The sequence below is a fragment of the Peromyscus eremicus genome, chromosome 3 (genome assembly GCF_949786415.1).
Source record: "Peromyscus eremicus chromosome 3, PerEre_H2_v1, whole genome shotgun sequence".
Taxonomy (NCBI): Eukaryota; Metazoa; Chordata; class Mammalia; order Rodentia; family Cricetidae; genus Peromyscus; species Peromyscus eremicus.
The window spans coordinates 101,332,240-101,404,328 of record NC_081418.1 but is presented as its reverse complement, the minus strand read 5'-3'; the positions used below and the strand labels follow the sequence as shown (position 1 = coordinate 101,404,328).

Here is a 72,089-nt window from a genome sequence, read left to right as displayed (position 1 = left end):
CTTTGTGAGTTTCCAAAAAAAAAAAAAATAGAATTTTATTGATAAATACTAATGAAAAACATTTAAAAACACAAAGTGATTTCTGCTTTTCAATGTATTAATCCCCCTGTCTGCAGGTTTGTTTTTTGGTTTTGTTGTTTTTGTTTTTTTTTCTCTCCTCCTAGATTTTGGGTTTCCTGGCTTGGTTACCTATTTTCTTCTTTATTATGAAGTATCTCAAAACACTGAAAAGCACCAAGAACAAGATAATAAGTACCTCGCGGTTAGCGTGGCAAGTTGAACAGACTCACAGCCTGCCACACCGACTCGAGCGTGTGGAGGAGACTCCAGCCCCTCTCACACGTTCCTCACGTCTCTGCCGTACCATTCGTGTGTGTGTGTGTGTGTGTGTGTGTGTGTGTGTGTGTTACATAGACTTGTTTTGCACATGTTAAAGTTTGTGTTATCACACCCCACATCTCAGTTTGTAACTGTTTTTCCATCCACATGTTTCTGAGCTCCAACCTCGTTGGTAAGCTCACTACTATTCCCAGCTATGTGAGGTGCTGGCTTTGTGAGGGGAGAATCAGCTCCCTGTTGGTGAACACCTGGGTGGCTGGGTTAGCTGTTCCTGTTGCTCCGTGTTCCCTCCGCTGCGTTCATCGTAGCTCCTTATGGCGTGCTATAAAAATGATGAGTCTGGAATAGCAGCTTGTCCTGTTACCTATAGGTGCATGTGTCTGTCCACATGAGTGCAGTGCCCTCGGGGGCCAGAAGAGGGTGCCAGATCCCCTGCAACTGGGTTTCAGTTAGTGGTGAGCTATTTGATGTGGGTGCTGGGAACCAAACTCTTAAAAAAAACGACAAGCACTCTTAACCACCGAGTCACCTCTCAAGATTTTGTCATTTTAAAATATACTTCCTGACGCCTTGTTGTTGTTGCTGTCTTATTTTGGTGTGTGCACATATGTTTGTGTGTGATGTGTTTGCATGGGAGCACCTCGTTGGAGACAGTCTCCTCTGCGTCTGCGTAGTCCGGGGTAGCTGGCCTGAGAGCTTCCAGTGACTTCTTTTTCTGGCTCCTACATCCCCACAGGTGCACTGGGATTACAGACACTCACTCCCACATCCAGTTTGACATTGGTTCTGGGGCCTGAAACTGACATCCTCAGACCCGCTTGGTAAGAGCGTGCCCACCGAGCCATCTTCATGAATATCACCATGCACTCACATGCCTGCCATCTATGCATTGTTTCCTCTTGCTGCCTCGTCTTTTCCGTTCATCTTTTCACTCAGATTTGTCTTTTTCCTACCAGACTGCAACAACTCCATTTTTTTTTTTTTTTTTTTTTTTTTGGTTTTTCAAGACAGGGTTTCTCTGTGTAGTTTTGGAACTCGCTTCTATAGACCAGGCTGGCCTCAAGCTGGCCTCGAACTCACAGAGATCTGCCTGGCTCTGCCTCCTGAGTGCTGGGATTAAAGGCTTGCGCCACCACCGCCCGGCTCCTAACAACTCCGTTTTAAAAGCCAACTGCCTACTCTCCATTCGTTATGAACACTGTGTGCACCTCTTTCCTTCTGTGGCTTGGATGTTCGCTTTGACTTTCATTATCTTTAATTATTTAACATTTATTTATTTAGTGTCGGGAGGGGGCAGATGCCATGGTGTGGCGGTCAGGAGACAACGTGGGAGTGGGTTCCCTTCTTCGATCACAGGTTCCAGGGACCAGACTCAGGTCATCAGGCAGTAGGTGTCTTCACCCACTGAGCTAGCACTGCTGCTTTTAATTTTATAGATTTCTTTCTTTTTTTTTTTTTTGTATTATGGGCTGCATTTTCTTTTGTTCTGTGACTTCACCTCTAACTTCAGAGAGAAAGCAGTGGACTTTAGAAGCCCTGGAAGGTTTATTCTTCCTGATACACTCGGATTCTCTAACTCCAACCAAGTGCCAACAATTCGTTTCTGGCCTCACACCAACCACCGGAGTCAGCATCGCACCCCACAGCTTTAAAGGCTCCAACTCCAAAGCCTGCCCTTCCTTCAGAGGGCAGCTGATGGGGAGCCTGGGACACCCACACTTCTGTTGGCTACCTACAAACTTGGGGGTTCCCCTAATGTTCTTCCTCAGTTTTAATAACTTGGTAATATGACTCAAAGAACTCAGGAAAAGCCAAGACGGGGAGGGAGCAGGGCATGGGGGAGGGGTGCCGAACTTCCAGGCATGCTATCTTACCAGCACTTCCAGTGTTCAGCTTGGAAGCTCTCTGTGAGCCAGCCTCCTGCTACTGTGACAAAATGCCTGTGACAACCATGAAGAGGAACATTTTCTTTGGTTTAAGGCTTCAGAGGCTTCAGTCCCTGGTATCTTGTTCCTGTCACTTTGAGCCAATGGTAAGGCACAGCACCAAGATAGGGTGAGCTCAGCATAGCAAAGCTGGTCATCTTTGGAGGGAAGGAAGATGGTAGTACAGAGGACCTAGGGCCCCACTATTCCTTTCAAAGCCATGCTTCCAGTGACCTAACTTCTTCCCAATGGCTGCATCCCTTTGCAATAGCAAGGCAGGCAGGCAACTAAGTCTTCAGCACATGGTCTTTAGAGGACATTCAACCATCACATCCTCTGAGTATTGTTCAGGGAGATAGGAAGCGTCATTGAATAAGCATGAGTGATTAGCATTCTTGGCTCTCCAAGGCCAGGGCTGAAGCTGCAGCTCTAATGTGCTCTGTCCATACGTTGGTCTTCACGGGGACAGGCCCCCCACCCTGAATCTAAGTGGGGACCCCCCTTCATCAGCAGTTCATTAGTGCAGGGCTGCCACTTAGATTGCCAGGGTTTCATGAGCTGTGCACCAGGCTCTCAGGATGAGGGCCAATGTTTACTTTCATTCTATGTTGAACAGCCCATTGCCAAATCACTGCGCTGCTGTTCTCTTCAGTCTCCCTTCCCTCCTGCTATGGCATCAGCTGGTTTTCCACTTGAGCCTTAGATCCTGGGATTGTGTGTCAACCTGACTGGGTACAAAGTGTACAGACACTTGGCTAATCTTAATTCGGGCATTTCTTTTTTTTTGTTTGTTTGTTTTTTTTGTTTTTCGAGACAGGGTTTCTCTGTGTAGCTTTGCGCCTTTCCTGGAACTCACTTGGTAGCCCAGGCTGGCCTCGAACTCACGGAGATCCACCTGGATCTGCCTCCCGAGTGCTGGGATTAAAGGCATGCGCCACCACCGCCCGGCCGTGCGCCACCACCGCCCGGCCTCGGGCATTTCTATGAGAATGTTTTCAGCTGAACTTTGTAGCATGAATCCTAATTGGCCTTATTAATAAAAACCCAGAGTCAGATATCAGGATGAAAGCTGAAAGATCAGAGAAGCAGAGCAGCCAGCCACTAGTTCTTACCTCTACGAAATCTTCAGCCTGAAAGGGAGGGAGCTCCCCTCTCCACCCCACCTTATCACTTCTTCTCTCTACCCAGCCATATCACTTCCTGTTTCCTCCTCCCAAGTTGCTGGGATTAAAGGTGTATGCCATTACTGCCTGGCCTCTATGGCTAACTAGTGGCTGGCTTTGCCCTCTGATCTTCAGGCAAGCTTTATTTGTGTTTTGTTTTTTGTTTTGTTTTTTGTTTTGTTTTGTTTCGAGACAGGGTTTCTCTGTGTAGCTTTGCACCTTTCCTGGAACTCACTCTGTAGCCCAGGCTGGCCTCAAACTCACAGAGATCCACCTGGCTCTGCCTCCTGAATGCTGGGACTAAAGGTGTGCACCACCACCGCCCGGCTCAAGCTTTATTTGTTAGAGCATACACAAAATATCACCACAGAACTTTACCTTTAAGTTGGTGGACTAAGTAAAGTCTTTGACCTCTACACTATGTGTGGATCTCAGCACATGACTTGGATGAGAGAATATTTCCGGTCTGGCTACCTCTAAACTGCAACACTGGCTTTTCTCCACCATTGGACTTAACTGAGACATCTCTTCTGGGTCTGCCAATCTTGACCTCTTCCTGTGTCTTGAACCTGCTACTCATGGACACACTCTGCAGGTCTTGGGATGCGTCCCCTTCATAATGTGCACTGATTCTTTTCAGTATACACAGTGGTACAGTGATGGGGATATGTTCTGGGAAACATGGCAGGCGATTTTTGCCATTGTGTGAACCTCCTAGGGTGGGTGTATTTACACAGGCCCAGATGAAAGGCCCACTGTACCCTGCGATGTACTGCATGGTAGTTCTGTCAAACACATGGTACACTGTGGACTAAAATATTCTCTCCCTCTCCTTGTCTGTCTTCTCCCCTTTCTTTCTCTCTCTCTCTCCCCTCCCTCCCCTAGTTTCTCCCCCCTCCCCTTCCTCTCTTTCCTTGGAGAACACTGCCAGACCATGCCCTTGACCTTCTCTGAACCTTACCCTTCTCAACCCTGTCACACACACACAATGCCAGGGACAATATCAAATTGCAGACACCCCTCAGCTGGCCCCCTGGTTGTTACGAGAGTAGACTAAAACAGCCTAATGATTCAATCTGTAATTCTGAGCTACTTAAAATATCTAGGACTCCACCTGCACGCACAGAGAATCTATATTCTTTTAACACTTTGAAATTCTGAGGAAGATTTGGGACCATGTGGGCCACACAGGAAGCCTCACCTTGATCTACTGAGTCACCACTACCCATCATAATGTGATAAATTAAAACTTGATAAAGGACAGGGTTTAGTGGTTAAGAGCACATTAGCCCTGGAAGAGGACACAGGCTTAGTTCCCAGCATCCATACTGAACAGTTTACAACTGTCTGTGACTCCATCTTGATGGGATCTGTCCTCTGTGAGCAACTGCATATGCATGTGACCAGCAGGCACACACACATATATGTGTAAATAAAAACATAAAAACCAGACTGGAAAGAGAGACTCCTAACCGGTCAAAGGGCTGAAAATAAATGACCATTGAGTGTTCAGACATACATGGGACATCTTTATCAATCATCCCCCTCAATGACATCATGGGACTATCAGGGAAGAGGGGACAGAGAGAATGTGAGAGCCGGAGGGTGGGAAGGAGAGGTGTGAAATGCCATTCTCAGGATGTGCCATGGCCATTGCACTGGTGACCTTCCAGTTGTGGTAGCTGCATAAGACCACGAGATCAAACCAACAAGATCAGTCAACATGCCAGCTGCAGCAATAAGTGGGCTACTTAAAAAGGGGGGGTGGGTAGAAGGACATAAAGGGGAGGGGATGTGTTGGGGGCACTGGAGGGAGTGGGCGGAAGATTTGGGGGTGGATGTGATGGAGATAAATTGTCCATATGTATGAACTCATCAAAGAATAAATAAGAGTTATTCTATATGAGAAAGAAAAATACTTTTAAGAATAATATAAACTTCTGAACTTTCACATATTACTGTTGGAAATTAAAATGATACAGTGAAACAACCACTTTGAGAAAAAAAATGAGGACCCCTCCCCTTGGAGAACTGAGCATCATAGTGAGCGGGGTTTGTGCTTGGTGACTGGAAAGGGTGAACTGAACAACTGGGCGACCTGAGCTGCTTCCTGTGCATTTCTGGGATGTCCTCTGAAGCAAAAGGTCCCGGGGGACAGTTTCCAACACAGATCCTGATGAAAGCGTCTGCCTGTGGCCAACACACAGAAGATGATGTGGGGGAGCGTGACCCGGAACAGAGAGAACTGCTTTACCCCAAAGAAAAAATCACCGGGGAGCACAGATGAGTTGCGTCCACAAAAGTGAAGAATTTCTGCTCAGCAAAGGTCACGAGACAACAGGACAGCGCCTAACACGGGAAAGACTGGTGTCTACCGTCCAGTATGTCCCGCAGACATAGCTCTGCCACAAGTAAAAAGATCAAGGAGCTCTGAGAGGGTTCACCCCTTGCTGACCAATGGGGGCGTCTACAAATGAAATATGCATACACTTGGATAGCCAGCAGTCTTAGGTCGTTTTAGAGCTGTAGAGGCACCCTGCAAGCTGAAGCCACTCAGGTCCTGTGAGGAGCTGGAAGCAGCTGATGGGGCCGCCTTGGAATGCTTAGGTCAGAAGGCTGGTGTGCACACAGCTAACTGGCAGTGTGTCATTTCCCCAGCAGAAGTGCAGCGGCAGGGAAAGACCCTAAAGACATCCCAGCAAGAAATGGGGAATCAGGAAGAGTCCTTGAGCTCAGAGCTGCCTTTAAAAAAGGGTTTACTGCTGGGCAGTGGTGGTGGTGCACGCCTTTAATACCAGAACTCAGGAGGCAGAGGCAGGCAGATCTCTGTGAGTTCGAGGCCAGCCTGGTCTACAGAGTGAGTTCCAGGACAACCAAAACTACACAGAGGAACTCTGTCAAAAACAAAACAAAAAAACAAAAAACAAACAAATAACAAAACAAAAACATATTATACTTATTTATTTGTGGAGGTGAGAGGACAACCTCCTAGAGTTAAGTCTCTTCTTCTACCACCATGGGGGTCCCAGGCCATCATGCTTGGCAGCAAGCACCTTCATCCACCGGGCCATCTCCCCAGCCCCAGAGATGCTTTGATCTGACCCTAGGGGTGAGGGAAAACCTGAGTACCACCCTCTGACCCTAGGCTATACCTCACTAGAAGCTGGGGTCTGAATGCTAGAGGTTAGCAGGGAGAATGGGAGCCCCGGGGGGCTGAAGTCAGGAGTGACCATGCAGCAGGACAGGGACAGAGCACATGGCACACAGGGCCGGGATGCCCGCTGTCCCTCCAGTGCGGTGGTTGGATGCCTCCATCACCGCCTCAGGGGTTCCTGGGAACACCAAAATCACCTTTTCTTGCCTGTCTCCCAAGACATCTGCAGCTGCCTTCCCCAGGATGGCAGGGTTCCGACGCTGAGAAAACAAACAACAAAATCCTTATCCCCAGGACATAGTTGTCAGTGATGGGGGGGGGGTTGCAGGGCCAGGGGGCGGGGGGGCTGGTCATTTTTCTTTATCATTGTTTTGCTTTGCTCTCAAGCAGCAGATAGATTTAACTGTGAGCCATCCCACCAATGGTTTTCTTCCTCTGGACTCAGGTGCATGTGGGCTCATTATGCTGTTCTCAGCTCTGGGGACCCCATCAGGTCATCACCCTCAAACCCATGGGCCATCATTCTACATTTCGGGTGGGTGGGACATCCTTTGTGGTGCTCATTGTACTGTAGACCATGCCTCTGCTTCAACACCACTTTGCACTATTTTATGCAGATCCAAAAGCAAGCAAACTTGAATTTTGAAGTAGAACTATGTGAAATGCATTAATTTGGAGAGAATGGACTTGTGATATCAAGGCTCACCAAATCCTTCTGGTGTCTATACAGTTTTACCCTAAGCAAGGCAGTTCTTACCCAAGTGTCACAAGTTTAAGTCCCAGCTCCAGACCCAGCGCCCGTCCTCACCCACAACTGTGCCTCCCTCCACCTGCCCCGGTCAGTCCCAGTTCCCACGGTCTTCTCTTGAATCTGCCTCCTGTGTTCTCTTATTACTCCAGTCTCTCCCACTCTTCCCAGCCTTGGTACTGTTCTAGAGAGGTAAAATCCCCTTGGCTTCAGGATTTCAGTGGCTCCCAGGCCCCCATCAGGAGCCTGTGTCCTGCTGCATGTCCCCAGCACTGTCCCTTCTCCATCCTGCTGGTGTTCCCAGTCCTGCACAGGGCCAGGTCTCAGTCCCCCCCCCTCCAGCACCTTGCCACAAACTGCCCCCTACCCTTCTCCCTCCCGGGACCACAGCACTGCACTGGGAACCTAGCCCTGTTGACAGTATTTCTCTGTAGCTCCTTGCCCTTTGCCCCATCACCCTAAGGCACTTCCATTACGGCCCAGTCACAAAAGGCACCCACCTCTTCAGCTCTAGGATTTGGCAGGTCAGGTGAGCACTCTACCAAGCAAGCCGCATTCCATCCCCGCTGTTTCTTTTCTGTGATACTTTCCTACGCAGCCTGGGCCATGAGATGGAAAATCGTGCTCTCTTTTCCTGCATCGTGAGGTCACTATGGTCAGCACTCCCTGTATGACCCTCTGACCTTTCTAATGGCTACACTGACACAGGGTAGGTGTGAGGTCTGTGACTGTGAGGTCTTACAGTCTGTGAGGTCTCCCACTTACAGCAGAAGCTCCACCTTCATGTTTGTGGGGTAGCGCCAGCGATATGGGCCACCCTTAACCTAGGTCCAAGTGGACAGCATCCTCCATGTCCTCCATAGCCCCTATTCCTAGGCAGGCCATGAAGTGACATCATGGTCCAAGGGCTGAGGCCAAGGCTCACGCCTAGGCATCTCTGCCCAGAGGGTCACAACCTCAGGTTGTTTTGTGACAAGTCATAGCTGAGAGGACCCCATCAAGACCCAACCAGAAATGGAGATGCCAAGGCTGCTCTATGGAGGGAGTCCTCATGGAGGGGAAGTCTTCCAGGTAGGGCCTCTGAGTACCTGGGACCTGAGGAGGTGTACCCCATTTTCTCACTGGCCTCTGGCTTTTTTTTTTTTTTTTTTGAGGCTGCCTGTGGTTGTCATAGCAGCCGCCTGGATTCTTCCAGCTTAGGGAAGGAGCAATGGATCAGAGCTGGAATAAGTCTCCTGCCTTTGATAGGCCTCACAGGACTGCTGAGGTCAGTTCCACCTCTTGGATTTCTGGGAGAAAGAAGACTCAGACCCTGGGTCTGATCCAGGATAGCCAGCACCACCTCTGCCTGGTATCGCTTCCGCTCCTGTAGTGTATACACCTCCAGCTCCTTTCTGCCTGGGTCTGTCTCCTTCTCTATCCCCGCCCCCCACTTCCATCCCTTAATAGAGCATCCTTCCTGCCTGTTCCTAATGCCCAACTATGGAGGGTCCCCCTCACCTCCCAATGTTGGCAAGTTCTGCCCTCTAGGGGTCTCAGGGCCCTGTGTTCTTTACCAGGCATGAGATCAGGAGGCTGGGTGACCCCGTGTATGCAAACCTGGGGCTTTCTTCTCCCCCTAACAAAGCACCAGGTTCTGAAATTTCCACCCCCGAATTGCCTCCCACTGGAGGCATTCAGAAGCCTCAGCACCTGCAAATTGCCTGTCTAGGTAACAATTCACACTGGGCAGGAAGAGAATGGGGGACAGGAGGGAGCAGACATCTGAAATTCAGTTGCAATTTGGAAATCGCTCTACCCAAAGGTTATGCCAATTTAGTCCCCCAGCCACACATGCAAATGCCATGCTCTCCACTGAACCCACCCACTGACTGAACTCTTTAACCTGCCACTCAGTCCATAAGAAACAATCCCACAATCTTCCCTTTTCAAAGTCTCTCTAATTACTCTCGAGGTAAACGGGCTTTTCATGTGTGGACCGACTTCTAGAAGTTTCACCAGCCTTCCTGTTTTGCTTTAGCCTTTGTGTTAAGGGTTCTCTCTCTATCCGCCTCTTCCTTCCCTCCCCCATCCCTCCCTTCATCCCTTCTTTTCACACAGAGATATTTTCTGTAGTACTGTTCTGTAGTTTATCTTCACGTTTCCGCCTTCTGTGACATTGTCAGAGAGCTCTTCCCATCATGTACACCTCTCTCTCTCTCTCTCTCTCTCTCTCTCTCTCTCTCTCTCTCTCTTTTTTCCTAGATTTTTTTTTTCTGGATCCTTCTGCACAAAGACCCATCCCAAAGTTCTGAACCAGCAGAAGTTTGCTTCACACGGGCACTCAGAGGACCTCAATGTGTGATAGTTTTCTGGTTCCCAACACTGTTCCTACCTGCTCCTTACCAGCATCAGTGTGGGAGCCTGGCTAGCTTGGAATGGGCCTGGCGGCATCAGTGCTGTGTACCCAGGGCCTGCTGCATGGTCATCCAGAGACACTCAGCCTTGCTGCTGGCATTCTCCCACAGAGCTGCCTCCAACAACCCAAAAGTCTCCTGCTGCCTAATGCCCCATCTCTCTGGATCCAGCTCTCCACGGGGGCTCTGCACCTGTGGCTTTGGTCCTGGTCCACCTTCCGGGTGTAACAGAATTCCAGGACCCAGCTCTACACAATGAGCAGGAACTCATGGGGCTTGCAATTCTGAGATCGGCAGGTCCAAGGAGCTGAATCTTGTCAGGGCCTTCAGACTACCTCATGCTGGGCAGAGGGCAGACCAGGTGTGGGGATGGGATAGAACCAGACCACCTCATGTTGGGCAGAGGGCAGAGCGGATATGGGAGGGATGGCACCCTCAGCACTGGCCACATCCACCCACTCCTGATCACAGAGCCCATGAGAGCGTTAGGCCCACCAGGGGTTCGGCAGAAGAGGACACACGCCAAAGGACAGTGGCAGGAGGTGTTGTGGCGGCCAGCCTCAGGCTCTGGCCACGCCCATGTGTCTTTCAGTCCCTTTCCTCTGAGGGCTCCTGTCTTCTTCCACATTGGCCACCTCACCTCCAAGTCTGACACGGGAGGGCAATCCCACAGATTTCACACCTGCCAGAGGCCACATGAGGGGCCCGCCCTTCCCTGGGGGCTGGACAGGGTTGAGCACCATTCAGAGTGGCTGGTAGACACTGTTGGAACCCACATTAATGTGAATAAGCTTACTATAAGCACTCCTGGCACTTATTTTCCTGTGAATATGCAAAAATGTTGGGGGTGGGGCTACTTGGCTCCCAATTGACAGCTGCTGGCCCCGTACAGAGAAGGGAGTAGGTACTTGTATTAATCGAGGGTCTTCAGTGAAGTGGTCTAACAGGGAATATAACCAACAGCCATGAGCACCAACCACCCCTGAGATTGTACCTGATGCATCTGTGTGTGTGCTATAGAAAAGCTGGGCTTCCCTGGTGGTCCAGGGACCTGATTCCAGGACCCCTGAAGACGCAAGTATCTGTGGTGCTCAGGTCCCCTGAACAACAGGTCACAGCATTTGTGTAGAACCTGGGCACAAGGAGCCCTACATCCTTAAATGGCCTCTAGGTTATTTGCAACAGCCGACAGCAGACACTCCAGGTCATTGATCCACGTCTGTACAGAGGGTACGGACCTGTGTCTTATCATTCCCTACAGCATGCAGTGCAGGTCTGCACCCTCTGAACAGATGCAAATTGATTCTAGATGTGCGCAACCTGCTGCTGGCCGACTCCACAGGTAATAGGACCAACTTTACCATGAGGATGAGCTCACAGTGGCATCACCTTGAAGCCACCACTGGTCCTCCCAGATGGCTGAGGCTGCCACCACAGCAGCCTTTCCCACATGGAATCCAAAGTGACTTGGGGTGGGGGTATAGTGCCAGCCTGGTATGACTGGAGCCTTGAGATCCATGCCCAGCTCTTAGCGGAAGTGATTTTAACAAATGTCGAGACAGTCTAAGATGTACACACTTCAAAGCAAGAACAATCTTAGATCAGCAAGAAATGTGCTGATCCCTGGAGTAAGAGAACAAGTGGGTTGGATGAAGAAAAACTACCTCTCCGAGAGCCAGGTATGTTCCAGAACGTTCTGTGATGCTCCCCACCAGGCTGTGGTCAGGGAAGAAAGCAGTGTGTTAGACTAACAGAGGAACTTACTGGCAGAGATCAATCTGAGAGGTGATGGAGGGTATTGCTGAAAAAAATAAGGACTAGGTATCATGAAGATGTAGTTAGAGATTTGGAAACAAAAAATTGCTTATAGAACTCAGAGGGAGACATGAGGGCTACATACCACACCGATAAAAAGGCATCAGTGGCCAAGATGCCAGGGACCCAGCTAGTATCTGTCATTCACTGCATCCAACCATCCAGGGGGTTCTGAGCTCTGGATCAGTCAGGGCCTCCCTGGCTGCAGCAGAGGGGGCATCTCAGGCCACCAGGAACAGAAAGAACTGGGAGGTATGTGGATCTGAGCTGGGTAGCCAGGTTTGGAATGTGGCCTTGGGGGAGAGCCCATGGGTCCTGCCCTTTATCCCTGTCCTAGGGAGGTGTCATTCTCCCAGAGGATGGCTTTCCACCTAGAAGGTGTGTCATGAATACTTCCCACCAGCTCTGCCGCCCTTGCAGCTCTTCCTGGCCATAGGAATGGGCTACATGCTGTTCACTCTCTCCTGCTGACTGAGTCATTCCCTGGGCCTATCCTGCTTTATAGGGAAGAAACTGAGTCTCGAGACAGCAGCGGCAAGGGCCTTGTGCAGAGAGGGTGGCCTGATTCAGGCTTTGGATCTGGTACACCTTCCCCTACCTCCCTTCTTGCCTTAGTTTGCTCTCTATTGCTGTGATAAACACGACAGCCAGAAGCAACTTGGAGAGAAAAGGGTTTGGTTTACTTGACAGCTTACAGTCCATCATGAAGGGAAGTCGGAGAAGGAATCTGGAGGCAGGAACTGAAGCAAAGGCCATGGGGGAACACTGCTTACCGCTTACTCAGCCTGCTTCCTTGTACAACCCAGGACCACCAGCTGAGGGGTGGTATAACTCATAGTGGGCTGGGCCCTGCCACATCAATCATAAATCAAGAAAATGTCCCACAGATGTGCCTACATGCCAGTCTGGTGGAAGCATTTCCTCAAGTATGTTTCCCTCTTTCCAGAAGATGCTAGTTTATGCCAAGTTACCAAAAAATTAACTAACATGTTGCCTCTTGGGTCATCTCCTCTACCCCTGGAAGTTCAAAATCAGGTACTGTCAGGGGCAGTGTCCAGCAAGACATCTGTGAGCATCTTTGTGTGGGTGTCAGATGAGGTGAGGATACTGTCTGGTGTCTTTCCTTACAGAGACACTAATCCTGTGGGGTCAGGGCCCTACCCTCCTGACCTCCATGACCTTTGTAACTCTTGCGGGTTAGGGTTGTGCATGTGAACTCAGGGGCACTCAATCTGACTATGAGTTTGACCTTCCTGGAGTCATACTTGACAGGTAGCCCTCTTGGCCTTGGGAAAAGTGGTTAGCTTCAGGCTTATAGGAACTCTGGCCAAGCAGCAGCCAGGCCTTGGGCATGCAGCATTCATTAGGTTTTGGGAGCACTGGCCACCCATAATAAGTTTCTACCTCAGCATGATCAGAATTTCCAGTGGTAGGAGTGCTCAGCCTCCAGCTTACATCACCATTGTGAGGCCTGTGGAACCTTGAGCAGGTGAGGCCTGGCTGGCAGAAGCAGGTCACTGGAACAGGCATCTGGAGGTCTTACCTGCCCTGGCTCCAGCCAAGCTGTCTGCTCTCTGGCCCACCATAAAATGCTCCTCACATTGCAACTGTTGCAAATGGAGTCACTTCCCAGTGTCTCCACCTTTCAGACTGAGATACCCTGAAACCGTGAGCTGAAACTGATCTTTTCTCCCTTAAGTTGTTTCTGTCAGGAGTCCTGCCATAGCAACACTAACACAGCTAACATCTAGATCATGAACTGCCTGTGCTCTGTTCCTCACCTGCCCAAGGACAGTGACCAGTGGTCAGACACAAGTAACTCCCTCACTGAATGTACTGCTCCACTGTAGCCAGACAGTGGCAGGACCCCAGACACTGCTGTGACCTTACTGGCTGCCTACCCAGGAAAGCTCCTATCACTGAGCCTTGTCCTCCATCCCCAGCAGGATATGGGAGTGCTGCCACAGAACTATGCTGAGGTTCTTGGCGTCAATGTCCATGGGTGCTCAGGGCACTGTGCACAAACTCTTCATTATTAAAAGGCTCTGATCTCATCTCGTGTCCTTCATCTCCTCCAGGGCTTGGTCCCCAGGGCCCAGTGTTCTGATTCTTAGCAGCATAGGGCCCTGAAAGCAAAGAGGATGCCTGACCAGGAGCCAGCGAAGCCTTTGGAACAGGACTCTGCAGGGCTAATGGCTCTGGCCAAGCAATTATTTTTAATGAGTCCACTCTCCCACAGGTGATGGGGCCCCTTGTCAGAACTCTGGGAGGTAAATGGTTACCCCCTCCAGCCTCTGCATTTTAAAAGGAAATTCTGCATTGCTCATGGAGAAGTAGCATTAACCACCGCCCAGGAACAGGACTGACTAAAAACCAAGCCATGCACAGGCAAGGCCAATTTCTCAGTCAGCAAAGCATGAGGCTGGAGTTGACCACTTGCTCAGACTCGGGTGCTTGGAACTGGTGCCTCCTGAACTGAGTCTTAGCTTTGTGGCCTAACCATCCTCTCTTTCTTAGCAACATGATTCCGAGGCAGAGACAGCAGTGTCCCTGAGCCTTCTCCCAGATGTAAGAATTTCTTCCTAGGGACACTCTGTTGTGCAGTGCACACACCATGTGCACTGCCTTATGTGGTCCAGTGAATCCTACACAGCTGGAATATCAGAGTTACTAGGCTGGTGATCTCACAGGCCTGCTGCACCTGGAGGGAACCACATAGGCAGGGTGGGCAGCGAAGGTTTGCAGGCTGCTCCTTGGGTGGGGTGGAGGTCTGAGGTCCTGGGCAAGGCATGATAGGGTAGGAGAACTATGGTGCCACTAGAAGTAAAGCACCTCAGGGATGGCCTTAAGTGGGCAAGACAGAGGGGGCTGGTTCTGCCAATGCTGAGACCTTGGGGCCTACCAGCAGGAGTCTGAGAGAGAGGGCAGGACATGGTAGGAGCAGGGGGCAGGATGGGAGTCACTCCAGAGATTCCTCTTTTGTTTACTGCTCCTCTGCGTCTAGCTCTAAACCCTCCCAGAATGGGCTGGCCTAGGGTTTCCCAGGCAGTTCTACAAGGGGGCTTCAGTTCACATCAGAACCAGTATCTCCAATCTTATATCCCTCCAGAACCCTGGTTCACACACAGCTGAGGCCACAGGAGCCAGAGTCTGGTCTCCACAGAATGAGCTCAGTCTCCTGAAGAAGCCCTGGCTGACTCTCTGCCCAACCTCCTGAGGACACCTAGATCCACATCTGTACTGACCTATGACCCTAGATGCACCCTCACTTTGATCTCAGACATCCCTTGACCCTTGACCTCAGCCCACACTGACTTTTAATTGACAACACTGATTCCTGGCACTAGGTTGACCCAGCTTTGAAATCAACTGAACTACTCATTAGATCATGTATGAATTTGAACTTGGCCTTGGCTATGGCCTCACACTGATCCCACTGCACACATAGCTGTGATCTCCCTTCAGAGGACCTGGAGCAGAGGGCCTTGGTCCCAAGAGTCCCAGGAATGGACAGAGCCACTGCTCCCTGTGTCCCTCCAGTTTAGAGCTGGGCTGGTGATGAGGTCTCGGGATGAGATGTCTCTGCCCACTATTAACCATCAAGGCGCTGGATGACCTCAACAGCCATATGCCTTTCCTAGGGGCTCAGTCTGCTCAAGTGTTAACCCCAGAGTCTGGTGAATTCTAGAGAGGTACAGGAAACAAGTGGGAAGGCGGCAGCAGCTCGGAGCAGATCAATCGACAGAATGCATTTAAGATGCTTAGCACAACGCCAAGCACATCCTAAGTGTCCAATAAATGTGGGTTATTAATGTGGCTATTAATAATCCAGCCTGCCCACTTCAGCGAGCAGACACCGGGCAGACAGCAAGGAAAGCTGGCAGGTGCTGCCCTGGGCAGCAGACATCATAATGAGGGGCAGCTTTGACAGAGCATCAGAATCAGGGACTGGGCAGGGGACCCAATGACAGAGCAGCACCGAAACCAGCCCTGCCTGAAAGGAGACAACACCAGCCCAGGAAGCAGTTCCCTCCTCCCCTTCTGTTGACACCCTGGGCCTTCACAGCAGCCATAGTTCTAATGGGACACAGGGATGAGAGGGACTATAGGGCAGTGCCGAGCTCACGTGTGCAATCATTGTCTGGAGCCTGTTAGTGAAGGTAGCCCTGCCAACAGAGGTCTGATGTCATTCCATCCTTGACAACCTGGTGACGAGAGAGGCAGGTGGGAGAAGGGCAGCAGGAAAGGGACAGGAGCAAGCTCTTCCTGCCTGTCCCCTGGCCCTGAGGAGTTATCTCTGAGGAGCCTTTGACCAAGGCTACCCCATTCTCCAAGTATCTCTGGGGGCAGGGAGGGAACCATGCTGTCATCTCTTATCTGAGGTTTCACCTTCATCCCCCTTTACGGGTCTCTTCTCCCCTCCCCAAAGTTATGCCTGCAGCACTCTGCTGAAAACAGCTGGCCTTGCCCAGGGAACTGGGGAGACAGGGCTATCTATGTCTGGATGCTCAGCCCTTTCCTGCATCTTGTCTCATCTGAGCCGTCTTCCATCAGTGGCTCTAAGGGTGCTACATGGGAGCTATTGTGGCACAGACACCATCCAGGTTAGAGCTGAACGGCCCAGAGAGCACGGCTAAGCTGCAGCGGCCTGTCTGTCGGGAAAGGTTGAAGAAACTGGTGGCGAAGCACAGCAAGGCTCCTAACAGGCAACTTCTAGGTCAACAGGAAGCCACTGAAGGCTTTCAGATGCGGTTGACATTTGAAATTCTATCAATTTTAGGATGCAAGCCTCAGTCAAAGACAGAGAAGGTCTGGAAGAAGGCAAAGCCTGAGAGGAAGATTTGTTAGAGGCCCTTACTGCAGCCCTGGGGGAGGTACTGGTTCTGACTCCAGATGTTTTGGGAATGAACAGAGGAGAAGTGGGAATAGACAGGTAAATCTTGAGGCAGAATGTTCTAATCCAGGCAGGCATATCAAGGTTTCTTGGGTATGTATCTGTGCTGGTTAAGTTTGTTTTTTTTCAACTTGAAACAAGCTAGAGTCATCTGGGGGGAAAGAACCTCAATTGAGAAGATGCCGCTATCATATTGGCCTGTAGGCAGATGTGTGGGGCATTTTCTTGACTAATGATTGATACAGGAGGGCCCCGCCCACGGTGGCGGTGCCATCACTGGACAGGCGGACATAAGAAAGGCAGCTGAGCAAGCCCCAGGGAACAAGCCAGTAAGCAGTGTTCCTCCATGGCCCCTGCTTCAGCTCCTGCCGCTCCACCTGTTTGAGTTCTTGCCTTGGTTTCCCTCAGTGATAGACAGTGATCAGCACATGTAAGCCAAATAAACTCTCTCTTTCCCAAGTTGTTTTTGGCCATGGTATTGATCATAACAGGAGAGAGCAAACCAGGACGATGTCTTCAAGGAACTCTGTTCACAGTAGTGCTGAGGCAGCAAGCAACCCTTGAGTTCTCTGTGGATGGATGCCAACACTTTCTCAGTTTAACTCGGTTCTAGCTCTGACTCCCTAGAGTGAACACAGACCCCATAGGTTCTATGCTCAGTCTCACAAGACTGCCCCAATTCAGGTACCAACTGCAGGTCTTGGTCACCTAGGCTTCCATTGATCTGCCTATAGAGCAGGAGCCTACAACCCTTGCTCATGTTGGGTGGTTTTCTAGAATGGTTCAGAGAACTCAGGGGAACACTCTTTGGAGACTGGGTTGCTGTAAAGGATGAAGATGGGTAGTTTGAAGAGGCATATAGGGCAAGTTCAGGAAGGGTCTCAAGCTCTGTGCCCACAACATTTGGGATGTCCCTCCCTCCTGACATGTTGATGCCCTCTCCAGCCTGTACAGTCTCTGAACCTAGTCAGCCAGGGTTTCTCTGGAGCCTCCATTAGAGAAGTCTGATTAACTACAACACTGGCCATGGTGATGTCCATCCAGCACTCTCTTCAAGGTCCAGGCTGGTCACATGGCTAGTTAAGCTGGCAACCAGCAGTATCCACTGAAATATTCTGTGCTGTTTGTTTTATAAGAATAAATATGTTTTTAAACCAATTATTATGAATGAAACAAAGATAATCCTTTTGATTCTGTGACTCAAGAAACTCTAAGACTCCTAGAGAAAGGAATTGGGACCAAAACCAATATATTAATCTGCTGTGTTATACTAGGAGCTCAGTGTCAGGAACCAAGGTCAGAGGTCAAATGTTATATACATGGCATCTTGACAGATGCAGAGGACGCTGTAGGAAAAGCACGCTCTGTGGGGACATTGTCACTTGTCTGAGAGGCAAGGACAGGTTCCTGTGCAAATGTTTAGCTGCTTAGTCGGACTCATGGCTCTGAGGCCCTGGAGAGAATGAGATAGGTTAACTTGAGGACTTGCCAACTCTACTGAAGAGTCACGTGTACGAGGTCACGGGGACATCATGGAGAATCTATTTAAACCAGTCTGCTTTAAAATGAAGCAAATGAAAATGATCAATGCTGTCACTGTGGTTCCCAGTTTTATTAAAGATCCTAGACAGTGAAGTAAGACAAGAAAAAAAGAACAAAACTGGAGGTAAATAAGTAGCAGCCGTAGGATGGCTTAGCCATGGAGCTCATATCCAAACATGCACGCAATATACGAAAAGTCAACTGAGTGTCTACACAGCGCTGAGAAACTTAGAAATGCTGCCACAATCTAGCCAGCAACAAACACAACAGATATAAACGGAAATGAACCTAGGTAAAGTTGTAAAGACCCTATGTAGAAATCAACAGAATTTCCCTGAAGGATATTATGACCCAAATGAAATGAAAAGGTATCCTGTGTTTATGAATTGGAAAGTTTAATATTCTGATCCAATCATCTCAAATTTATGAGATGATTACACAATATGCCAATCAAAACTCAGCAGGGTCTTTTGCAGAAACTGACAATTCGATGTTAAATTAACAGAGGAGAGACACTCGGAGACAGCTCGGAAAAGAGAGGCGGATTTGCTGTGCCAGACACGGGAATTTACTGCAGGGTTTTAGCAATGAATACTGTGTGTGGTGTCAGTGCGGGGGTAAACAGAGCACACACACCCCCAGTAGAATCATGTCGGTCTAGAAGGGTCTGGGCTGGGCACAGCCTGTCACACTGAATTACCAGCAAGAGAGGGAAGAGGCCACTTTAATCGTTACACCTGGAAGAATAGGCTTTCTGTTCCCTCTGCGTGAGATGCACCCCTCTCTGCTCAAAATGGATTAAGAACTACAGCAGAGCAAATGTCAGAAGCAAGAACTCAAATTACGAAAAGAAAGTCTAGGTGAGAATTTCTGATCTCCAGGCAATGCAGGGTTTCTTCAAGTACAAAAAGCTCTTGAGTAAAAGAAAGGTGAAGTGTTGGAAAACACCCCAAACTTCTGAAAATCCGAGAACAATTCAGACGAAGGAAAGAGGCTGAAGTGTGGGAAGGCTCTTATAGAGTGAGCGGCTGACAAAGAGGCATCAAGATGGGGTAGACGCCTAAATCCATAAGGAGTAGAAAAACAGAAACAAACTCCAACGGGCAAAGATTAAGCTGTCATCATGGAACAGGGAATGTCGTGGATCCCTGAGAGGCAGGAGCCATTGCTGCCGTAGATACAAGCCACAAAATTCCATTTTATTGGTAAAATAGTAAGAAGTCTGTTGATACAGTGTGTGTGTGTGTGTGTGTGTGTGTGTGTGTGTGTGTGTGTGTGTGCAGCAGAGTTCTCTCACATGGTTGATGGACTGCCCCTCGTGTGTCTCCTGGTTAGAAGCATTCCCTGCCACCCAGCAGGGTTAACTTCTGATATGTGCCCGAGACAAAGCCTGGCATGTGTCTCCCCAAAAACAAGCCCCCAAAATGTTCACAGCAACACTACATAATGGAAAAGACGCTGGGAAGAGCCTGTGGTTATCACAGTGACAGACTACCTGATCAAAACAGAACAACATAGAGAGGAAAGAGTTACTCGGACTCACAGTTTTAGGAGTTTCAATTCATTGCACAGGCCCAAGGAGAATCAGAACTGTCATGGCGGCCAGACTGTGGGAAAGACGTTCATCTCACAGAGGTGCAGAAGCCACGAGAGAGACTGACACTGAAGATAAAGTGTATCCTTTAAATAGGCTGTGACCTACTTCCTTAAAGTCCCCACATCCCACGCTACAAAGTCATCAGTGCATTAACCCCATTGATCATCGTCACCAGCTGGGGGCCATGCCTTTGACACATGAGCCTTTTGGGAGACACTTCACACCCAAACCACAGTCCCAGGTTCAAAGACCATCTGCATGGGGATGGATCAGTTGAGGTGCACACACATTGTGGATACCATACAATAATAACAACAAAGGACCTACACGTAGGCATGGCCACAATCAATACTAAAAGCACGTGTGGGGACACTACCTCAGAAAATGATGAACAGTCCTGGCCACCTGAGCTGACACTGAGCGGAGCCCCGATGGCTGCCTCTCTGAGCCTCTCTCTAATAGAATTGTGGGGAAAACAACTTGGCAAGACCAAGCTTCTGGGTGGCTTGTCACACGCAGTCTGTGGTTTCACAGTGAGCCCTGAAACCCATGTTGATGTCTAATTGCCATTGTGATGTTAAGAAATGAGACCATAAGAGACCCCGAGGCTTTGCTCACAGGAACAGGTCATGATGGGAATCCAGCTAGGGGATGTCAGCTGCTCTCGCTCACTAGCTGTCACCTCCCAGTCTTCTCACTTTCTACCACCAGCTGTGGTGAGGCATCTCAACCTCCAGTACCATGCATTATATCAGCTTCTGTTTTTGATAAATCACAGCTTGTGATTTTCTGCCACAGAGGCAGAAAATGGACGGAGGCAGCACTCTGGATAAAGAGGACTCCATATCCTTTTCCCCTTTCCGCAGCTCTACACAAAGACCCTTCTATGGGTCCGAAGGGGTGGTTCCGCAGTTAAGACTACATACTGCTCTTGCAGAGGGCCCAAGTTCTGTTCTCATCAGGCGTAACCACCTATAACTCCAGAGGCCAAACCCTCTCTGGTCTCTGAGGGCACTACATGCACATGTGCAAGCCCATACATGCATATACACAAGCCCATACACGCACATGTGCAAGCCCATACATGCATATACACAAGCCCATACATGCATATACACAAGCCCATACATGCACATACACAAGCCCATACATGCACATACACAATTAAAAATAAGTACAGGGATGGAGAGAACAGCAGCAGTTAGAATCTTCTGCTGATCTTTCCATGTTTGGTCCCCAGCACCCATGTTGGTGGCTCACAACTGCCTCTCAGCCTAGCTCCAGGGGATCTGATGTCTTCTTCTGGTCTCTGAGGCATTGCACTCACTTGCATTCATGTGCACACAGAATACTTAAAGCTGGGCATGGTGGCACATGCCTTTAATCCCAGCACTCAGGAGGCAGAGACAAGTGGATTTCTCTGGTCTATAAAGTGAGTTCCAGGGCAGCCAAGACTACACAGAGAAACCCTGTCTTGAAAAACCAAAACCAACCAACCAAACAAAAAGCATAATTAAAAGTAAAATAAATCTGTTTTTTTAAAGACCCAGCTATTTTTTCCCTTCTCCAGTTGTATGTCATAAGCCTCCCCCACAAAAAAAGGTAGTCCAATACTGTCTTAGTTAGGGTTTCAATTGCTGTGAAGAAACACCATGACCACGGCAATTTTTATATAGGAAATTATTTAATTGGAGCTGGCTTACAGTTTCAGAGGTTTAGTCCATTATCAACATGGCAGGAAACATGGTGGCACGCAGGCAGAACAACAGGAAATAAACTGTCTACCATACTGAGCATAGCTTGAACAAAGGAGACCTCAAAGCCCACCCCCACAGTGACACACTTCCTCCTGCAAGGCCATACCTACTCTAACAAAGCCACACCTCCTAATAGTGCCACTCCCTTTGGGGGCCATTTTCTTTCAGACTACCATAAGAACCTTCCTCCCTGCAAATAGAGCCAGTGTCCAGAAGGTTAGAGCGTAGAGTTTAGCCCCTAACCCATAAGCACGGCAGAGAAAGTGACAGATGTTCTGAGCAGCACTTAGCTCTCTGGATGAAGTAGCACCACTCCACCCAGTTTTGAAATAAAAGAGTCTGCTGTGCCCACTGAGGGTCTTCTAGTTCGCAGCTGCCATTCCCGATGCCCGGGTTAGATCAACCCATATACTAGTCCACTAGGCTGGTATTCACTGATGTTCATATTACAGTTGGGGGGAAACGGAGCCCTAAGGAGCTTGAGGACATAGATATAGCTGCTCAACTTGTAGATGGGAGATCCAGGATTGGAACCCAAGCCAGCCACTGGCTGAGACTGAGGTAGCAGCTCCTTCCCTGTGCATGCAGGGCCAGGAACAGCATCGATGGAAGAAATAAAGGGATGTGGGCAAATGCCAGAGCAAAGCTTGAGACCAAATGTGGAGGATGTGGTGGCTTCCCACACAGTCTCTGGCCCACTGTGGATCCCACAGGCCCAGGGCTGAGCTTTATGGCACATGTAGAGAAAGGAGATGAAGCACTAGGCTCATAGGTAACAAATGGCCCATAGAGCCCATGGTGGGGAGAAAAAACTGACTTCTTAACTTGTTGAGAGGGGGCCTTGCTCTTCCATGATCCCATGAGGAGCACAATCCTCAAGCAAGGACCAAAGTATGCCCCTTCTCTGATTTTCCTCATGGTGAGGGGTTCTTAAGTGAGAAGCTGGCACAGATTTGCTTGTGTGGTCATGGGACACTACCTCCCCCGCAACACAAAAAACCAAATTAAGCCGCATTGGAAGGGCATGTCAGTGATGCAGGCCCCAGTGGTCAATGCTTGGCTTAGGTCACAGAACACACTGGACGTTCTGTAGATGCAGGCCCCTGAGGGGCAGCTCCAGGAGAGGTGACTCACTCATCTGAGAACTACTTACGCAAAGACAGGAGACCTTATAAAATGAGTATGTTACAAAATAAAATGAGATCTTTTTACCCGTGGTGCCGGGATGAGCTCAGAGCCTTGGGCCTGCCAAGCACAGTCCCCTCCCAGTCCCCAAATAAGCCTTGTAATTCAGAAATACAGATCAAATAACCTCCTATAATAGTGGGCTTAGGGGCCAGCAAGACAGCTCAGTGATTAAAGGAGCTTGCCACCAAGGCTGATGACCTGAGTTCAACCCCAGGGACACACGTGGTAGAGAGACCAGGCTCCCGAGAGTTGTCCTCTGGCCTTTGCCTTTAGGTTCTGAATAGAACAAATGTGCCGTGAAGAATCAGTCAAACCTAAATGAAAGAGCTGACTGAATGTAGCAGAAAAACTATGAAATCCAACACTGATACAAGAAAATAAACCAGAATATGGAACAATGAAGAGATCCCGAGTCAGAACAAGGCATCAGAAGTCACAGAGAACATCTGCCTGTGCTGTCACTCAAGGAGCTTGAGTCTGTGCCCCCAAGCTCAACGTTGTCGCCACAGGAGAGTAATCTCCAGATTCCATGGGGAGCCTTCCCATGACAGACAGCAGAAATGGACTTTTTTTTTTTTTCCAAGACAAGGTTTCTCTGTATAGCTTTGGAGCCTGTCCTGGAACTTGCTCTGCAGACCAGACTGGCCTGGAACTCACAGAGATCCTCCTGCCTCTGCCTCCCAAGTACTGAGATTAAAGGTGTGCGCCAAGCCCCACCCCCACCCCCCGGCAGAAATAGACCTGTTTAAGGCTACTGGGAAATCAGATTCTCTATAAAAGTTTAATAAGGTCCATTGGGCTTTCCATGCCCACAATACCCCTGCATATGGGGTGAATGTTCCAAATACCTGTGACCCTTATGCACAAAGTGGGGCAGGCACAGAGTGAGCCCATGTAGGAGGACAAGAGTCCCTGCACCTAGGGACTCATGTTAGGAAGTAGGTGGTGATGGCAGGAGGGTGAAGCCAATTTGGCTGAGCTATTAGGGACCCTACAGAGGATTGGGTAAGGAGGGAAGACAGAAGGAAAACCAAGAAAGACCAAGGTGGACAATGACCAGTGCCTTGAGGAATAGGGGCCAAAGGGTGATGGTCTAACATGTCAGCTTATTTATATTTACTTATTGAATAGTTTATGTTTATAGATTTTTGTTTTATGTGTGTATTTGCTTGCACATATGTATGTATACCATGTATATACTTGGTGTCTACAGAGGCCAGAAGAGAGTGCCAGATCCCATGGGACTGAATTACAGATGGTTGTGAGCCGCCATGTGGGTGCTAGGAACCAAACCAGGTCCTCTGCAAGAGCAGCAAGTGTTCTTAAGCACTGACCCATCTCTCTGGCCCCTTATTTTTAATTGTATGTGCATGTGTGCATTCAGTTGCTCTCAGAGGCCAGAAGAGGATGTCAGATGCACCTGTAGCTGGAGTTAGAAGCCGTTGTGAGCCACCTGATGTGGGTGCTGAGATCTGAACTCAGGTCCTCTGGAAGAACAGTACACGCTCTGAACTACTGAGCCATCTCTCCAGCCCCTATATTTATTTATTGAATTTTTAGAAAAAGAACTGTAAAACTGTTGACCACCATTCACCAGTATTTATAATGAAGCAAACAGTACACATTTGGGAAACATTCTAATACCACAAGATTGTTTATTCTGGCTTCTGCTGAACCATAACCCAGATACTGAAAGGTTGAGCCTATGCATAAGGAAAGAGTTAGGATTAAAAAGAAAAAAAATTGTATTAGTGAATGTTGTTCACAGATTTATGTCAGCAGGTCCTAACTTGCCAACCTTCCTCATCACATGACTACACTCCCATGTGCCATCTCAACTAGTCCCTGAGTTGTGACCTTTGAGTACTTGAATTCTGACTTTATGTGAAGGAATGGTTCCCCTAGGAGCTCATTCAAGTCTTGTTTAGCTAATTTAAACAAACCATGTTAAAATCCTGTTTTTTACTATAAAATCCAAAGCTTAGCAGCTGGGCCTGGACCTCAATGGGTGAAATGCTTGCCTAACACCCAAGGCCCTGGGTTCAATCCTCAGCAACAGAAACTGGGTAAGGTGGTATAGGCTGTGATCTCCACACTTAGGAGGTAGAAGCAGGCAGACCAGAAAGTCTTCCCAGTTATATAGCAAATCCAGGTTCAGCCTAGGTTACATGAGACCCTGTCTCAACAAAAAGAAAAATCCCGAGGACCAAAGCATTTTGAGAAGGGCTAAGACAGCTTCCCAGGGGCAGAAGGGAGGAAGGTGGGGGTGTCTGTCCTGAGTGGAGGCTCCCAAGAGAAGCCTGAAGTGCATTCCTCTGTGGCCAGATTGAGCGACATGGAAAAGAGGTTACCAATCCAAGAAAAGCAAGACTTCCTGCAAGCCCTAGTCATCTGGTCCCAGAGAGCATGTAAACTCATGATCATGAGGCAGGTAGGCATGGGGGCCCCACACACCCAAGGGCAGGAGAGAGTCCTCAGTGTTTCTAGGCAGGTTGGAGTCACTCAGAGCAGGTGAGCTACCCCAAGCTAGCAATTGCTCAGATGAGGATCAGAGGCCAACATTCCTCAGGTTGGGAGAGCCTTCAGGTGTCCATTCTTTGCAGGCCAGTCTAGAGACTTCTGCAATGCCCGTGGTGATGTCTGCGTGTGGCTTGACCCCACTGAATCAGACTGAAGTTGGACATTACAGAGACTAGGCGGGACCTAAGAGAGGGGATGAGACTCACCCTGGTGATGGTGTACCCCCCCACACCCGGGTGAACTAGAAAGTAACAGAGCTGAGCCTCACGGCATAAGCATGGCAGCCTGGGGAGGGAAGAGGAAGGTGGTGTGGGGAGAAACCCACAGATTTGCTGCTTCTAACACTCAGACTCCTATAGGAGACAAAGGAGTGGGACCCTACAGAGCATGTGCAGGGGAGATATGCTGACCTCAAACAAAGAAACAAGACCAGCCAGCAAATTAAACAGGTAGGTAAATAAAAATAAAAAGGTATGGAACTTCACTAATAGTCGAGGCATTTCTAATTAGAACAAAAACAAGATAACATGTTTTTGTCTAAGATATTGCCAAAAATTCCAGAGCCCCAGTGTGGTCTGCCAGGAATGACGATGCCTCACGCCGTGCACAGCTTGTGGGAGCTGGCATTGGGAAAAACTAATCCGGATGCTATTTCTTAGTACCTATTAAAATAAAATAGACCACACCATTTGACAGGGATCTAAGTTTGATGAGTTATCTTATCAACTTTAGAAAACAAAAACAAGACTGGTTCTTAAGATCTGTGTGTAAACAGGTGCCTAGGCCTCGTGGCCATGGGAATGCCTTAGCAATGGCGTATCCAGGATTTATGTGTCCGGTGTAGGGATGCTGGCAAGGAGGAGGTGCATGTGCAGGGGTGCTGGGGTGACAACCCAGGCTCACTTGAGATAACCACAAACCAGGGAACTCCACGGACCCATCCACTGTGGTCTTCACTGCTTTCAAGGCCAGGTGGAGGAGCTGTGGGATCCAAAGGGACAGTTCCCAAAGGACCTGCCACACCTATGACCTGTTTGGACCCTGAGCTTACCTCTGGATGATTCTGGAAGATGGCGCTGTGGTTTGGATGTGAAGTATCCCCAGTAGGCTCCAGTGTTTGAATACTCAATACCCATGCAGTAGTGCTATTTGGGAGGTTTGTGAACTTTCTGGAAGTGGAGCCTCACCGGACAAAGTGAGTGACTAGGGGTACAGTTTGAGGTTTTATAGCCCTTACCACTTCTTGTAGCAGATGCAATGAATTTCCCACATCTGCCTCCATGCATTCCCCACCGTCATAGAACATATCCCCTAAAACTGTGAGCCAAGATAACCTTTCCTTAAGTCATTCCTCAGGCATTTGATTTCAGCAAGAAGAAAAGTATGACTAACACAGATGGAACACTCTTTGTGTAAAACCAAAATACAGGGGAGATGTTAGAGTACCTGCATGATGAGCAGGTTTGCATGGTTACAGGGAAACAGCAGGGATGGAGCAGGGCCAAACCTACCATGTTGTGTAATTTCAAGAGGGGGTTTTGTTTGGTTGGTTGGTTGGTTTTTCAAGACAGGGTTCTCTTTGCAGCCCTGGCCATCCTGGAACTCTCTCTGTAGACCATACTGGCCTCGAACTCAAAGAGATCTGCCTGCCTCTGCCTCCCAAGGGCTGGGATCAAAGGTGTGCGCCACCACCACACAGTGAAGAGAGTTTTCCTAAACACATCTTGCATTGATAGTTTGTGAAAAAGAATTTAGGACAACCAAAGCCCAGGGGAAAGGTTTATTTAAAAGAATAGTTGACTACATTTAAAAAAATCAGATAAAAACTCTTCTTGAGCATTTTCTCTTAAAAACAAATATCAAAATGATCTGGTCAAAAAACTTTCATAAGTATAAAATCCAATTTATAATTCACCTTTTATGGAGTACTGAAGACAGGAACCACTTTCACTTGATCAGAGATGTCCATTAAAAAACTGACAGCAAATTCTCAATGATTTTTTGAAAAAATTAAAACATCTAAAATATTTTCTCTCACCAGGCTAGCCTACAACTCAACTCAGAGATCCACCTGCCTCAGCCTCCCAAGTGCTGGGATTAAAGGCACGCCCCACCACCATCCAGCCTCTTCAAATTTTACATGTGGCTTGCTCTCTCCTGTTTCCTTCCATAAATCCCTGTGCCTTTTGTCTGATTCATCCAATTGTCTTTGATTCACTCATTCCTCAATCCAGTTTGAACTTGATATTTCCTTTCAACTCACTCGGGGTTCTTGGGCTGGTGAGACAATGCAGCGGGCACAAGCACTCTGCTGAGCGTGGGTTCAAGACTCAGGTCTGCACAAGGTAAAAGAAGAGGGCTGACTCTGCAAGTTGTCCTCTGGCTGCCATAGGGATGCTGTGACACCTAGCTGTCCACACACATGCACACAATAAAATGTCAGAATAAAAAAGTCTCACAACCCAGCGTGATTGCTGCCCCCATACTGCAAGGGTTCCACATCAGGACGGCCTTCTGCTTCAGAGAACAATGACCTCATGCTGTCGTCTTTCCTGGCTCTGGGCATGGCTGACTCTGCTTCTGGAACTGTTTGCTCACTTACTTCTTAGCTCCTTTTTGTTACAGTCCAGGGCTGCCTCTACCCAGAGTATTCTGATGTGTTCCTCAGTCCCATCCATTGTTGATTCAAATCTGGAATCCTGCATCCCAGCAGCCACTTTTCACCTGAGGTCTGTAAGTGGCTTTCTTTACACACATATATGACTTCATGGGTACAGCATCAGTTTTTTCTGAGGGCATTACATTTCTGGGAAAGTCTTGTGCTACAAGATCAAGCCAGTCACCATTGCAGCATGGATGGAGAGAGGCTCATGAGGCTCAATCCCCAGCTGAGGAGCTACTGGTGGTTGATGGTTGCTAGGGGAGAAGAGCCATTTTCTGCAGTAGGTTGCCCATACTCCAGTGGATGACCCCCATATTCATGTACTTGTGGGCTGCTCAAGAAATTTTTTTTTAAATGGAGAGGGGGAGTGGGGAGGGGAAGTGTTAAGGGAGTCTAGGAAGAGTGTGATCAAGATATATATACTAAATCCCAGGTTAAAAAAAACAAGTCCTATGGTTAGGGTTACCTGTCAATTTGACTGAATCTAGAACCTAGAATGCATTCATGTTTCTGATTTCAGGTGTGATATGACCAGCTGTTTCAAGTGCCTGATGCCCTGACATCCCGGTTGTGATGAAGTGTAACACTAAACTGTAAGAAGAATAAACCTTTTGTTCTGTGAGCTGTTCTATCTGGGAGGTCTGACACTAGGTGACACTAGTCACTGAGCAATGTAGATGATGAACCAGGGGGGCCTGAATACGTGGATCACAAAAGAGGGCTGCATGAAGTACAAGCCTGTGCTGACCATGGGAATGAAGACCATGCAGGGGTAGGAGAGAAGGACCTGGTGCCTCATGCCATCCCAGTATCTGTAGACCATGAGTGGCTGCTGGACCATCCCCACAGGCAATGGAACTACTGCAAGGAAGGGGAAGGACAAGCTCAGCTCAGTCTGGGTGTCCAGGTATGCTCCCTCCCTGTTGTCCAAGTTGATTTGCAGATCTAGTCCCTCAGAGGGATCTGCCTGCAAGTAGTTGTGCCTCTCTATCCTCTGCATCTGTCTCCCAGAATAAGCTCTTTGCGCTTGGCCGCTCCTTCCAGCATGAGGTTCTGCAGCTTGGCCACTTCTCCAAACATGGAGTTCTGCAGCTTGGCTACTTCTCCAAGCATAAGATTCTGCAGCTTGGCCACTTCTCAAAGCGTGGAGTTCTAGAGCTTGGCCACTTCTCCAAGCATGGGGTTCTGCAGCTTGGCCTCTTCTCCCAGCGTGATCTTCTGCAGCTTGGCCACTTCTCCAAACATGGAGTTCTGCACCTTGGCTACTTCTCCAAGCGTCATATTCTTCAGGTTGGCCTCTTCTCCAAGCATGATCTTCTGCAGCTTGGCCACTTCTCCCAGCATGATCTTCTGCAGCTTGGCCTCTTCTCCAAGCATGAGATACTGCAGCTTGGCCACTTCTCCAAGCGTGAGGTGCTGCAGCTTGGCCTCTTCTCCAAGCATGAGGGTCTGCAGCTTGGCCTCTTCTCCAAGCATGAGGGTCTGCAGCTTGGCCTCTTCTCCAAGCATGAGGGTCTGCAGCTTGGCCACTTCTCCAAGCATGATCTTCTGCAGCTTGGCCTCTTCTCCAAGCATGAGATACTGCAGCTTGGCCACTTCTCCAAGCATGAGGTGCTGCAGCTTGGCCTCTTCTCCAAGCATGAGGGTCTGCAGCTTGGCCTCTTCTCCAAGCATGAGGGTCTGCAGCTTGGCCTCTTCTCCAAGCATGAGGTTCTGCAGCTTGGCCACTTCTCCAAGCATGATCTTCTGCAGCTTGGCCACTTCTCCAAGCATGAGATACTGCAGCTTGGCCACTTCTCCAAGCATGAGATACTGCAGCTTGGCCACTTCTCCAAGCATGAGGTGCTGCAGCTTGGCCTCTTCTCCAAGCATGAGGGTCTGCAGCTTGGCCTCTTCTCCAAGCATGAGGGTCTGCAGCTTGGCCACTTCTCCAAGCATGAGGTTCTGCAGCTTGGCCTCTTCTCCAAGCATGGAATTCTACAGCTTGGCCTCTTCTCCAAGCATGGGGTACTGCAGCTTGGCCACTTCTCCCAGCATGATCTTCTACAATTTGCCTACTTCTCCCAGCATGATCTTCTATAATTTGCCTACTTCTCCCAGCATGATCTTCTACAATTTGCCTACTTCTCCCAGCATGATCTTCTACAATTTGCCTACTTCTCCCAGCATGATCTTCTGCAGCTTGGCCACTTCTCCAAGCATGAGGTTCTGCAGCTTGGCCTCTTCTCCAAGCATGGCGTGCTGTAGCTTGGCCACTTCTCCAAGCATGAGGGTCTCCAGCTTGGCCTCTTCTCCAAGCATGGAATTCTACAGCTTGGCCTCTTCTCCAAGCATGGCGTGCTGCATATTGGCCACTTCTCCAAGCATGGTGTGCTGTAGCTTGGCCACTTTTCCCAGCATGGGATGCTACAGCCTGGCTACTTCTCCCAGCATGGGGTACTGCAGCTTGGGCTGGCTCTGTGAGCTCAGAGGCCTCACACCTCACAGGGTTAACATTAGCAATGGGTTTGGCAGGTTGACTTGGCCTTTTAGGCTCGTGTACTTCCACTGGCTCTTTGGGCTCCCCATTAGGACAGCTTTGTTCTCTGGGTTGTTCATCTGGAATGAAACAGACAGTGAGAGCAGGTCTTGCCCAGATTCCTTGACAACCTGTGGCTAGGACATTATAAGCTCTATTCTACGGGTGGATAAACTGAGTATGAAATTAAGTAGGGAGATTGAGCTTGACATGGTGTCTCTTCCCTGTGGGCTTAAACTTCAGAAGGAGGAATCCATATGTACACACACATACACAAGCACATATACACACCACACTGGGGGCTGTCTGTCACTCAGTGGAAAGTGGCAGATCAGCACATCATGAAGAAACTGCTCTGAATTGGGAAGGGTCAGGATTTATTTTGTGCCTCTGGGCCTGTTTCCTTTTTCTAAGAGTCCCCGATTATTGTTACAAGGACTAAGTCCCTACAGGCAAGATGTCTAGACTGGTGCTGGGATAGGAAAGCCTCCTCAACTGTACACTAGGGTGGTTAGAAGGAGATAACGTGAACCACATCACCACCGTAAGGGGGATTGGACAGGCACAGACCTAGAAGTCAGAGGAAGCCACAGTTGGGTGGCTGTGAAAGCCCCTGGGAGAGGCTGAGGGCTCCCCAGAATGCCAAGAACTGGAAATGGTAGTAGAGTTGCTGTGGCCATTTGAATGAAAATGGCCCCATAGGCTCATAAGGAGTGACATTATTTGAAAGGATTAGGACACGTGGCCTTAGAGGAGTAGCTGTGGCTTTGTTAGAGAAAGTGTGTCACTGGGGGGTGGGCTTTGAGGTTTCAGAAGCTCAAACCAGGCCCAGTGGCTCACTTTCTCTTCCTGCTGCCTGTGGATCCAGATGTAGAACTCTCAGCTCCTTCTCCAGCACCATGTCTGCCTATGTGCCACCATGCTTCCTGCCATGATGACAAGGAACTAAACCCCTGAACCTGTAAGATAGCCCCAATTTAATGTTTTCCTTTATAAGAGTTGCCATGGTCATGGTGTCTCTTCACAGCGATAGACACCATAACTAAGCATAACTAAGACAGTCACTCAGCAGGAAAGGGGCAGTTCTTAAAGAGGCAGCCTTAAGATTTCTAAGAGAATTAGGAATCAATCTCCCTCAAGACCCCAGCTATACCACTCTTAGGCATATACCCAAGGAATGCTCAAACATATCACAAGGACACATGCTCACCTATGTTCATAGCAGCATTATTCCTAATAGCCAGAACCTGGAAACAACCTAGATACCCTTCAACTGAAGAATGGATAAATAAAATGTGGTACATATACACAATGGAGTACTACTCAGCAGAGAAAAACAATGACATCATGAGGTTTGCAGGCAAATGGACAGAACTAGAAAAAATCATCCTGAGTGAGGCAACCCAGACTCATAAAGACAAACATGGTATGTACTCACTCATAAGTGGATACTAGATGTAAAACAAAGGATAATCAGACTGCAACTCACAACTCCAGGGAGGCTACCTAGTAAAGAGGACCCTAAGAAAGACACAGAGGTCACCCAATGACAGAGAAATGGATGAGATCTACATGAGCAACCTGGACGTGAGGAGGGGTAATGGAGGGCAAGGGTCATGGAGAAAAGAGCTTAGGGGAGCAGGAGGTCCCAGCTGAATCAGGAACAGGGTGGGAGAACAAGGAAAGAGAGACCATGACAAATGAAGACCCCATGGGAATAGGAAGAAGCAGAATGCTAGAGAGGTCCCCAGAAATCCACAAAGATAACTCCACAATAGACTACTGGCAGTGGTCGAGGGGAAGCCCGAGCTGACCTACTCTGGTGATCAGATGGCTGAACACCCTAACTGTCATGATAGAACTCTTATCCAGTGACTGATGGAAGCAGATGTAGAAATCCACGGCCAAGCCCCAGGTGGAGCTCCAGGAGTTCAGTCAGCAAGAGAGAGGAGGGATTATATGAGCAAGAAATATTGAGACCATGATTGGAAAAAGCACAGGGACAAATAGCCAAACTAGTGGAAACACATAAACTATGAACCAATAGCTGAGGAGCCCCCATGGAATTGGATCAGGCCCTCTGGATAAGTGAGACTGTTGATTAGCTTGAACTATCTAGGAGGCCCCCAAGCAGTGGGACCGGGACCTGTCCTTAGCGCATGAGCTGGCTTCTTGGAACCTAAGGGCTATGCTGAGACATTTTACTCAGCTTTGGTGTAGGGAGGAGGGGACTGGACCTGCCTCAACTGAATCTACTAGGCTGAGCTGAATCCCCAGGGGAGACCTTGCCTTGGAAGAGGTGGGAATGGGAGGTGGATTGGGATGGAAGACTGGTGGGTGGGAGGAAGGAGGACAGGGGAATCCGTGGCTGATATGTAAAATTAAATTAATTATAAAATAAAATAATAATTTAAAAAAAGAGGCAGCCTTAGGCTAAGCTAGTTTTGCTACCCTGAAATCAGAGGGAGCCACTGAAGATACTGATGGAGGAGCAACATCCCCAGGTGGGCTTCAGAAGGGAGGTCAGAGGTGAGTAGGCATGCAGAAGACAGGGCCATGCCAGAAGATAGCACATTCAAGAACAGGTATTGGGAACAGAGATAGCAGAGGCACCCCAATTACCATCATGGACAGTTCTGAGTGGCCTGCTGGTACTGGGGAGAGGGATGACTGGGGATTCCTGTCCCCAGCATAGAGTTAAGGTGAGAACATTCATTCAATGTTGGGTTTGTAACCGAGATGTAAGGGCATCCAATATCTCTGCAGCCTGGAGCTCCATAGAGGTCTGTTTCTCGGGCAGAGTGTGTGTGTGTGTGTGTGTGTGTGTGTGTGTGTGTGTGTGTGTATGTGTGTGGAGGGGAGGTTCACCCTGCTGTAGTCCATCATCCCCATGGCTGGAGGAAGTCAGCAGGGACAATGAAGACACAAAGGTAGCCTCTGAGAAGAACCAAAGGTGTGTGTTATTAACCTTTGGGGAAGCCAGAGCAAAGGCCCTTTCCAGACCAAGCTGGAAGGGAGAGCTTGGGTGGGCATGTATGACCCATAATGAGGAGAGTCTGGAGCCTGAGAGCAATGCCCACCTAACAGTGTATCCACCTCGTGGGAAACAATATCCACCTAACAGGAAGCGCCTGTGGAGTCCTGAGCAGCACTGCTGACTGAAGAGATAGTCACTGGGGTCAGCTGTGGAAAGGCCATCCCTGAGAATTACAGAGGGTTTCAGTGCAGCGTGGGGCAGGGGCTATGAGAAAAAAGAAGACACACAGTAAGAGCAGCTGGAGTATGCCTGGGCTGGGATTTCCACTAGGCTGGCCCAGCCACGTTAGCGGCTGCAGGACACACATGCCCATCAGAAGCCACCACTACCACAGAATTCATGTACAGGTGTTTCTGTGAACGCGCTACAGTCATTAAAAACAACCAGAGAACAGTTCACCTCATGAGCGAAGTTTTCCCCACTTTGTGGCTAGAAAAAGGAAAACTCAAACCTATGTGAATTATCTGAGGCTTGTCTGCAGAAGGATGGGAAGAGGCAAGTGCTCTCTGTGAGGGCTTTGTGCTTTGTGGCATACGAACAGTCCTGTTGGCAGTCTCTCTGACCCCACTTTCAGTCAAGGACAGGAAGGGGACATGGAACACACACACACACACACACACACACACACACACACACACACACAGCTTCAAGAACTGTCTGGGGACTCACAGTGGACATCACAGATGAAAACCTTTTTGACCTATGACCTTTTGACTTTCCAGTGTCTCTTGAATCACCTTTCCAACCCAGTCTTGGCTCATTGTGGACACAGAAGCAGCCTAGAGCATCACAGTTGTGGGCAGAGAATAGAGGTCTTGGGTTCAGTGACCTGCAAGGCACAATGACCAGACACCAGAGTGGTGGCTGAAGACACCAAGGATGGGAGCACCCCTTCCAATTTCATGACACTGTGTGAACCACCTTCCCTTCTATTGGCTTAGTGTAACCTCTGGAGTAGGAGTAGGGAGACTGAGCTGATGAACCCCAGAAATTCAAAGAGAACTTAAAATCCGCTATGAAGAAGATATGCAACCAATAGAACCCAGAGGCAGGGGCCTGGAGAGAAGGCTCAGCAGTTAAAAGCACATGTTGCTTTTCCAGGGGACCTGAGTTTGACTCCAGGAGCCACATCAGGTGACCCACAAACAACTCTGCGTCCAGGGGCACCCCCATACATGGCACACACTCACATAGATGCATACATATGATTAGAAAATAAAAGTAAACCTTTAAAGAAAAGAAACCACAGGCAATTCAATATCAAGAAAAACAAACATCCCTTTGCATCTGAGATGTGGAGTATGCAGACAAAATGATCTCAGATTGCAGAAAAGACTGACAAACGGACAGGGACTGAAAAGATGAAGGGCAGTGTGTGACGAAGCAGTCCAGGAGAGTTCAGTAGAGGCCCTCAAGTGTTAAGTCACTCGAGAAAAACTCCCAGGTGCAAGTACTTGGTCTACCAGAGCTGAGGCAGTTACATTGACAAAGACTTGTACTGCTGGACTTGTGACATAGGCCTGTCATACCCAGTACTCAGGAGGCTGAGGCAGGAGGATCCCTAGTACAAGGCCCACCTAGACTACAAAGTAAATTCAAGATCACCCTGGGTAACTCAACAGGAAATGTATCTAAAATAAATAAATAAAAATAGGCTGAGGTCATAGCTCAGTAGTAGAGCACTTGTCTAGTATGTGTAAGGCTCTAGTTTCCTTCCCTGATATTGTCACACACACACACACACACACACACACACACACACACACACACACACTCTACATAGGGTCCAGCATGGTGGTGCACACCTTTAATCCCAAAGACAGGGGAAGGAGACGCAGGCAGTGAGTTCCAAGGCCCTTCTGCCAGTGCTGCTTAGTGAGACCCTGCTCCACCGACCCCCTCAAAAAAAGAAAAAAAACACCTTAAATTCTGTGTAGACAGAAGACTGAGTAAAGAAACAGATAGAAAGGCCTGAACCAGACATGTGTCTGAGGAGATTTTTATCCCTAGTAGACATGACTGTAAAGAGCATCTGAAGACTTTCCATCTGAAAAACCATGGCCTCAAAGTACCCCAAAGATTACATCTGGGGCTCCCCATTTGGTAACCTAACCACTTAAATTCAGGGGAACCCACAGAGAGCAAACCCTGCCCATGGGCTCAGTATGAGCAGCAACTAGGGATCAGCACACAGAGAAGCGACCAGGCGTGAGACCAGAAGCAAGTCAACCAAACAGGAAAAGATGCCACAGATGAAACCTCCCCAAATCTATAATTAATACCTTCAGACATAGGAGAATAAATTATACCCATGAATCAATTACAGGATACTTTTGCAAAGAGCATCCAGGGGAAAAAAGGCTTTTTGAAATTAAAATTAGGAAAGCAGAAATTAAAATCTCCATGGAAATCTTGGAAGACAAGATTTGAGGAAATCTCCCCAGAAAGAACAAAACCCCAAAATGACGAAAGAGAGGGAATAAAGTATATGAAAATCAGAGGCATGTTATCACCAAGGCATAATGCCACAAAATTTCAAGGTGTTGATAATATCCTAAAGGACTGGGGGCAGCTAGAAAAAAATTTAAGAAGCAACATTAGAATCTGGTCTGGAAGATAACAGAAAACATCTCCAACATTTTGAAGGAAGTGAATTCCCAACCTAAATTCCATACCCAGCCAAACTAGCCCCAGGAATCAAGGACAGAAGAACAACATTTTCAGATGTACAGGTTGTGAAATAACCTCACTCACATTTTCTGAAGTCTGTGTCTCACCGTGTAGGCCATCTACACCAGCATTGAACTTCCAGCCATCCTCCTGTCTTCATCTCCCCAGTGCTGGGATTACAGGCATATGCTGCCAAGCCTGGCTAAATAAATTCCTTTAAACCATTTTTTAGAAGGCTGGTGAATAGAAAAAGTACAAAAAAAAAGGAAGTAAAAATGATATGGGAAAGGGATGTATAATATCCAAAGGGAGAAAGTGAAGGGCTCTCTGCCAGGTGGTGGTGAAAGCGACCCCAGGGTGCAGCTGGGAAGCCGGTACAGCTTGGCTCATCTAGTTTGGAGCCAGCCCTGAAGAGGTGAGATCGGGAAGCTGCAGAGCTTGGCTGTGCTTTACTCAGATATCCAGGAAAGTTTTGAGAATGGATTACAGATAAATAAGCTTGTAACGATAGGCAAGCACTGGAGACCTCAAGCTCTACAAGAGAGGAAGGGACTCTGCTACACCACAGGGCTCTGTAGAGCTGGGGTGGGGCAGGCATGGGTGGGCAGGGTGAGGATGATGTAGATGTGATGTGAACCTATATAAGAGTCTCCAGAGAGCAGATGACTAAAGTCTAAGATGGAAAGAATTGCTTAATGAATAGGGCTACAGGCCTGGGGGTGTAGCTCAGCTGGTAAAGGGCTTTCTTGACACATCGAGAGCCTAGCTGCAACTTCTAGCACCAATAACAATAGGACTAGGCATGGTAATACATACCCGTAATCCCAGCACTGGAGAAATAGAGGCAGGACGACTACCCCAAGTTCAAACTCCAAACTAGCTTTGGCTAGAGTGAGGCTTGTCTCCAAAATGAGTGAAAACGGACCACAAAAGAACCACTTCACACAGCACAGGTGTGAGGGCTCCACAGATGAAGATCTTTTTGCCAAGCCTGATGACAGCAGTGTGATCCTGGGATCCACGCAGTGGAAGGAGAGAGCCAACTGCCTCAGGTTGTCCTCTGACTTCTACACGTGCTGTGTGGTCCATGTGTAACCCCTCCCCCATTAAACGACTCACACAGATGTGTTTGACTTCAAGGTGTGGGAAACTGAGAAGGGAGGGATGCTGTGTTTCACAGTAAGTCCTATATGGATGTCTAAGCTGGAAAATACCCAAAGTCAAGTGAAACCTGGGAAAATGGTTCAAAATAGTGATAGGCATTGACAATACCTTGATGGGATGTCTCACAGCGATGCCGTCTTGAAGCTGGCCTTCCTCCATGAGGTCTCCGTCAGATTCTGCATGAGGGGTGAGAGAGACATGGTCAAGGAGGTGAAGGCACACATAGCCCCTAGGTGAGCACTGCCGCCAGGTATCTGGACAGAGCTCCCAGCTCTGGGCTCAGCGTACTGCAGAAGGCATGTAGGCTCAGTGGCTTTTGATCCCTAAATCATCTCCAAGGATTTTAGAGATGGTGCTTGACTTGTGGTTGAAGTGAAAGCAGCATTAGCCAGGTGGAGGGAGGCCATCCCTGGAAGGGAAGAAGGGAAAATAGGACTGGAACAAGCCGGGGAGCAGAGTTCTGCACCCAGATTCTATCCTCAGCTGATGTCAGGTGAGCCTTTCCCTGACCTGAGATGCACACCTGGTCTCCTGCTGTGAAATCCTTGAGCTGACTCTGGAGCCTGAGAAGCCATGTCTTGGCTGGAATTGCCTGGAAGTCTTGGCAACCCTTCTGGAAAAGGCAATGCTGGCTGGAAGTTTCAGAGGTTAAGGTCAAGGTTACCTCTGTCCTCAGAAGTCTCAGGGCCTTCTACTTGAAAAACACCTGCTCTTATAGGGTACCAGGAGCAGGCAAGGCCTGCTGGGCGGGGCTAGGCTTGATTCTGCAGGTTCATTGGGCCCCTCTTCAGCCTGTCAAACAGGCCCTTCCAGATGAAATCATCCTAGAGGTCAATGCTGGGTGGGTGGGTTAATCAAATCATCCTCCTTTAAACGTAAGTTAAGTAAAGGAAAGGGGGTGCCAGGGTGGACCTAATCAGCTGGGAGTGGCCTAAGGAGGGATATGTAAACTGAAAGGGGAAGGGTTTGCCAGGTGTGCCAGGCTAAAGGAGGGAAAGGGGGGAGAGAAGAAGGATCCTGACTTATGCCAGGGGACTGGTGCCAGGTGGAGGGGCGGGCATGCGGGACAAGGAAACTGTGCTGTCTTGCCCTGTTCCCTGGGCCTTAGGGACTATGGCACAGTGTGGGAAACTGAGTGGAGTCGCCAGCCTGAGACATTCGCAGCCTCCTGGTTGCACTCCAGGGCTGAGTTCACTCCGGGAGCGGCTGACCCTCTTAGTGGGACCTGGAGTTGTGGAAGGTCAGTAGGTAGTGATAAGGAGGGTGGTAACAGATGAGGGAAGCATAGACTGGCCAGGGCTGGTGATGTACAGACTGCCCTTCGCAGGAAGGAGAGTGGCCCACAGGTTGGAGGCAGAGAGGATCCAGACAGCAGGAGGGACTAGCAAGATGGCTTACTAGATAAAGGCCGTTTGCTGCCAAGCCTGATGTCCTGAGTTCAACCCCAGGTTCCACACAGTGGAAAGAGAGAACCAAACTCCCAAAAGCCGTCCTTTCGTCTCCATCCATGTATGGTGGTGCTCAAATGCCCACCTAAGCACATTCACATGGTAGATAAATAATTTTTCTTAAAGACAGCAGAAGGAAGGGGCCACTGTTCTACAATGGGGTTGTGAGTTGGGGAAAGGCTGAGATGTAACCCCATCTGGGCTTTGCCTCATGGTTGTGAACAGTTTCTGGAACTGAGATGGGGTTGGAGGCTGGTTGAGATTCATCGTGTTGTGTGTGGACTGTGGAAAGAATGAGCAATAGGGCTGCATGGTACAGAACCCCAGATTAGTCCTCAGCACTGATAGAATAGTAAGAGGTAAAAACAAAGGGCACTGGGGTAGAGGAACAGAGTGCAAGGGGCAGGCTAGGAGCCCAAGACTGCGTCAAAAATGCTTCTCGAATTAGTGATAAGTGACCGCAATTCGATTAGCTTTTTCACTTTATTTTAATGGTGCTGGGGATCAGAAGCTGATTAGAAGAGCTGTCCTGTTGAGCTATGTTCTCAACCCTTGAAAATGTTTGAATATGCTGAGAGGGGGTCTGGCCGGACATCCCCCACCTTGGCCTCAGTAGCTGGATTACACATGTGCGTCATCATGCCAACCTCCAGCTAGACTTTTTTTCTGTTGTTTTGTTGCTGGCTTTTAAAACAATTTTCTCAATACAAAATGTACCTGTTGTAAGCACACAGTTCAATGGGTTTGGTAAACACATGCAGGTAACCCCTACTATCCTTGAGACAAGATCTCCTGCATCCTCTTCAGACAGCTCCTTCCAGCCTTCCGGCTCAGGCGGTGGCTCAGCTGCCTTTCATCACTCTGGGGATTTTAAATAGTGGGCTCTTGCACCTTCAATTGCCTTAAGCTGAACTGCTTCTTTGCCTCCCTTAGCCCTATCCCCAGGGTCTCACGTAGCCCAGACTGGCCTTGAATAAGTAGTGGAAGAGACTTCTAAACTTCTGATCCCCTGCTCCCACTTCTCTGCTGCGATTACAGATGTGCATCACCACAACAGGTATGGTGGTTTGAATAGGGTGGCTCCCATAGGCTCATATATTTTAATGCTTAGTCATCAGGGGGTAGAACTCTTTGATAGGATTATAGAGGCACTGGAGGTGTGGCCTTGTTGGAGGAATGTGTCAATGTGGATGGAGGGCTTTGAGGTTTCAAAAGCCAATGCCAGGCCCAGTCTCATTCTCTCTCTTCTCTCTGCAGATCAGGATGTAGCTCTCAACTACTTCTCCAGCACCATGTCTGCCTGCCATTCCGCCATGCTTCCTGCTGTGATGATAATGAACTAACTCTAAAATTGTAAGCCAGTCCCAATTAAATGCTTTCTTTTATAAGAGTTACCTTGGTCACAGTGTCTCTTCATAGCAATAGAACAGTGACTAAGACACCTGTTTATGCAGTGCTGGCTATCTAGGGCCTCTGGCATGCTAAGCAAGCACTATAACCAACTGACCAACTCATCTATACCCCCAATCTCTTTTTTCCTTCTTTTTTTCTCATTCTCATTCTTTGAGATTGAACACAGGCACTTATCTGCTTTTTTTTTCTTGTTTGCTTCCTTGCTTGATTTCTCTCTCTCTCCCCCTCCCCCCCTCTCCCTCCCCCCTCCCCCCCTCCCTCTCTCTCCTCTTTCTCCCTCTTCCCTTCCCTCTTCTCTCCTGTGGTTTTGTTGTTGTTGTTGTTATTGTTGTTAACTTGATTCCACAAGCTGGAATCAATCACCTGAAAAGAAGGAGCCTCAGTTGAGAAAATGCCTCCATAGACTGGCCTGTAGGCAAGTCTCTGATGCATTTTCTTGATTAATGATTGATGCAGGAGGGCCCAGCCCACTGTGGGCAGTACCCCATCCCTGGGCAGGTGGCCCTGGTTTTATAAGAAAGCAGACTGAGCAAGCCATGGGAATCAAGCCTTCCTCCATGGTCTCTGCTTTAGTTTCTGCCTCTGGGATCCTGCCTTAACTTCTTTTGATGATGGATGTGACATGAAAATGTAAGCCAAATAAACTCTCTCCTCTGTGGTGATATTTTGTTTGTGATCTAACAAAGCGTGCCTGAAGATCAGAGTGTGGAGCTAAGTCACTAGTTAGCTATAGAGGCCAGGCGGTGGTGGCACACACCTTTAATCCCAGCGCTTGGGGGGCAGAGGTAGACAGATTTCTATGAGTTCAAGGCCACCCTGGGCTTCACAAGATTGATCCACTCTAAAAGAGAAACAGAGCCAGGCAGTGATGGCACACATGTTTGGTCCCAGCACTTGGGATCTCATGCCTTTAATCCCAGCACTAGGGAGTTGGAGACAGGAAGTGATATGGCTGGGCCAAGAGAGGAATATAAGATGGGAAGAGACAGGAGTTCACTCTCTTTCCGGCTGAGGAGTTGACGAGGTAAGAGGTGGTGGTTGTGGCTTGCTCTTTTGTCTCCCTGACCTTTCAGCATTTGCCCCGTATTTGACTTCGAGTTTTTATTATTAAGATAAATTAGGATTCATGCTACATGCCTCCCCAAGTTGCTTTTGATCATGGTGTTTATCACAGCAGCAAAAACCCTAAGACATCTGCTTGTCTTTCCCTCTCTCTCCTCCCTCCCTCTCTCCCTCCCTCCATTACTTTCCCACCTCTCTTTCTTTTCTTTTGAGTTTGTTTGATGCTATGTAATCCAAGTGGTGGAGGAACTTGAGGCAGTGTTGGGATAATAAGTGGCCCACCACACCCCTGATCTTTTTTTTTTTCTTGCCCTCCTTGTGTCTGTGCAGTGGCTTCCCAGGGTCCTCGGTGCCTTCCCCAAAGGCTGATGCTGCAGTCATGCTCTTTGGTCAGCAGTTCATGCTTGTGTGGTTGCTTCTAGTGTCAGTGAGTCCTGGAGTTGTGGAGTCGGTCCTGTGCTGATAGGCAGTGAGCTGAAGCCCTCATCTGTGCAGCTTTCCTGTTTTCACCCGTTGATACTTTTTCTGTCCCACAATCCTCCCCCACTCCCCATGGCAGTTAGTAGAGGCTCCCACTGTCTGTGGCAGTTTCTCAGGCTGTCTTTGTATGGTGACCTTGACAATGATGAGTGTGGCCAGGCTTAGGGATGTTATCCTGGAATGGAATTTACTTGGTGCCTCTCACGTAGACTGGGAGCAGACTGTGCTTTTGTGAGGATGTTGTCATCACCTTTCCAGGGGCTCAGGCTACCCGAAGTCACCTGACTGAGGTAAGACTTGCCAAGCCCCTCCCCAGCCAAGAAACCCTTCTCTTTCTATGCTGTAACTTGGGGAAGTCACTCCCTCTCCTGATAGCATAGTATCTACCTAAGTTGGAAGATGTGTCTGGAAGATCGTCTGCTGTCCCTGGAGAGTCATTTAGTCACTTACATTGGCATCGACTTGGGGATATGCATTCTGTACTGTGTGTTATAATCCAACACCTACCTGAAATACTTAGCTAATTATTATCGTTATTAAACTCATTATTAGCAATCAGTAGTTAACTCTCTGGCTGTTCCAAGACTCCAGCCCTCGCTGCTGAAGCCGTCATTTGGAAGCCGGGTCCTTGTGTGCTCCATGGTGACAGTCAGCTCTCCTCTTCTTGTTCTTGTCCCATTTTCCCTAGAAGAATGAGTGGGCTGACAGCAGCAGGAAAACAAGGAGAACTTCCAGCCAGAAGTGATGGCACACACCTTTAATCACAGCTTCTTGGAGGCAGAGGTAGGGAGGATCTTTGTGAGTTCCAGACCAGCTTAATCTATATAGCAAGTTCTAGGCCAGCTTAGGGATACATAGTGAGATCCTGTTTAAAAACAAAAACAAAAACAAAAAACAAAAACAAAATTTAAAAAAAACAGAGATTTTTTTACTTACCACAAAGGAATAGACTCAACTAGGAAAAGAACAACTAAGGCTAAGACAATGGGCCCTCAAGGCAAGAACAAATTTCCTGCCTGGGAAGAGCAGGGACAGTGTAAGCTGGAGAGGAGTTCTGCCTGAGGTGGGATTCTGGTGGGTCTGCGCTGGGGAAAGGGGAGTCCTAGGAGCAGTCAGCTGAGAGAGCTGGATTCCAACATGGTACCAGACTGGGGAGAATGTTGTGTGCCCTTGTTTTAGAGAGCCTGGTGACCTTGATTGGCTAGGTGTGTGTACATGCAAATATGGTATGAAACGGGACCAATCAGGAATGGACTGAGAAAGCCCACCCAAACCTAAGCATGTTCTCAATAGGTCTACTGTTCTGTCCCCTTTCCCCCCTCCCTCAATGTTGCAACAGAGTGGGGAAAGTGAAAAGAGAACGTGGGGAACCTCCTCCAACCCGCACAGTTTTCCCATCAGCTCTGGCCCTGGCTGCCACGGAACCAAGCAGCCTTTGGTATACCTGGAGCCTGACCTCCTTTTCAGCTGCTAGAGCCTGCTTTCTAGGCTGATCAGAGCACTCCAGTCATGGCTGCAGGCTCTCAAGCAGCCTGATGCCTTCTGGGGTCCTTGGGTGGGTTCCATCAGCAAGGGGTTTTTGTGCTTTATTCCTCTCTCGGACACAGCGTCCACAAGGTAGTGGGCACTTGGCTGTCAGAATGATGGCGGGTCTACTTGCCGGGGGCCTTGCAGTCAAAGGTGTGGGCATATGAAGCTGAGGGCAGGGGCGGGGCCATGGCATTCACTGTTGCAAGAGTCTGACTGCCTTCACACCCAGGGTGCTCAGCCTGGGCTGCTGCTATGCAGCTCAGATCTCAGACCGCTCCTGGGAGCCCTCTTGCTGCTGCTGCCAGCTGGGGTTGCCATGGGAGCTGCCCCCACCCCATCACTGTGGCCCATGGGACTTCATGTTTTGTTTGGTTTCTGCCCTCCGCCCCCCTCCCACCCTCCCTGGGTTGTCATGTGCTTTAGAATTGAACACACACACGGTCCTTCCCTTGCCGAGCTCAACATTTTGACCACTCATCATCGGTCTGTCATGGAGTCATGGAAGTCCTCACCTGGTGGCAGCTCGCAGTGTGAAGTTTGTGTCCCATCTAAGAGACTTTTACCTACTCCAAAGCCAAAAAGAGTGACCTAAGGCTACAGGTGGTTGTGCCTGGCAGCCCAGCACCTGTGAGGCTGGCTGAGAAGAACACAAGTTCAAGGCTATATACAGCAAAGACCCTGTCTCAAAGTGAACAAGCAAACAGAAGGTTTCTAGAAGTTTTTACCTTTACCACACTGATCAATTTTTGACATTAAAAAAACAAAACAGACTTGTAGTTTATTCTAACACCATTTGTTGAACTTACTGCTGTTTCTTTTTTTTTCCATGAAATTATTTTAAATTTTACGTGAAAAATGTACAGTTTTTAAGTACAGTTTTAAAAATCCATGAAATTTATGCAACTTGACACTAATGGGTTAGACCTTGAACTAATCACTTTCCTGTTGCTGCGATAAAACACCCATAACTGGATGGGGGATGAGAGCTTAGCAGAGCGGAAGGTTCTAGCTGGACCGGGAACAGAGTGGGAGAGCAAGGAAAGAGACACCATGATAAATGAAGACACCATGGGAATAGGGAGAAGCAGAGTGCTAGGCAGGTTCCCTGGAATCCACAAGGATGACTCCACCATAGACTACTGGTAATAGTCGAGAGGGTCCCTGAGCTGACCTGCTCTGGTGACCATCGGATGGCTGAATACCCTAACTGTTATCATAGAACCCTCATCCAGGAAGCAGATGCAGAGATCCATGGCCAGGTCCCAGGCAGAGCTCCAGGAGTCCAATCAATGAGAGAGAGGAGGGATTCTATGAGCAAGGGATATCGAGACCATGACTGGAAAAAGTACAGAGACAACTAGCCAAACTAGTGGAAATGCATAAACTGTGGACCAATAGCTGAGGAGCCCCCACGGTACTGGACTAAGCCCTCTGGATAAGCGAGACAGTTGTTAAGCTTGAACCGTATAGGGGGCCCCCAGGCAGTGGAATCGGGACCTGTCCCTAGTACATGAGCCGGCTTTTTTGGAGCCTAGTGCCTATGGTGAGACACTTTGCTCTGCCTTGGTGCAGGGAGGAGGGGCTTGGACCTGCCTCAACTGAATATGTCAGGCTCTGCTGACTCCCCATGGGAGACCTTGCTTTGGAGGAGGTGGGAATGGGGGGTGGGTTGGGAGGTAAGGCTGGGGGGCAGGAGGAGGGAGGACAGGGGAATCTGTAGTTGATATGTAAAATGAATAGAAAAATCTCTTAAAAAAAAAAAAAAACCACCCATGACCAAGGCAACTTACAGAAGAAAGAGTTTATTTGGGCTTATGGTTCTAGTGAGATAAATGGTATTGTTTCCCCCTGAAACCTTTTGAGCTTTAGCAGTTTGTATTGTTCTCAGCACTACTTCCTAACACCCCAACCCCTTTTTAAATATTTTTAGATAAATTTTATATTGTGTTTATTAGTGTTTTGCCTGATGTATGGATGTGTACCACCTGCATGCCTGGTGCCATTGGAGGTCTGAAGATGGCGTTATTTCCCCCTGGAACTGGAATTACCAGTAATTGTGAGCTACCATGTAAGTTCTAGGAACTGAACCCAGGTCCTCTGCCAGAGCAGCCAGTGCTCTTAACCGCTGAGCCATCTCTCCAGCCCCTATCACAGCAGTAGGAACAAGAGGCTCAGAGCTCACACTTTGAACCACAAGCATGAAGTCAAGAGAGGGAACTGGAAGTGTTTCAGATTCTTTAAACTTCTAAAGCCTACCCCTGGTGACAGACTTCCTCCAGCAAGGCCAGTCCTCCTAAACATCCCCAAACAGTGCCACCAACTGGAGACCAGGTGTTCAAACACATGGGCCTGTGGGAGAATTTCTCATTCAGGCCACCACAGGCCTTTCTCAGAAGGCACCAGTACGCTGGGTTAGGCAGGAAGCAATCCAGAGGCTCTCAGAGCTCACAGTGACTCTGGTTTACTGGTTGCTAACCCTGTGTGTGCCAGGCATGGCTCTCAGCCCTACCCCTGGGTTTACACATTCCATCTACCCAGCAGCTCCAGGGAGGGAGTGCCACCAACATTCTCATTCTCCAAATGAAGCCACTGAGGACTGGGGTGGTTGAGTGTCCACAGTCTGTGGGGCAGAACTAGGGTGTGAACCCCACTCTTATTTCAAAACTCAGAGTCCAGCCCTCCTTAACGCATCCCCACCACCCATGAGAGAGCGCAATATCAGCCTGAGGTGACATTTGGGTTCAATTGGAAATCAAACTTTTTTTAGTTTTTTAAATTTTTATTTCATTAATTTATCAGTTCACATTTATTTATTTAGTGTGGACAAGGGACACTGGGGTTATGGATGATTGTGAGCCACACTGTGGGTGCTGAAAATCAAACCCTGGTCCTCTGCAAGAACAACATGTGCTCCCAACAGCTGAACCACCTCTCCAGCCCTTCTTAGTCATCTTATTCATGACAATATCACTTGAGTACACTTATAAAATTATAATTAATATTTATTGTTTCCCAATAAACTAAGGACTTTTTATTTTCACATTTGGGACATCACTTGAATTGCCTCATAAAACTATCATTAATATTTATTGTTTGCTTACAAACAATTTTATTCATGACTGTTTTATTATTTTAATCACCTGAAAAAAATCCCCCTCACCTTGTGTTAGCGAGCTTTGTATTACTACAACACAATACTTTGGGCGACCAACTTTATCACAAGAAAAGGCTTTCTTAGCTCACAGCATTGTTGTCAGAAAGTCCAAACAACATGATATCGGTTTTGTCCCTGACAAGGGATCTGCCATGGCTAGAATGGTAAGAGCAGAAGTCAGGGCAAGTGGCCACATTGTAGTGGAGGGCTATGTGTGTAGTTTATGGTGTGTGTGTAGTTTATGGTGTGTGCATGTGTGTAGCAGCAGGAACAGGAGGCTAAGAGTTATGAAGAAAGACCTATTATCTGAAAACGCCTGAACAATTGACAGAGACTTCTTATTGGTGGTGTTAAATCTTCAGAAACAGCTTACATGGCCAGACAAGAAGGCAGAGAGACAAAATAGAGTCCCACATCCTCTCTGCATGAGTTACTGTTCTGTCACTGTGAAGAGACACCATGACCATGGCAACCCTTATAAAAGAAAGCATTTAATTGGGGCTGGCTTACAGTGTCAGAGGATTAGTCCATTATCATTATGGCAGAGCATGTGGCAGCATACAGGCAGACATGGCACTGGAGCAGTAGATAAGACCTGCATTCTGATCCACAAACAGCAGCAGGAGGAGAGAGAGAGAGAGAGAGAGAGAGAGAGAGAGAGAGAGAGAGAGAGAGAGAGAGAGAGGGAGAGAGGGAGAGAGAGAGAGAACTAGGACTAGACATTCACATATAATGAGCCCATTCTCATTCAAACTACCATGCCCTCCAAGCACACATCCCCAGTGACCTATCTTCTTATCAGGCTCCATTTCCCAAAGGTTCCACCATCTTCCAATAGAGCTACCCTGGGGACCAAGTCCGTATTACCATAGACCCTTGGGTGAATTCTATCCAAGCCACCAAACACATTGGCCATTGCTCTTCTGTGTTGTACAGGGCCTTACAGTCACTAGGAGTGTCCTTCAAGGTCAGATCTAATGAGCCTTGAGTTGGCATAGAATAATTCAGGCTCAGCCATTTTGAGTCTGCATGGTCAGCTCACAGCTCACATGCCTAACACCTCCAGAAGTGGTAGGATAAATTTGCTCCAAACAAAACAAAATAACAACAGAAAACAATGAACCAAACAAACCTCTTTGGGAAGACAGTTCAGTCTGTAAAGTGCTTGCATGAGGACCTGAGTTTGAGCCCCAGAACCCATGTAAACTGGGCATAGGGGCTCATGATTGTAATCCCAGCTCTGGGGAAGCAAAGACTGGCCTTGCAGGCTGGCCAGCCCAGCCTACTCACCAAGCTCCAGGTCCCAGTGAGGGACTTGGTCTCAAAAAACCAAAGTGGACAGTTGTGCTGGCTAGTCTATGTCAACTTGACACAAACTAGAAATATCTGATAGGAGGGAACCTCAATTGAGAAAATGCCTCCATAAGATCCAGCTGTAAGGCATTTTTTAAACTAGTGATTGATGGGGGAGGGCCCAGCCAATTGTGGGCGGTGCCATCCCTGGGCTGGTGGTCCTGGAGTCTATAAGAAAGCAGAATAAAAAAGCCACAGGGATCAAGCCAGTAAGCAGCACCCCTCTATGGCCTCTGCATCAGCTCCTCCTCCAGGTTCCTGCCCTCTTTGAGCTCCTGTCCCGACTTCCTTCCGTGATGGACTATAATGTGGAAGTGCTGCCGAATAAACCCTCTCCTCCCAAGCTTGTTTTTGGTCATGTTGTTCATCACAGCGATAGAAACACAGCAGAATGACCCCCAAGGTTGACCTCTGACCTCCACAAGTACATGCACACAGGCATGCACACATGTGCACACCCAGGTACACGTAGACAAATGCCCTTCTACATGTGTGCCTCTGTGTGTGTCACTCAAGTAGCTACTGCTTCAGTGCAAACTTCCTGTAGCATGGAAAGTTCAATGTAATTATGAAATTTTAAAAAACAAACAAGCATAGCTTAAACATAAAGAATTCTAACACAAGGCTGGTGGCTAGACAGAGAGTCTAGAGTCAGAAGAGAGAAGAGACTGAGGTATGGAGTGGCCAGGAGAGTCCAACACACACTTAACAGGCAGAGAGGTGCCATTCAGAGAACAGAGTAAAATCTTCCGGAATTGAGAAAAAGCATGAGTGCTCAGAGAAGAATGGAAATTTGCAAAAGGGATAAAAATAAATAATTTTACACCCAAGCATTGTGTGGGTGAACCTGCCAAAAACAGGAGGCAAAGAGAAACAGAAAAAAGCAACCGCGACAGAAAGAGATATATTGTCTGAAAACAGCTAATCAGTTGACAGAGACTTCTTATTGGCGGTGTCAACAGATCTTCAGTGTGTGGAGAGAAGACAGTGTCAGGGAGAATTCTGTGCCAGCCGAGGCTTGGGAGAGAAGCTGGAGGCAAGAAAATATTTTTTAAGTTCTGCAGAAAAAGTAGAGCTCCATCTCACTCCCCAGAAAAGAACCTGAAAACACTGTCTTAAAGAAAACCAAGAGCATTCATTCTGAGGGAAATCACGAGAGCTCATGAATGAACAACCAGTTTGTGTTCCTTGTGACCAGGCAGTGCTCCACACCTGTCAACCAGAAACTCTGCAAACAGAGCCAGGAGACAGAACACTATAATTGGGGGGTGGGGGCTGGGGAGCTATGCAATAGAGGATAGCGGTTCAATCATCTAGGCTGCCCTTGGCATCATCTGAGGCATTAACAACAGAGATTCAGGCCTGGAGAGAGAGCGAGCTCAGTAGCTCAGGGCACTTGCTGCTCTCTTGTGAGGGCAGGAGCTTGGGTCTCAGCCCCTACACCAGCTGGCTCACAGAGGCCACGTGACTCAGCCTCTGAGGGGTCTGCTGCCTTCTGTTGGCCTCCACAGGCCCTGCAAACGCATGTGTGTGTACACTCACACACGTGCACCCACATATGCATATATAATATAAATAAAACATGGATGCTAGCCCTTCTTCCATGATTACTAATTGAGTGGAGCCTTGGGGGGCAGATGCCTTCCCCAAAGGAATGAGCCACAGGTCAGGACCTGTGGGAGATGAGCCTGGCTGAATTCCTTTTCATTCAGATTCAAATCCCATCCCAAGCCTGTGGCTGTTGCTGTGACTCTGTGTTCTATTTAGTGTTACAAGCGTCATGCAAGGGCTGCTGAGTGGTAATTTGGTCTGCCACCAACCAAGAAAATGATGAGGACTTGGAGAAAACAGGAAGAGCAGCTTTCAGCTGCTAGATGTGGCAAACACAATAATTACATGTTTTCCCTGGAAAACACTTTAATATACTTTCAACACACACGCATAAAAAGTATTTAAATGTTTTCTCCAAAATTTTTCTTCTTTGGAAAATTGGCATGTAGCATGCTGTCTTCTGGCCGTAGGTAAGATGTCAGATTAGCGTGGGTCCACGGCTTCCCAAGAGAGCCTCAAGAGGTTCCAGAAACAGAGTGAAGGGACAGGGCTGTCACTCCTCCTGAAAACAGTGAGAAGTCCAGGAGCAACTAGTGGTGCTTGCAGCTCTGAGGATGGCATGGGGACAGTCCTAAGCAGATGATGGCCAGGGAATGCAAGGGAGGATAAGGAGGGATGCTCTTGACGGCAACCCGTCACCATCCCCAATTATCTTAGGTAAACCACACTCTGTGACTTACACGGTGAGGCCAAAGTGTCTATGGGATGCATGAGGACTCTAAAAATTCAGGGAGGGAAGAGCAGGGGCAGTAGAAGTGAATGGGCAATCCACTGAAGGGCAAGTTAGAACTGTGAGCAGGGGATGACCTCAGCCTTCCCAGCGAAGACACTGAAGTGTGCCTATAATCCATCGGACGGGCGAGAACGACCTGAGACTCAGGTGTTTAAACACTTGGTCACCAATTGGTTGCTCTGTTTGGGGGAGACTTGGGAGGTTCAGCATTGATACCAGAAGGACATCGTTGGGGGTGAGCTTTGAGATTAAAACTCATGCCCCTTCTAGTATACTCTCTCTGCTTTGTGCTCCTGGTTCCAGCCAACATGCCTGCTGCCATACTGTCCCTGCCTGCCATTATGGGCTATAACCTTCTAGAACTGTAAGCCAAAATAAATTCTTTTAGAGTTGTCTTAGTCGTGGTGTTTTATGACAACAATAGAAAAGTGGCTATTGCAACCAGTGTCAGGGAGATGCATGGTGCATGTGCATGTGCGTGTGCGTGTGTGTGCGCATGTGTGTGATGAATGGGCTCTTCTAGCTGGGATGTGACTTTAGGAATTCTGGAGAATAATCCAGTGGTGAGTCAGAGCATAGCATGTGCTCGGTGGCCCAGGAGCCCAGCTATTCCCATGCAGACCAGTCCTGAGTGAAGTCGGGTTTTGTGAGAAACACAGCCAAGCAGGGGGTGACTTCACCTTATTTTGTGAACCAGGAAGACTGAAACCCCCTACACATTCTTTGCTAGAGGATTGGAGGGATAAGCATGGTGGCCATCAGGCCAGATTATCTGACAAAGAGTGAGCGCCACAGTGTGGAAAGGGAAGAAACACTATCCACCTAATCATATATTACCATTTTTGCAAGCTGAATACAGTGCATCAGTCAACACCAGACCAAAGGACTGTCAAGAGATTCTGCCACCTGGTGACCTTGTAGCCATCATTCCATGATGTTTGCACATTGACAAAAGCATATCTCAGAAAGTGTCCTCAATTGCTGGGCAATAATACATCGATGTATTTACAGAAGGTAATTGTGATGATTAATCTTGATTGCCAAATAGATGAGTAGATGGGACTGAAAATCACCATGGAAACAAGCCTTTGGGCATGTCTGTGAGGGAGTTTCTAAGTAGGTTAATTGATATAAGAAAACCCACCCTGAATGTTGGCAGCAACATTCAGTGAGGTAGACTCTCAGACTGAGGACCAGCATTCATCTCTCTCTGCCTCCTGAGTGTAGATGCCATGTGACTGGCTGCCTCATGCTCCTGAGGGTACATGATGGACTGTACCCTCAAATCATGAGTCCAAACACACCCCCTTTCCTTACATTGCTTTGCTCAAATACTTTGCCACAGCAATGAGAAAAGAGAGAGCAAGAACGCTCAAAACACCCTCAGAAAGAGCCTTGCATGGGGATGAGGAGAGCCAGCCACAAACTGAGGAGGAAGCTGAGTTTGTCTGCAAACGTGGTTGTCTCTTCCTTTCCTGGGCCTTCATGGTGGCTACCTTCGCCAAGGTCATTTGAGTAAGTCCTGGTTCAAAGGCTCCATTCTTCAGTCTGCTTTCGCTTCAGAACTGTGGATTCTAGGCTGAGCTTTAAGGGTTCTGGCATAAGTTATAGAAACTGGCCTTCCTTCTTCACTATTCTAGTAACTATTTAGCTGCTCCTGCATCGTGACATGGGGAAAAGACCATACTGGTGGTTTAAATAGCATTAAAATTAGTAAATTAGCTGAAGAGTTGACATATTTCTATTTTTAAATGTGTGTGTGTGAATTTGTCATACACACATTGCCTGTTTATCATTGATGTATATATGTATCTATCATCTATTATCTGTCGTCTATACTTCCTCTCTCTCATTTATCCAATCCATCCATCTACCCACTTACTGATCTATGTATTCTATTCAATCAGTTCTATTCTCTCTGTCAGTCAATCATTATGTATCTATCATCTTTATTAATCTACCATATATCTATCATCTTTTATATCTGTATCTCTCTACCTTATCCATCCATCCATCCATCCATCCATCCATCCATCCATCCAATCTATCCACTTGTTCTTTACCTAGTTACATGTGTGTAATTTCTGTACATTACCATCTATGCCTTTTGAAGCTACACATGAGCCCACACTGATGACTCCAGCCCTGGTCCATAGCCTACTGAGTCAGCACCTCTTCCTCTTGCTTTCATGATAGGAAACCTGGCTCCCTGGCATGCTCATTTCCTGCACATGCACGTGATTGTTGAGTCTCATGGCACATGTCCAGAAGTGCTATATAGAAGACCTTTCACTCGCTCAGTACTTCAGGAACATCCCATTGGGCTGGCATTTTTTTTTTTTTTTTTTTTTTTTTTTGGCTTCCACTGTGTCTGAAATCACCAAGCATCTTGCTTGTCCTCGACAACCTGCCGTGGAGTTGCTCACACCGATGAAATGCAGTTGACCTGTTTGGCCCCCTTTTGCCTTCCACATTGGAATCCTTCTACTTCCCAGATGATTTTGAAGTTTGAATATGTTAGGGTTCTCTCCTGCTGCTGTAAAGCTGCATGGGTTTGAACAAGTGTGAGCGTCACTACAGAGACACACAAGATAGCTCCGCTATGGTGCCACGCTTCATCTGTTCAACCTGCCCCTGAGACTTGGTTTTCAAACATCTCTATGGTTTTGCCTCTTCAGAATGTCGTATAATTGGACTCAGATCGTGGGTAACTTCTTCTTGTCTGACTCTTTCACCTAACAATTAAAATTTATCTGGAGCATTTTGTGGCTTGATACAGTCTCCTCCCACCCTTAATTAATGGGTTTTACTTTTTATGCAAGTTTTTATGTGCATTGTTAGTTTTGGGTTTCAGAAAAACTGAACAGAGCATATAGCATTTTCACTGAAGCTTCACCCTTATGACTCATGACATTGTGTATGCTGTAATGAGTGAGCAAAGCTGCACACATCGTAACTAATGAAAGCTCGTGGTTTACACTGATATTCTCTTGACAGTGTATGTTCTGCGGTGTCCACCATGGATGCGTCAGATAGAATACTGTTACGGCCCTAAATAACTTCTGGAGTCTTCCCCCTACGTGCTTGTCATGTGGCTGGAATCACCTGACATGTACCTTTTCAGACTAACGCCTTTCATTTTCTTTTCGACATTTTAGATGATTTTTGAGGGACTAGAGAGAGAGCTCAGTGGCTAAGAGCACTGGCTGCTCTTTCAAAGGATCTGGGCTTGATTCCCAGCACCCACATGATGGCTTGCACCCAGAAACTCCAATCTAGAGGATCCGAGCCCTCTCAAGCCCTCTGCAGGCACTGCACACATACAGCATGTAGACATACCCACAGGCAAACACTCATATACACAAAGTAAAAATAAATAATATTTTCAAAGACTAATTTTCATGTCATTAGTGAGTTGTGCAGTGGTTGCAGCTGTTTGTTTATGTTTATACTCTAGGCTGGCCCTAAACTTGCCACCTTCCTAAGTGCCATGACATCTTTTGATGTCTTTTCATAGTTTGATAGTTAATTTCTTTTTACTTTTAATAATATTTCACAGTAGGGATATAATGGGTAGTTTTTGTCCATTTGGCACAAGCTAGACTCACCTGGGAAGAAGGAACCTCAAATGAGGAATTACCTCCATTAAATTGTCAGAAAGGCCCAACCCGTTGTGGGAGGTGCCACTCCTAGGCAGAGGCCCCTGGGCTTTAGAAGAAAGCAGGCTGAGCCAAGCCATTGACAGCAAGTCGGCAAGCAGCTTCCATATGGTTCCTGCCTCTGCCCCTGCTCCAGTCCCTCCAAGATAGACTGTGATAAGGCCATGTAAGCCGAATAAACCCTGTTCTCCCCAAATTGTCTTTAGTCAGTGTTTTATCATAGCAACAGAAAACCAAACCAAGACAAGGGGTGATGGGGGCTGGAGAGATGCTCATTAGTTAAGAGCACTTATTGATCTTCCAGGGGACCCAGGTTCAGTTCCCAGCACCTACAGCAGGTGGCTCACAACCAGCTGGAGCTCCAGCTCCAGGGGATCCGATGCCCTCTTTTGGCTTCCAGGCAGACTTGATGCATGTAGAATTCTCTCTCTTCCTCTCCCTCCCCCCCCCCCCCCCCCCCCCCCCCGTCTCTCTTTGCCTCTCCCTCCCTCTCTCTCCCCACTTCCTCACCCTCACTCTTGCTCTCCCTCCCTCTCTCTTTCCCTCCCTCTCTCTCTCCTGCTCTCTCTCTCCAATGCACACTAATGATAATAATAATTAATAATAATAATATCCCACAGCATAGCTGAGCCTCACTTCACCCTTTCATCTATTGAAGGTCTCTCAGATGCGTCTTAGATTTGCTGATTAAGAATAAAGCCGCTATGAGCATCTATGAGCAAGTTTTTGTGTGCATGAGCCTTGGGTAATTTGGGCAAATCCCTAGGAGTACAAGCTGCAGACTTTATAGTGGCAATATACTTAACCTTGTCAGAAACAGCCAAACTGGCTTCATAGTGCCCACACCGCTTTAGTCTCAGCAGCAACTAAGGCCATTCACTTCCTTCCACCTCCCCCTGTGCCTGCCAGTGTTCTGGATTGTAGCCATTCTAACCCACCTGTGAATTACACTGTTTCAGTTTGTGTTCCCCAGTGACAAATGCTGTTGAGATCTTTGCCTGTGCTTAGCTGTCACAATACCTCTTTTAATATATCCAGAATTAAAGTCCTCCGTTTATCCTTTCCAGCAAAACACATAGTACATTTCCTTACAACATTGTTCACAATTTTCTGTGAAAGCACTTTCTGAGGATTTAATATCTCCTGTCCCTGTGCAAATGAGATCTTTTTCGATGGTAGCGGATGCCGGTTTTGCATAGAAAAGCCAGGTACTTGAGGAAAACTCTCAGATTGAAGCCTCTTAATTAATTCCAGTTATTTTTCTTCCATACTCTTGGGAAATATAGACATATAAACATATCATTTATAATAATTATGATTTTGTATCTTCACTTAGAAGAATTATACCTCTTATCACTGGTGCATATGTAACTGAAGAGGTTGAAAAATGTTAAATAAAAATGATGGAAACCAAGATTACATTTTATTCCTCATTCGTAGGATTTTTAACATGATGGCTGCTGACTTGAGGTTGCTTTTGCAGGCTGGATAAAAAAAGAATCCTTCCAAACACCCGATTTCTCATAGGGAATTAAATTAATTACTTGATTAGGTACTGGCAATTAAGATGTAGAAGCTTATATGGAAATATGTTCACAAATATTGTTAAGTGAAATGTGAGCTCCCGACACCACCCACTCCTTCATTGTGTGGGGCTGGAAGCTCGTGTGAACACTGCTGATGGTACTTTGGTCTGTCTCTGTCTCCATCTGGGGTGAGTAGATGTTGGTTCTCATCTCCCTGGGAATAGTGACACACAGCACCCAGACAGAGGCCTGAGCAGACCGAAATGACTTCCCTCTTATCCAGTCCAAGCCTGGAGGTGGGGGTCCCAGAGCTGCAAAGATGCTCCTGTGAGAGTGTGGCCGCCTGTTTTGCCTCCCACATCCCAAGGCCTCAGAATTGTGGTGAGGATTCCAGCTTTCCTGCTAATATTCCAGTAACAAACGGAAAAGGGCAGACTATAGAACAGGCCAGGGACAAGCCCCCTTTCCTCCAGGTCTATGGTGGCCCCCTGAGTGCCAGAGAAGACGCAGTGTTATCATAAAGGGTCCAGCAGACTTCACACAGGAGAAGAGTATGAGGATGCTGACATCACCCCGTACAGAGAAGCCAAGCTGGTGCTGGCTGCTGGAGGGCTTGGGCCCTTGACCCTGGTGTGCTCTCCCTGTCAGGTCTGTCTGATGCCGAGCTGATGTCTCACTGAGCAATCCCAGCCTGTTCTCTAAAAGATGGGATTCCCCGAAGATCTGAGCTCATGACCTGTCCCTGAGTATGAGAGACACCCAAGGCTGTTTCTATCATCACAGTCACATAGAGGCCAAAGTTCCACATCCTCTGGGACAGGGGTGGAGTGGGGGGCTGGGAGGGTGGCATCTTCCTCCCTCCTGTCTCCTTCTCTTACAGGATGAAATAAGATAACATCTAATCAAAATATTTTCTTTTACCTTAGTTGGGATACCAATAAACAAAATCTCCCACAACTTTGCAGTTTATCAAAAGGAAACGCAAGCAAAATGAGATAACGACCACAGAGCAGAGGTTTAAAGCCAAGAAATCCACTGCGCAGAGGCCTCAGCCCGGAGACTCAGGGCACATGGAGGGCTCCGATAACAAAACCACTGCTGACTGGCTTCCCCACCTTCCTGGAGGAGGCGCCTGGCAAGGAAGACTTCAGATCTTCCTTAGACTCAAAGGATCAACCTTTATTCTTTGTTATCCCATCCCCCAAGCCCACCTCATCTTTAAAAACAATCAGGTTTTCTTTTTCATTCTGGACCAGTACTTTTATTTCCTAGAGGTAAAAACTCCTGTCTCCCAAGCAAGTGACTTCCTGCAGTGTGCAACTCAGTACAGGTTTGTTCCTTTATTTTTTTAAAGAGCTTTAGTGGACTTCCGTGTTCTGTTTTTGTGGCAGAACTGTGATCTCTCCTCCACAGCACACTCCCCACACTGTAGACCCAGGCTGTGAGTTCTCTAGTGTAGCCTGCTTCCTGGTGCTGCCCCTTTGCTTTTTCACAGTGAGGGTGAAAAGTGTGTTCACACACCTTTGGAGAGAAATGGGTATATAAAGCAGCTGAGCAACACTGCCTGGGTCAGAGAGAAAATGGTAGTCAGGCCAACAACAGGCAATGAATCCAGACCCTCCTGAACCCCAGTGAGAGGTTCACAGACATAGTTCTTAAGAATTATGGGTTAGGAATCCTACCAGCCAAAACGTCAAAGCTGTCACAGGCCATATTAGCTTTTGGACAAATGTATGGAGTTCTTTCACAGCTCATGGTCTGGCCTACCTTCCAGCCTTTTCTTCATCCATGTTGATCATTTGTACTTTGTGTCCAGCTTTTCAACATTTCAGACCCATCCACAGAGTGGAATGTGTACTTTATTACATATGCTCATCCTCTGTAAAATCAGTGCCCTCCTCATTTGGGGACCATAGCGGTTATTTCCCGTGCCTTCATCATCTATACTGCTAATGGGCACCTCCACTTTTATTGTGTTGACTGCTCAGCTCTGAGGAAAGACACCAACTGCTTCTCTACTGCTGGATCCTCACTCAGCATTCTCACACCTTTGAGTCTGGCTGTAGGTGGGTGTGGTTCCTCCAGACGAGCTGTTCTCCAGCAGGCATCTGCCTGGCATCTCCAGTGCAGTGCCAAGTCTTACACTGCCAACATGGTGATTAGGTCAAACACTACAGCTTAGAGACCTGTCCCAAGCAGCATCCCCTCTCTTCTGCAGAGGCCTTTTGCAACTCAGGCTACCAACTGAGCTGTTGGACACCAGGGTTCACACTATACTCCCAGGCTGAGGTCATTTGTAGGAGAAGCACTCGAAACTCAAGGACGCTTAACTATTACAAAGTGCTTTCTGAAGAATGCAAATGACCATCAAGATGTGGAGTCTTAGGGATTGGTTTTGACTTGATCCAATCTAGAATCACCTGGGGAGTCTCAGTGAAGGATTGTCTAGGTCAGGTCGGCCTGTGGGCACGTCCATGGGGGACTGTCTTGATGATATTAATTGAGGTGGGAAGATCTGCTCACTGTGGGCAGTACCATTCCCTAGACAGGGCGTCCTAGACTGTACAGGAGTGGATAAAGTGAACTGAGCAGTGAGCGTGCATGCACTCGCTTCTATCTGCTCTTGACTGTGGATGGGACTAGACACTTCCAAGTCCCTGCCTTGACTTCTCTGTAAGGATGGACTATGACTAGGAAATGTAAGGTGAATAAATTCTTTTTTTCCTTAAAGTTGCTTTTGTGGGGTATTTTATTGTGGCAACAGGAGAGGGAAAGGTGAGGAAAGGCCCCCAGTACAGGAGTTTCTGCCCTGGTAGAGCACATGTGTTAGTCAGCTGTTACTACATAACAAGTATATCCTAGAGATAAGCACTTTACAAAGAGCAATTTTAATTTTGGCTCACAGTCTCGGAGGGCTCTATCTGTGATCAGCTCCACCCATTGCTTTAGGCCTGTGGTGAGATGGCACAGCACAGTGGAACATGTGGAGAACTGAGCTGCTTACTTCACCACCTCACAGCTGGGAAGTGAAAGCAACAGAGGAAGAGGGGGGACTCACCTCCCACAATCCCCTTTGAGTACAGGACTCCAATGACATAAAGACCTCTCATAGGCCCCACCTCTCCAAGATTCCACCATCACCTTACTCAGCACACTGGGGACCAAGCTCTCACCAAGGGGCCTTTGGAGGGCAGGTAAAATCCACAGAGAGCTACGAGAGTGGCCTTCAGTGCTGGGGGCTGAAGACTCCACCTTCTAAGACATGGATGGGTTCCCTGAGGACCAGCCCCATCTTAAGGCTGTGTAGGAGTTAGTCTATTAGCATACAGACAGACATTCGTGGGTTTAGAGAGTCTAAGAGTGTTTGTATGCCAGGAAATGACACTAAAATTTCTCTGTGTTGCACTGTTGGGATTTCAAGATCTTAGCTCTGTGAAAACTCTTGTTTCTTGCCTCTCACACTGATCTATGGCCGTATTTTTCTTTAAATCACATCATTTCACCCACTTGAATAACTTGTCCCATGCTCTACAACACAGCTCTAACACTGCCTGCTGCTGTCTTGGTGTCAGGCTGCACAGGTCAGGGTTCAAGCCCTCCTTAAGGCTGTCCATGCCTCGTGTCCTGGCTGCTGGCTCTCAGAACCCATATGGTTCTGACCAGTGAGCTGTGAGCTCAGAGTCTCCCACACTCCCTCAGGGCCTATCTTTGCTAGAATATCACTAAGGCCCTGGTCTAGTTTGATTCTCTGTTCCCATGTGTCTTACTTTTCTATTGCTGTGAAGAGATGCTATGACAGAAGAAACTTCTAGAAGAAAGCATTTAATTGGAAGCTTGCTTAGTTTCAGAGGGTGAGTCCGTGATCATCAGGAGTATCAGCAGGGAGTATGGCAGCAGGCAGGCAGGCAGGCAGGCACTGGAGAAGTAGCTGAGAGCTCATCTCTGATCCACAAGCTTTAGGCAGAGAGAGACACTGGAAAATAGCATGGGCTTTTGAAAGCTCAAAGCCCACCCCAAGTGACAACCCTCCCAGCACAAGGTCATTCCTCCTAATCCTTCCCAAATAGTTCTGCCAACTGCGGACTTAGCATTCAAATATATGAGCCTATGGGGCCATTCTCATTCAAACCACCACACTGTGATAAAACCCTGACCAAAAGGAACTTGGGGAGGAAAGGGTTTATTTCAGCCTATGGGTTACTAGCTACAGTTATCATCAAAGAAAACTCAAGCAGGAACTCAAGGCAGGAACCTAGAGTCAAGAACTGAAGCAGAAACCATGGAGGAATTTGCCCAGCCTGCTTTCTAATACAACCTAGGAGCACCTGCGGGGGGGGGGACTTCCCACAGTGGACTGGGCCCTCCCACATTAATCATTAATCAAGAAAATGCCCCACAGATTTGCCTTAATCTGATGGAGGCAGTTCCTCAACTGAGGTCCCTTGTTTCCAGGTGTGTATAGGTTTGTGTCAAATTGACAAGAACTATGACACTGGAGCTGATCTCTCTGCTACTGTCTCTCCACAGTGACTACAGATCAGGACCAGGTGAATGGAGAGACACAGAGAGCGTCTTGGGCGTGAAAATAGCCTCAAAGAACCTGGCACACCATCTGTTACATTAGTCACTTTCTTCAGTGCTCAGACAAAACATGTGACAACATCCACTTAAGGAATGCAAGGTTCATTTTGGCTCACAGTTTGAGGATGTGGTCCATCATGGCAGGGAAGGTGTGTGGCAGGGGTATGAGGCAGTTGGTCACACTATGTCCACAGTCAGGAAGCTGACTTTCTTCTTTTTATTCAGTGTTGGACCACATATCATGGGGTCCCATGTTTGGGATGTGTCTTCCCACTTCAACCCAAACTGGACACTTTCACACAGACATGCCCAGAGGTCTGTCTCCTAGGTGATTCTAGACCCTGTCAGGCTGACAAGAATATAAACCATCATGCCTGCCAATCAGGATCCCGAGGCACCTCAGCACCCAAGTTTCTGTCATGTCTCCAGTCTTTGGTCACAGGACTGGACTCGTCTCCCAGAGATTAGATAGCTCAGGATTTTACCCACTAATCCTGTTCTTGGCTCTCTAAGGATGGCTGCTACCCTGAAGCCAAGAGGGTGTCACCAGGAGGCACCCAATTAATATAACAAACATTTCTGTCACTCAAAAAATTCCCAGGGTTTTTGAAGCCAGAAATCAGAGAGAAAGACCAGGTGTGTTCCTCATTATACCACAACTGGACTTCTCCCAAGTAGCTCAATTATTCATCATTAGTAAGTTCTCATCACTACATGTGATCTAGGCATTGGGGATACACCAGCGAACAGAACCAGAAGAACCCTGTTTTCAGGGAACTCATGGTCTCACATGGGATGTAGGAGACAGAGGCCAAGCAAGAAACACAAGTGCAAACATGAGCATGTCGTACCGGGGAGACTAGACAAAGCAGGTGGATCCTGGGAGGGAGAGTCCCCTCTCAGCATCCTTTAGAAAGACCAGGAAACCTTGAGATGAGGTAGAGGGTCTGTAGAGGCGATATGCTGCTTTCTGTAAGAGCCTTTGTGACCAAACTGCCACAATCAGAACAGTAAGATGGCTTAGTGGGTAGCATAGCATGCTTGATCATCTGAATTTGGACCCCAGATCCCACCACGTACATGCCATGGCACACTGCGTACCACCCCCTTCCAGCAATAAACAAAATAAACACCATAGTAATGAACTGTCAGCTGAGAGGGCAGTGTGTAAGTGGCCAGCTTTGGGTGGAGGGTGGAGAGGACAAAGAGAACAATGTCACTCACTTGAGCAAAAGGCACCAAGAGAAAAGCTTCTCCAGTGGCACCCAGGTATTTACAGCTAAAGGAGCCTCTTTAAAATGCCCTTATTATTAAACCATTTGCAGACAGATGGTTCTCTTGCGAATCTGTGCCTCTCTAGGCTCTGTCTCCTCTTCATTCATAGCGTGTGTGTGTGTGTGTGTGTGTGTGTGTGTGTGTGTGTGTGTAATCTTCCTAAAATCACATTATTTGAAATTGTACAATGGCAGTTTTCTGTTAATTTCTTTTTAATTTTGTTTTGTTTTGTTTCACTTGGCCAGAAATCTGAATAATTATTCTGATATATTTAAATAACCAGATTTCATCCAAGTAAACAGTGTCTACTACAAGCACGTAATAAATGTAGCAACAGAGGACGAAAGGCAAAGGATGGGAAAGATGGGATGGGTATGTGGTGGCTCCATGGGAGAGCACCTGTCTAGCACAGTCAAGGCTCTGGGTTCCATACCTCAAGCACAGTTGAAACAAAAGAAACAACAACAAAAACCTTCCACCAATAAAATAAAAACAAAATACCAATCAAATGCTGAAATGGCTAGACAGGCATAACTGCCTTGTTTTTTGTGCTACTGTAGCAGAATATCACAGACCAACCAAATTATAAACAATAGAAGTTAAATGGGCCTTCTTGCTATGTCTTTCTCTGGACGAAAGGAAGGTATGTCTTAGTCTGCTTTCTGTTGCTGTAACACAAACCATGACCAAAAGCAACACGGGGAGGAGAAGGTTAATTTCATATTACAGGTCACAGACCATCTGGAAGGGAAGGTGGGGAGGAACTTAAGGCAGGAGGCCTTGGAGATATGCTGCTCCCTGCCTCACTCTCTTGCTCACACTCAGCTCATTCTTATACAGCCCAGGCCAGTCAGCCTAGGGATGGTGTTGCCCACAGTGTCTCTTATGAAACCTAGAGCTTGCCCTTTGGCTACATTGGCTAGCCAGCAAGTTCCCAGAATCCCCACCTCCCCAGCACTGAGATTACAGTATGCCTGGCTTTTATGTGGGTATCAGGGATCCAAACTCTGGCGTACATGCTTGTCCATCAAGCACTTTACTAAGTGAAGAAAAGACTCAACCTCCTATTACCTTTATTTTAAGATTCATTTCTTCGTATATGTGTGAATTAGTGTTTGCTAGCAGGTGTCTCTGTGCACGTGTTCAGTGCCACAAAGGCCAGAAGAGGGCATCAGAAGCCCTGAAACTGGAGTTACTGGTGATTGTGAGCCACCATGTGGTTGCTGGGAACTGGACTCAGGTCCTCTGCAAAAGCAGACAGTGCTCTCTACTGCTGAGCTATCTCTGCCGCCCTTAGATTGTTTTTTAAAAACTTTAGGGTTTATATTTCTTTGGCCAAGGGCTTTTCTTTCTCACTCAGAAGTAATCCAAGAGGGAAACAAGATGATAGCAGACAGAAAAAAAAAAAAAAAAGCCCAGGAAGAAAGGTCCCTTTCTTAGAATGGGTAGTTTGGAGACTCCAGTGGGCTAATTCTTCCTCCATTGTTAGTGTCCGCTTCAAATTGAATAGAAAGGTTTCAAAGTGCACAGGTGAGGAGGGGGGCCCTCGGTGAGGAAGGGGCTGAAAGGGAGGACAACATGGCAGACCCCATCTCTGGAACAACTGAGCAGACCAGTGAGAAGAATTAAGGGTCCAGAAACTGACCCTCCCAGTGCCACAAATGGGTCTCTGATACCACTGACACAGAGTAGAGGAGCGGGAAAACCAGGCAGAGAGGCCAAGACACGGAGGGAAGACCATGTGGTCCGGTCAGCCCTGTCGCCATCCACCCTCTCATGTCACTTTAGTGTCTCACAGACCATCATGGAGTCTTTTATGATGCCTACTGCCCTGCAGGTGGGATGGTGACAGACACACCCTGCCGTCAGCCCCAGGCCCTCCAGCAGGAGGAGCCTGCGATGCTGCTGAAGCCTTCCAGGGTCCCAAGGGCCACAGCCACTGGTGTTTCTCTTACCAGACTCTCCACCCCACCCGGGGACTCTTCAGCCTCACCCAAGAGGCCACACCCTGGAGCTTCTTCTCCTGGCCTGCCAGTATCACACTGGCCACCGGCCACTGGGCAGGGGACCGGAAAGTCAGCACCTTCTTCCCCCTGCTCCTGGCAGCCCCTAATCTCTCTGGTTTGGCTGGTAGCATGGGTGATGTTCACTACACTTGAATTAGTGACAGTTCAAGGCCTCCTGCCACTTGGAGTCACGCACACAATGTCAACTCAAAGCTCAGAATGTCCTCTCCCATGAAGCAGTCAAGCAGAGCCTGGTCTCTGTCCCTGATCCAGGGCCTGCTCCCCAAGGACATCCCCTGGTAGAAACTCTTTCTTCTCCTCCTTGGTCTTGTCTAACACACACAGGGGGATCAAGGAATGGGTAAGTATTCCTTGCCTGGGACAGTGGTTAGTTTCTGGTTTCTGGAATATTCCCAGTGTTTTGGCCCATCTCCACCCCACCCCAACCTGAGGCAGTGCAGTCTCCAGAGGACTCTATGCCTATCAAAAACCAATTACTGTCCCTCATACCCATCAATATGGAGCGAGCTTAAGAGCTGCATAAATGGCTGTTACCACTTTTATTGCTTCCCATATAAACTCCTCCAGAGTTAACGCGCCTTTAAAATACCTGGAGACCGCCTTGGAGTCAGCAGTGGGGGGGGGGGGCAGGGGGAGGTGCATTCTGCATTTTTAATAGCTCTGAGCAGATGCTGCCCCTCACTAGGACCACAGTCTGTCCCGATAGGAGTACTCAGCAGCACGGTCCCCAGATGCTGCCATACCTTGGAGTCACTTGGGAAGTATAAAACATGGCAGGCCTGGATCCAACAGTGCAGTGCAGCATAGGAAATTACAGAAGCTCCCAGATGTAGTGGGTAGCTACAGGCCAGGTGAGTCTCAAGAGGGAGTGTGGGGTGGGATTGACCTTTGGGCCCCACCCAGTGCATTGTCACCTGCTGTGACAAGAAATCCCAGCACTGGCAGGAAAATCCACCCAGGTCACAGCATTGGCTCTGTACAGGCTCTATGGCTGAGAAGCACTCCTCCCTTGCTCCCTTCTACCCTTCCTTCCTCATCCCCTCCCTCCCCCTCCTTTCTTTCCTTCCTGCTTTGCTTTCCTCGTTCTTTTCTTACTTCCTCCCTTAGTTTTCCTTCCCCTCCTTCTTTATTTTCTTTTCTCTTTCCCTCCTTTCCTTCCACTTCCCTTTTCCTTCCCACCCTCCCTCTCTCTTCTCTTCCCTGTAACCACAGCCAGCACTACTAACAGCATCTCAGCCAACAACGCGGGCACCACAGTGGACACAAGAGTCCATCTCCTGGCTATAGCCATCTTCGTTTGCATAAATCCACACTGTGAAGTTCACACAATAACAGAATCATGCAGGGAGGCACTTCTCAGAACACAGCCCCATCATTAAGTGATGGACAACTAACAGTTGTGTAATCAGAAAACATTATCAACTCGAAACCAAACAAAACCATCAAAAGAGATAAAGGAAGTGATCTGGTGGTTGGGCTGCCTCGGCAAGGCTTGGGACTCTCAGTTCCCAAAGGAGAAGCCTGAGTTACAAAGGGGAGGAGCAGGCGGCCCAGGCTGGAATATCCACAGGGCTTCAAGGACAGCAGAGGGCTGAGTGAGATCCAGCCTGGGCTGGGCCTGTCCTGTGCAGTGGAGGAGCCCCTCAGCCCTGGTGCCTCACTGGGCACCTTCCCTGCCATTTCCTCACTGTGCCCTTTGTTCCATTAAAGCCTGTGTGTCACAGACCCCCCTGGTTAATCCCATCATCCAGCTTTGAGCCAGGGAGGCTGCACCCGCTATGACTGACCTCACCCTCCAGGTCATCTCCCCTGGTCTTCCTGCTGGTGCTGCAGCTTCTGAGCTTCAGGGACTTTGTTCTGACACAAATGACAATTTTTCACTTCCTCACATTTTCCTTTACTCATTCACTCATCTGTTAACAACTAGTCTTGTTTTGTGCTGGGCACCACAAGGGCTCACAGACTTGACTAGTCCCTACGCAGTTAACTAGACACCTGAGTGCTTGGGTCCCTCCAAATTGTATGTGCTGAAACTTCATTCTTAGCACAGTGGTGAGAGGAGAGGGGAACCTGGAGGGGACAAGGTTGTGAGGGCTGAGCCCTGTGAATGTCATTGTAAAAGAGGCCCAAGATAGGGCTGGAGAGATGGCTCAGTGGTTAAGAGCACTGGCTGCTCCTCCAGGGTACCCAGGTTCAGTTCCCAGCACCCACATGGTATCTCACAACTGTCTGTAACTCCAGTTCCAGGAAATTCAATGCCCCCTTTGGCTGCCAGTCACTGCATACATGTGGTATGCAGACATACATGCAGACACACCCATATAAAATATAAGTAAATAAATAAAACCCTTTAAAAAGAGAGAGAGAGCAGGGCAAGAAAGTTGGTTTGTTCTTCTACATGAGGATATGTGGATGACGTGGTCTCACCAGATACCTGCCTGCTGGTTCCTTCCTCACAATCTTAAATTACCCTGCCTAAGGTATTTTGTTACAGTAACGTGAAAGGGTTAAGAGGTGTCACATTAAGTGTTTGCTGAGAACCCAGCTAAGCTGTAAAGCAAACACTGGAATGTCAGGTAGCAGCCACAAAGAGATAACTCTACACTCGTGTGTGAATTCAAAGATCCAGGGTGGAGACTTAGTGTTCCACAGGGTTGGATCACTGCAGCCTCACCTGCTCCTCCAGGAGTGAACTGCATGCTTGGGCCAGTTAGTTGTGCACACATACTTTGTATGGATGTGTGCACCTTATTGCGTTCCCAGTATTAAAGAATGCATCAGTGTCTTTAACAGCTTGAGCTGAGTGCAGCTAGCTGGATCCCTGAGGCAAATGGTGGGTTAATTATCATCAAGGTAAACAAACATCCTTGCAGGGATCACATTCTGACTACACACAGCATAGCAGTTCATCTTCACCTAATCAACATTTTCAATCTCAATCGTACAGGTTGACACTTTGAAACTATTATAACAAAATTTTCAGTATTACTGGAAAGTGAATCTTCTTAGCAAACAGATGTAGACAGAAACTCAACTTTCCGAAGGCAAGACACAAAATCAGTATAGACTGAACTTCAATTTTATGGTAATTGGTATGCAAATATTCTCCAGCGTTCTCCTAATCCACGTAACAGGATGTAATGGCTAGCTTATTGCTGTCTTTGCAAAGCATCTGTGTCAATGGAATTTTTTTCCCCAAGATTCTTTATTAGCAGCTAGATTTTGCTGCCTGTAGATCTTGCTTCAGTTATGGCTTCCAGCCAAGGTAGCATCAAAGCCTGAGCTTGGTCCTTTCTGGTCTTCAACTCTGGACTCCCATGGCCTGTGCCTCAACGCCCCCCCCCAACCATGATGCCCTCCTAATCCCCCTCATCCTCACCCACACCCCACCCCGCTTCTAACCAAGGTGGTATTAAAGCCTAGGATTGGTCCTTTCTGGTCTTTCAGGATTTATACGGTATCTTGGGAACATCCTCTGCACCGGGCCCTTGGGGCTGTCCATGGTGCTGACCAGGAGACACTGGCCTTCCTCTAAGAACTGATTTTCCAAGCCTTTTGAGAGTGACCCAGACACTAGTTTAATTGCCATGGCCTTGATTCCAGTCTTGGCTGCTGCTCCTTGTCTGACTACTTCTCTGAAGTATGCTGTACCCCACTACTGGGGCCTGCCAGTCTGTCCATCCCACCCTGCCCATTCCTGCTGATACACTGGGAACTCAGAAGTCCTCTGTGGCAGGTCCCTTTCAAAGACCAAATTATCTTTGTCTTCCTCTTCCAGGAAGTCCTTCTTACCTTTCATATCTCATCATAAGGCCAGACCAGAACCAAACATGAATTAAAGCCAACCTGGGTCATTGTCTTAGCCTCTCCTCCCCAGATAACTGCGTCTTTGAGGTAGGCCCCTACCCCTGCTTCCTCCTCCTCTGTCTCTTCCTCCTCCCCCTTTTCCTCTTCTCCTCCTCTTCCTCCTTCCCTCCACCCACTTCCCTCCCATTTCCTCCTCTCTCCTGCTGCATTTTGCTCCCAGCTAGGCACAGGGAAAGCTTTGGTTGTGCAGAATTATCAGAAAAACCATCACTCACAGCACTAGTGGCACCACCTCTACCCAGGTACTTGGGACACAGTGGATTCCTGGTGCTCCCTTGCTGCCCCTCACCCAGTGGTGCTGGGAGGGGCTGTCTCTTCTGTCTTGGATATGGATCCTGCACTGCCTGGGTGTGTAAATTAAGGAATAATAGAGCAGCAGAAACATAAGCCTTCAATGATGGGGAATGTGTTTGTCTGCTAAGAAGCAATTTCAGCGAAAATTAACTCCATTCCAACGGGAAGAGTGAGGCTTGGCATCAGCCGGCCAATCCCCAAGGACAATGAAATTACTCCGTCAAATCTCTGCTTGCTTAAATTAACCAAGCGAGCACTCCGGGATCCTGGCTAGAGACAGCAAGTAACTAGGTTTTAATGAGCAAAAATAGCGTCTTGGATAAATGAGAAAAATAAGCTACAGCCTACCTCTGTCCCACACTTGCAGGGTGCGTATCTCAAGGACACTCTCCCCAGGGCTCTGAGTGGCCATCCAGGGCCATGCAGTTTCTATGCCAGCCAAGGCTGGACTGTCAGGTTGAGTCCTTGGCCAACAATGTTCTGTTTACCTTCTCCTCAGACTTTGTCTTGTGATAGTGTATACAATACCAGTGTCCTGCACAGCAAAGTCCCTTTGCATTATCCTCAAAACCATGGAATGGCCAAGTGGGTCCCAGGAAAATGCTAACAGTATCCTCCTGTCTGCCTTCTGGACTAGCCAGGCCCAAGACATCTGTCCATCCTGGTCTGTCTTCAGCATGGTGTCCTTAGCCTGCCATGTCCTGAACAAATATTACATGGTTGTGTTACTTATGTCTATGACCTTGGCTAGGTCTGTGATCTTGGCTGTCTAATGCTCCAGAGATGTAGATGGAGCCCCGAGTGATTGGTTGTGACCAATCCCATCTCGGGAAGTTGCTTATCTGCTGTCTAATGAAAAGTCTGTCCAGTGGCTTCTCTCCAAATTAGCCATTTAACTGATTACTAACCTATAGCAATCAAGACTCATCAGAAAAAGGGAATGTGTGTATGAAGGGTAACTAATGGGTAGATTTATTGATATAAAATATCAACATTAATATTGGTACTCAGAATGTATTATATGTCTGTATAGATTATTGACATCAGGAGGGAGTTTAATCATAGGACTGGCCTTGGAGGCTAGCTGAGCCTCTCTGAAAGCCACAAGGAGTCTGTTGTGTGTTTTTTTCCTCCAGGTTGAATGTGACCATTAGCATCTTGAATCAGAGTAGTTGTGATCACCCACATGTGAGCACATCTCTCTCTAGGATTATAGAAGAGCTAACCAATTCACTGAGCAGAGGATTCTTGGGTTATAGAGAGTGTGAAGGTTGACTAGGGGCTAGAACTCTTGGAATGTCTAAACTAGTGGTTCTCAACCTGTGGGTCTCGACCCCTTTGAGGGAGTCAAATGACCCTTTCACAGAGGCTGCCTAAGACCATAAGAAAACACAGATATTTGCATTATGATTCATAACAGTAGCAAAATTACAGTTATGAAGTAGCAATGAAAATAATTTTAATTTTATGTTTTGGGGTCACCACAATGTGAGGAACTGTTTTAAAGGGTCACTGCATTAGGAAGGTTGAGACCCACTGATACAGACAGTGTGAAGGCTGACTGGGATTGGGACTCTTGGGTAGTGCTTGCTGATGCCTGTAAGACAGCTCTGCATGGATTGCCCGTGTGATGGGTAGGACTCCTCAGTGGCAGAGCTTCACAATCACCCAGAGGAGTTCTGGTGGTCCTGATGCTTTGAGTCACCCATGCTCATGTAAGTCCAGCCAATACACTCATTGGCTCACCAAGCTGGACTTTGATAGCATCCTTTCTTTGCTGTTAGGATCCAAGGTAAAAAGCAGGCTAGAGACACAGCAGCTGGAGCTGCTGTCAGGGGTGGCTCTCTTCCTCAGGGAGATCTCATGTCTGTTCCTCAGGGCTGTCACACAGGCCACCCACAGTAAGCTAGCTCCTTTTCTATAAAGTGCACCAACTACAGATGTTAGTAGCCACATCCCCAGCACACCCACTCCCAAATGTCTGTATGACTGGGTAACCAGCACAGGGCGAGGGAAGCTGAGACCCCTTGATTGACAAGCCTTGCCATAGGTCTCCTTACTGTCTGACCAGGTATATTGAAAGCTTGATACCCACCTGTCAGCAGTAGGTGCATGGGGGTGAGGCCTAGGGTAGTCAGCCCTGCCCATACCCACATGGATACACTTTAAAGAATTTTTTTCATTGTTGTTTTATGTGTACGGGTGTTTGCCTGCATGTATGTACACCATATGAGCACCAGGCCCATGGAGGCCTGAAGAGGATCTTGTATCCCCTAGAACCGGGGTTACAGATGGTCGTGAGCTGCCACATGGATGCTGGCAACCAAACTGTGGTCCTCTGCAAAAGCAGTCATTGCTTTAACTGCTGAGCCATCTCTCCAGCCCCCATCTCTGGGATGTTACCTTCAGCTTGGGGGCAGCTGGCACTAGCCTGGCACTAGTGTGGCACTAGTGTGGCACTAGCCCTGGCACTAGCCCCGGCATCCAGGTCTGACGTTCCGCTTGTCTGAACTCTTAAAGCGGGTCTGTCAGTGAAGGGCACAGGCTTTATCCTGGCTGCCTCAGGGAAGGGATGATGTTTCTTTCTCGCTTGTCTTTTTGTCTTGTTTTGTATGTGGTGCTGGAGACAGAACTCCAGGCTTCAGACATGCTGAGCACATGCCCTACTGCTGAAAGCACACCTGACTGTCACTGGGAGTCTAAGGCAGCAAGCAGGCCCGAGAGTCTCTGTCTGTCATGCCTGCTGACAGCTCCACCTACTCAATCAACCCCTTCTTCCATCTCTGCTTTTCTCTATCCCTTCCTTCCTCCAAGGAGCACCATGGGCTATTGCCAGGGATCCCACACTGCCCCTCCAACCTGGAGGTCCACAGTGAACAAGGTGACAGAGATGAGACACCCACATGCTCTAGTTCTCTCTCATTCCCCTGGGGGAGACCATCTGAAAGGGATCTGTGCATAGTGGCTCTCACCTTTAATCCCAGTGTTCAGGAAGCTGAGGCAGGAGGATCACTGTGAGTTTGAGGCCAACCTGGACTACACAATGAGTTTCGGACTAGCCAGGGATACGCTGGAAGATCTGTCTCAAAAGTCAAAACAGATAGAAAATGAGTAAGATGTGTCAGTGACCCATGCAGTAGTCAGAGGGCGGGGCTTAGAGGCCAGGGGACCCCTGCGGTGTGACATCTCCTAAGAAGGTAACCTTCAGCGGAAGGCACAAGAGCATAGAGATGAGGCCAGGTATTACAGGCTGTGGTACATGACAGCAGGGTCGACGGGAAACTGTTCCCTTCATTCAGGAACGAGGTGAGGTTGGATAGGCTAAGCAAAGGGAGGGAGAGGAGACCAGCAGAGCTGGCCAGGGAGGCCCCAGTGGACATGTCAGGTGGCTGAAAGCCACTCTAACATAGACTTTGTTCTGAGTGAGATGGGCCACTACAGCATGCACACTCAAAAGTATCTCCCCAGGGGCCAAGGCCCTCCATCTCTGTTGCCAGGAGAGCCAAGCCCTCAAGGTGCTGTATTCAGCTCAGAGAGCAGTCTCTGCCCAGGGCCCCCTCCTCTCCTTGAGAGCATCAGGCTGATGAGGACAGTGCATGCTGGACCAGAGTCCTCTTTCCCCAAACCCTCCCCACTCCAGAGCTCAGAGCTGCCTGCCGCCTTAGATCAGGCCTCCAGATGCTGTACAGTCTCTCACCCTCTCCCAGTCCTCCTTTCCCAATGCGAGGACCAATGTGGATCCCCATGCTGGTGTTTCTGGGGGTGTCACGCCCAATCTCAGCATCCTCAGAACAGATGTGTGCTGCAGTGACCCTGGAACTAATGTCTCCCCGAGTCATCTGGGGAGTTGGGGCCCATTCACAGGTGTGCCCATGTAGAGAGCACTATCAGCTCAGCTCACCATCACTGAAACACACATGTGAGGCGATTGACTTCTAACAAGAGAACGTTCGGGCTGGTTCAGCTTTGGGGGTTCCAAGCCATGGTCAGATGGCTCGGGTGCTTTGGGGTCTGAGGTGGCCTGTCACAGTGTGAATGTGTGGTGAAGCAAAATGAAGAGGAAATAAAAGAAGATGAAGAGCTTGGGGTCCCACAGTCCCTCCACATCCCAACCACCTAACAATCTCCAACCTTCCTCTCTAAGGCTCCTCCACTCTGCAGTGGTGCCAAGCTGGGCCTTTGGGTGACAGAAGTTCCAGACAACAGCAAGATTTAGTACCTCTCTACCCGAGCATGTGTATCATCGGATCCATCTCTTGGTAGAGAAAGCGAAGCTGCCAATCAAAGCCCCACATGGGTTCAGATGAGTGGAGCCTGGCACCGAGCCAGCCTGTGATCTGATCGTGAGAGCCTCCAGCACTCAGCCATCCCGTGATCAGAGAAGTCTGTCCTGTGGTGTCTAGAAACCATACAACAGACTGCATCAATAAGAAAAGATAAGCAGATGGGGAAAGGGCCAAAGGATATGAATTCGCCAAGAAGGAAACAAACAGGTCAACAGACATCTCAAAGATGCTTGGAGAGATGCAAATGAGGCCAGTCTTGTGATATTGATGTATTCAGCTCACCATTGGCCAAGTTTTGCTTGATGCTATCACAGGCTGTCCAGGGGAGGAGCTCGGAGTCCGGCAGTTCTTCTCCCAGACAAGGTCCCTGGGGATGGCAGCGCTGCAGCGCTGCATGGAGCCACACATCTGTCTGTCAGCCTGGATTGGCTGGGTGCCCTAACTCTGTGAGCAGTAACTCTACAAACACCAGAACACCACCTCAGTCCTACCTGAAGAGAGAAGGTTCTCTGTGGTCTGGGGTGCTTTGCATCAGGTTCCTGAGAGTAACTGCCCCCAGAGTGCTGTAGGGTACGGGGCTGGTCAAGGCCAGCTTGGCTTCTCTTCAACCTTTTGACTGGCTTAAAAGAGAGTGGATGGCGCTGGTTGGTGGTGGTGCACGCCTTTAATCCAAGCACTTGGGAGGCAGAGCCAGGAGGATC

At 48.2% G+C, this 72,089-nt stretch overlaps 1 long non-coding RNA gene across 1 annotated transcript; it reads left to right on the top strand.

The window, feature by feature from the left end:
- Positions 1-16,300: 16,300 nt before the first annotated feature.
- On the top strand, positions 16,301-27,768 carry LOC131905991 (uncharacterized). The gene is made up of 4 exons (XR_009378088.1): positions 16,301-16,414; positions 24,844-24,949; positions 25,398-25,487; positions 27,664-27,768. It is a non-coding gene; the product is annotated as an uncharacterized LOC131905991 (long non-coding RNA).
- The last annotated feature ends 44,321 nt before the right edge of the window (positions 27,769-72,089 follow it).